Here is a 72,089-nt window from a genome sequence, read left to right as displayed (position 1 = left end):
CTATGCACTGGGGAGCGCTGTGGTGGATACTTCCTTCTACAATGCATTTTGTCTATGGTTCCATCCAGGGGTCAAGTCCTGGAAAAAAAAAGTGTGGGAATTCTTCCATATAAGGGCTGCCCCTGCAGGACACCTGCTATTTTCAACAGTGTTCCTGCTGTGGAAAAAGTGCAGGAACTCGGTTCCCACACGTTCTTGCAGGACTTGAGCCCTGGTTCCATGCTGACATTGTCCAGGTCAGTGCTGGTAACACATCATGTACAGGTCAGTGCTGGTAACACATCATGTAATGTACTGAACTGGCTTAATGTAGAGATGGTACAAGGTAAGTTAAGTAAAGTAAATGTAAGCAAATCTCCAAGGCCGGATGGACTACACCCAAGAGTTCTTAGAGAGGTAAGTTCAGTAATATCTGTACCCTTGTTCATGATATTTAGAGATTCTCTGGTGTCTGGTATTGTGCCAAGGGACTGGCGCAAGGCGAATGTGGTGCCAATCTTCAAGAAGGGCTCTAGGTCTTCCCCAGGAAACTATAGACCGGTAAGTTTAACGTGCATTGTGGGTAAATTGTTTGAAGGACTTATAAGGGATTACATACAGGAATACATAGGGGATAATTGTATTATAAGTGATAGCCAGCATGGGTTTACTAAGGATAGAAGTTGTCAAACCAATCGAATTTGCTTTTATGAAGAGGTGAGTAGAAGCCTTGACAGAGGAATGGCTGAGTATATAGAGGGGGGCTCTGTATATAGAGGGGGGCTGTGTATATAGAGGGGGGCTGTGTATATAGAGGGGGGCTGTGTATACAGAGGGGGGCTGTGTATATAGAGGAATGGCTGTGTATACAGAGGGGGGCTGTGTATATATAGGAATGGCTGTGTATATAGAGGGGGGCTGTGTATATAGAGGGGGGGGGGCTGTGTATATAGAGGGGGGCTGTGTATATAGAGGGGGGGCTGTGTATATAGAGGGGGGGCTGTGTATATAGAGGGGGGCTGTGTATATAGAGGGGGGCTGTGTATATAGAGGGGGGCTGTGTATATAGAGGGGGGGCTGTGTATATAGAGGGGGGCTGTGTATATAGAGGGGGGCTGTGTATATAGAGGGGGGCTGTGTATATAGAGGGGGGGCTGTGTATATAGAGGGGGGGCTGTGTATATAGAGGGGGGCTGTGTATATAGAGGGGGGCTGTGTATATAGAGGGGGGCTGTGTATATAGAGGGGGGCTGTGTATATAGAGGGGGGCTGTGTATATAGAGGGGGGCTGTGTATATATAGAGGATGGTAATAACAGCTCTGTTTCTATCTTTGCAGATGACACCAAGCTTTGTAGCACGGTACAGTCTATAGAGGATGTGTATATAGTGGGGGGCTGTGTATATAGAGGGGGGCTGTGTATATAGAGGGGGGGTACAGTCTATAGAGGATGTGTATATAGAGGGGGGCTGTGTATATATAGAGGATGTGCATAAGTTACAGGATGACTTGGATAGACTAAGTGTCTGGGCATCCACTTGGCAAATGAGGTTCAATGTGGATAAATGTAAAGTTATGCATCTGGGTACTAATAACCTGCAGCGTCGTATGTCTTAGGGGGGCTGTGTATATAGAGGGGGGGGGCTGTGTATATAGAGGGGGGCTGTGTATACTAATAACCTGCAGCATCGTATGTCTTAGGGGGGCTATGTATATAGAGGGGGCTGTGTATATAGAGGGGGGGGCTGTGTATATAGAGGGGGGCTGTGTATATAGAGGGGGCTGTGTATATAGAGGGGGGGCTGTGTATATAGAGGGGGGCTGTGTATACTAATAACCTGCAGCATCATATGTCTTAGGGGGGATTAAACTGTCAGAGTCACTGGTAGAGAAGGATCTGGGTGACTTGTAGATCACAGACTACAGAATAGCACAATGTCAGGCTGCTGCTTCCAAAGCCGGCAGGATATTGTCATGTATCAAAAGAGGCATGGACTCAAGGGACAGGGACATAATACTCCCCCTTTATAAAGCATTGGTACGGCCTCACCTGGAATATGCTGTTCAGTTTTGGGCACCTGTCCATAAAAGGGACACTGCGGAGTTGGAAAGGGTGCAGAGACGCGCGACTAAACTAATATGGGGCATGGAACATCTTAGCTATGAGGAGCGATTAAAGGAGTTACAATTGTTTAGTCTTGAGAAGAGACGTTTAAGGGGGGATATGATAAACGTATATAAGTATATTAATGGCCCATACAAAAAATATGGAGAAAAACTGTTCTAGGTTAAACCCCCCCAAAGGACGAGGGGGCACTCCCTCCGTCTGGAGAAGAAAAAGTTTAGTCTAAAGGGGCGACACGCCTTCTTTACCGTGAGGACTGTGAATTTATGGAACGGTCTACCTCAGGAACTGGTCACAGCAGGAAAAATTAACAGCTTTAAAACAGGATTAGATACATTCCTGGAACAAAATAAGATTAATGCTTATGAAGAATTATAAAATCTCATCCCTTCCCCAATATCGCGCCACACCCCTACCCCTTAATTCCCTGGTTGAACTTGATGGACATATGTCTTTTTTCGACCGTACTAACTATGTAACTATGCATGTCAGCATTAAAAAAAAAAAAAAACGCTCAATCCTAGACTTTCTATGTTACAAACACTGGTGGTATTGGTTCGGACATACGCTCGTGGTTTTTGTACATATGCTTGTAGCTTTATACATGCATACGCTAGTAGTTGTTGTTCGGTATATACACTTGTGCCATTTACACTGTACATATGTTAGTAGTTGTTGTTTGGTATATACGCTTGTACCATTTACACTGTACATACGCTAGTAGTTGTTGTTCACTATATATATATATATATATATATATATATATATATATACACATATATATATATATATATATATATATATGTTTGCACCATTTACACCAGTGGTCTTCAAACTGTGGCCCTCCAGATGTTGCAAAACTACAATTCCCAGCATGCCCGGACAGCCAACGGCTGTCCGGGCATGCTGGGAGTTATAGTTTTGCAACATCTGGAGGGCCAAAGTTTGAAGACCACTGATTTACACTGTACATACATTAGTAGTTGTTCTACTGTACACACGCTGGTACCATTTATATGTTACATACACTTGTTTAATGTATACTGCACACACACTAGTAGTTGTTATACTGTGCATATGTTTGTTCCATTTATCTTGTACACGAGACTTACGCTTGTACCATTTTCATTGAACATTCACTAGTAGTTTTATATTGTACATACGCTATTTGTTGTCATACTGTACATGCGCCAGTAGTTGTAAGCCAGGAGTAGTTATAATGTACATATGCTAGTAGTTGTTATACTGTACACGCGATAGTAGTTGTTATACTGTACACGCGATAGTAGTTGTTATACTGTACACGCGATAGTAGTTGTTATACTGTACACGCGATAGTAGTTGTTATACTGTACACGCGATAGTAGTTGTTATACTGTACACGCGATAGTAGTTTTTATACTGTACACACGATAGTAGTTGTTATACTGTACACGCGATAGTAGTTGTTATACTGTACACGCGATAGTAGTTTTTATACTGTACACGCGATAGTAGTTGTTATACTGTACATACACTAGTATTTGTTATACTGTACATACACTAGTAGTTGTTATAATGTACACACGATAGTAGTTGTTATACTGTACGCACGATAGTGGTTGTTATACTGTACACACGATAGTAGTTGTTATACTGTACACACGATAGTAGTTGTTATACTGTACTCACGCTAGTAGTTGTTATACTGTACATACGATAGTAGTTGTTATACTGTACACACGATAGTAGTTGTTATACTGTACACACGATAGTAGTTGTTATACTGTACACACGATAGTAGTTGTTATACTGTACACACGATAGTAGTTGTTATACTGTACACACGATAGTAGTTGTTATACTGTACACACGATAGTAGTTGTTATACTGTACACACGATAGTAGTTGTTATACTGTACACACGATAGTAGTTGTTATACTGTACACACGATAGTAGTAGTTATACTGTACATAAACTAGTATTTGTTATAATGTACACACGATAGTAGTTGTTATACTGTACACGCGATAGTAGTTGTTATAATGTACACGTGATAGTAGTTGTTATACTGTATACACGATAGTAGTTGTTATACTGTACACACGATAGTAGTTGTTATACCGTACATACGATAGTAGTTGTTATACCGTACACACGATAGTAGTTGTTATACCGTACATACGATAGTAGTTGTTATACCGTACATACGATAGTAGTTGTTATACCGTACACACGATAGTAGTTGTTATACCGTATACACGATAGTAGTTGTTATACCGTACACACGATAGTAGTTGTTATACCGTACATACGATAGTAGTTGTTATACTGTACACACGATAGTAGTTGTTATAATGTACACACGATAGTAGTTGTTATACTGTACACACGATAGTAGTTGTTATACTGTACACACGATAGTAGTTGTTATACTGTACACGCGATAGTAGTTGTTATAATGTACACGCGATAGTAGTTGTTATACTGTATACGCGATAGTAGTTGTTATACTGTACATACACTAGTATTTGTTATAATGTACACACGATAGTAGTTGTTATACTGTACACACGATAGTAGTTGTTATACTGTACACACGATAGTAGTTGTTATAATGTACACGCGATAGTAGTTGTTATACTGTACACACGATAGTAGTTGTTATACCGTACACACGATAGTAGTTGTTATACCGTACACACGATAGTAGTTGTTATACTGTACACACGATAGTAGTTGTTATACTGTACATACGATAGTAGTTGTTATACCGTACACACGATAGTAGTTGTTATACCGTACATACGATAGTAGTTGTTATACCGTACACACGATAGTAGTTGTTATACTGTACACACGATAGTAGTTGTTATACTGTACATACACTAGTATTTGTTATAATGTACACACGATAGTAGTTGTTATACTGTACACACGATAGTAGTTGTTATAATGTACACGCGATAGTAGTTGTTATACTGTATACACGATAGTAGTTGTTATACTGTACACACGATAGTAGTTGTTATACTGTACACACGATAGTAGTTGTTATAATGTACACACGATAGTAGTTGTTATACTGTACACACAATAGTAGTTGTTATACTGTACATACACTAGTATTTGTTATAATGTACACACGATAGTTGTTATACTGTACATACGATAGTAGTTGTCATACTGTACACACGCTAGTAGTTGTTATACTGTACACACGATAGTAGTTGTTATACTGTACACACGATAGTAGTAGTTATACTGTACACACGATAGTAGTTGTTATACTGTACACACGATAGTAGTAGTTATACTGTACACACGATAGCCATACCCCGAAAATAAGACCTAGTTCAGGGGTAATCTGCTGGCGGACCGTGGTCCAGATCCCGACCACGGCCGCCAGCAATGCCCGCAGACCCCACATGGCCACCACAGTAATGCCCGCAGACTCCATAGCCCCCCCCCCCCCCCCCCCGGCCGCCACAGTAATGCCCGCAGACCCGACACCGAGCCCGGCCACCACAGTGCGGTAATGCCCGCAGATTCCACATCCCCCCGACCACACGCGTAATGCCCGCAGACCCCACAACCCCTCGGCCACCCCACCCCCCCGCCTCCTTTAGCTGGTCCCGCTGCTTACCGTAATTCAGCCGGGGCAGGGACACTGACGTTCTAAAAAGTCGGCGCGTATGCACGGCCGACGTCACGGACGTGTCCCTGCCCCCGGCTGCTACGGTAAGCTACAGGAGAAGATCTCGCCGCAGGGTACAGTACGGTAAGAAAGTGAAATGAGTACCGGTACCTAAGTTTATTATGGCAGAGGGGTGGGGGGCACTGTTTCTCAACCAGTGTGCCTCCAGCTGTTGCAAAACTACAACTCCCAACATGCCTGGACAGCCAAAGGCTGTCCGGGCATGCTGGGAGTTGTAGTTTTGCAACAGCTGGAGGACATTGGTTGGGGAACACTGCTGTAGGGTATGGTAGGAGTGTGGAGGACGACAGGGGAAGGGGAGGATGGGGGGCTGAAGGAGTATGGGTGGCTGCAGGAGTGTGGAGGATGCCCCCTATCCTCCACACTCCTGCAGCCCCCCATCCTCCACACTCCTGCAGCCCCCCATCCTCCACACTCCTGCAGCCCCCCATCCTCCACACTCCTGCAGCCTCCCATCCTCCACACTGCTGCAGCCCCCCATCCTTCACACTCCTGCAGCCCCCCATCCTCCACACTGCTGCAGCCCCCCATCCTCCACACTGCTGCAGCCCCCCATACCGTAAATAAATAAGCCCTACCCTGAAAATAAGGGTAGGGCTAGTGTGTTTTTTGTGACTAAAATTAATTTAAGACCCGGTCTTATTTTCAGAGAAACAGGGTAGTAGTGGTTATGCTGTACTGGGCGCCTGTAGTGTGTTGCGGTCATATCATTTGTATTTGGTTCTTTATAGCATCTCACAGCATTATATGTGTACAGTTTTACTGCACTTGTCCATAGCTTTCCGGTTCATACGCTCATAATACTTACACAGTTCATACGCTCATAGTACTTACACAGTTCATACGCTCAAAGTACTTACACAGTTCAGACGCTCAGGGCATTCTTACTGTTCACACGTTTACAGCGCTTTATTCTATTCATACACTCAGGGCATTTATTTTCACTGTTCATATGCTCATAGTATTGATACTGTTTACACGCTCATGGCTTTCATACTGTTCATAAGCCCATACTGTTCACTTGCTCATGGAATTTATTCTGTTCCTACTCTCATAGTATGTTTCTGTTTATGCGCGTATGGCAGTATACTGTTCATATGCTCATAGTATTTACACTGTTCATATGTTTTGGATGTTATACTATTCACACGCTCAAGGCTTCGTACTGTTCATACGCTCATGGAATTTATACTGGGCATACGCCCAGGGCATTCATACTATTCATATGCCCATGGCACGTATATGTTTCATATGCTCATGGCATTTACACTGTTTCATTCGCTCATAACATTTATACTGTCCATACGCTCATGGGTTTGATACTATTCATACGCTCAGGGCATTTACACTATTCATACGCTCAGGGCATTTACACTATTCATACGCTCATGAGTTTGATACTATTCATAGGCTCAGGTCATTTACACTGTTCACACGATCACATACAGTTTCATGCGCTCATGGCATTTATAGTGTTTCATACGCTCGTGGCATTGCTCTGGTTTATGCACTTACGGCATTTATATTGTTCAGGCAATTATGGGATTTTACACTGTTCATACACATATGGAATTTATGTGATTCATAACCTCTTAGAAGCTACCGTTCAGACGTCTATGGTTTGTCATTGTCCATATGTTCATGCAGTTTATACTAGGGATCGACCGATTATCGGTTTGGCCGATATTATCGGCCGATAATCACGATTTTGGGCATTATCGGTATTGGCAATTACCTTGCCGATAAGCCGATAATGCCCCGCCCCCCGCACTGCATTTATATGGTTCTTACACCTATAGCATTCATACCATTCATACAATCAGGGTATTTACACTGTTCATAAGCTCTCGTTGTTCACACATTTGTAGCATTTATGCTGCACATGCACCCTTGGCTTTTAGGCTGCGCATGCACTCGTGGCATTGTGTTACGCGCTCATGGCATTTGTGCTGCGCATGCACCCATGGCATTTGTGTCCAGGCGCTCATGGCATTTGTGCTGCGCAGGTGCTCGTAGTGTTTGCGTTCATGCTTCGTGTTTGGTGTTGCTTCGGGAGCTCATGGCATTCGTACTGCAGGTGCGCTCGTGGTGTTTGTGCTGGGTACATGCTCATAATATTAATGTGCACAGTGATCGGCTTCGTGCGGTGCATACTTACATATCATTTTACTGTACATACACTCATAGCATTTGTTCGGCGCATACTGTGCATGCGCTTACAGTAATTATTTATATATATGGTCATAGCTTATATAGGTTATATTTGCTTGTATCGTTGATACTGCATATTCGCTCATATCATTTATTTGCCCACAGCATTTATACTGGTTAGGCTCAGAGTAGTTCCATTATCCATAAACTGCTTAGCATCTATTCCGGGCCTACATGATATTTACTCTATGTTACTTTGAGTATTGACAATGTTTTATGTTATTTTACACCGTGCAGTCATACACAACATTTACAGGGTACATTGGTTCTTAGCTTTCCCATCAGTCATACATCCATGACCTTTACTGTGGGTAGATAGGTTCACCTTCAAACATTGAGGTCAGTATCATATGCATACTTGTGTTAGGTACATATTATCTATATGTCAGTTATTACATTAAACTATTATAGCCGGCACCATACACAGGTGTTAGAATTTTGAAATCACGCATATGTTTACACTGGTTTTTTATGTCCGTTAGTCTCAGCAGAAGTCCTGGCTGGTTGCTACTACAGCTGATGTGCCTCTCTTAGCAATAATAGCATCTGTACCACACGTCACCAAGTCAGTCTTACGCATTATCTAGCATTTGAATCAGCGAGGCATGTTACACGCAGCATCTACTTTGCAACCTTTTCCAAGGGTATGCACTACTCTAGTAGTTGTTGACATTGTATCCATCATATCTGCAGGGGTACGATCCAGGTACTTACTGTTATTGACACATAAGCAGTTGTATACCTGTCACGTCTGCAGGGGGATGCATTGCATAGTTGTTGTGACTGACACGTCTTCAGAGCAACAACATTAGGACACATAGGTGGTTGTATGCCTTCCATGCCTGCCACGTTTGCAAGCACGATGGTTACCCAAAGATCTGCTACGTCTGCAGGCTCGATGGTTAAGAAAAGACCTGCCACGTTTGCAGGCTCTAAGATTACGCAAGGACCTGTCACGTCTACAGTGGGTACACAAAGACCTGTCACGTCTACAGGCACAATGGTTATGCAAAGACCTTTCACATCTACAGGTACGATGGTTACGCAAAGACCTTTCACGTCTACAGGTACGATGGTTACCCAAAGACCTGTCATGTCTACAGGAGTGAGGGTTGCGCAAAGACCTGTCACGTCTACAGGCACGATGGTTACGCAATGACCTGTTATGTCTACAGGCACGTTGGTTATGAAAGGTTCGGTAACCCACACCGGGCCATCATTCCCGAGACCAGTTGGTTGGCAGTGCAGAGTATGGCTGATGGTATAGTCTGGGTAGTCTTCAGGTAAGTTGCTTATTTGAACCTAGTTTTGTTTACAGGCAATGTGGAGACCATTGTCAAAGGTCTATCAGGTGGTTTGGTTACTTTTGTGTAATTTGGATAACAGTTTGTTTTTGGCCCCTAATTGGCAAGGACAGGGATAGCTTTGTGCTAGGGCCAAACAGGCATCTATCATTTTCCCTCTACCATAATGTTACAGGTGGATATATTTCGCTAGTATGACAGCCTGGTCCTGATTTGATGCTGGCTCGTTCTTACAGGATGAGCATAGTGGCCATAGATTCTTAGTACTGGGTACAGCTATTTTGATAACTAGTTGGCAGATTCTACTCTGTCTTAAGGTAGGGTGTGAATTAGAGTGTTGTGATGGTCAATATAGTTAGGGTGTGGAATTGTTCATGACGTTTATGCATTTTGCTATTTACCGTGCCAGGTTATTTTTTGCCCACTAAAGGTGTGCCCTCGGACGCAATTATGGGCACAGATCTGACTGCTTTTGTTAAGGTTTTCCATTCAGGTATGTATGTAACGTTTGTAACCACGAGCACAAGGGTGTAGCCTCGAGCACAATTGTATTTAAATACAGTATTTGTATACAAAAATACCCCATAATGTCAAGTGTCCATGTTAGGATACATGAAGCCTAACAGTGTTTATGCACATAGCTCATAACATATAAACTGAAAGGCCGTACAGAAAGAAAGGCAATAACCACATAACAATCTGACGTTCATCTTAAAGCTTTATTATCAGCTCGGTATAAATCATACAACAACATTTAAGAAATCTTCACAGGTTATATACAGGATTCAGATTCCCTTTACAGGAATTTAAGGTGCAGATCAGTCGCGCTACAGCAAACACAACTGACTAACGCATCATTTAAAGGCTCAACAAGTACCAAGGCCCACAGCATGTCTACCCACCGGAGTGAAAGTAGCCATATGGTCAACCCACCAAAAAAAACTATGTAAACATGTAGTCGACCCACTATAGACAATGTGACCGTGTGGTCAACCTAACAGTGACAATACAACCATGTAGTCGTTTCATCAAAAATAATGTAACCATGCAGTCAAGCCACCGAAAACAATGTAACCATATGGTCAACTTACCAAAGACAATGAAACCATGCAGTCAAGCCACCGGAAACACTGAACCCATGCAGTCTACCCATCAAAGACAAAGTACACATGTAGCTGACCAATCGGAGACAATGTAACCAGGCAGTAGACCCATTGAAAAACAATATAACCATGCAGTCAACCCATCAAAGACAATGTAAACATATAGTCGATCCACTGTAGATAAGGCAATCCAGTGGTCAAGCCAACGGAAACAATGTAACCATGTGGTCAACTTATCAAAGACAATGCAACCATGTAGTCGTTCCATCAAAGACTATGTAATCATGTAACTGACCAATTGGAGACAATGTAATCTGGCAGTAAACTCATAGAAAAAAACAATATAATCATATAGTTGATCCACAGGAGACAATGTAACCAGACAGTCAAGTCACCAAAAACAATGTATTCATGCAGTCAACACATCAAAGACAATGTAAATCTGTAGTTGACCAATCGGAGACAATGTAACCAGGAAGTGGACCCATTGAAAAACAATATAACCATGCAGTCAACCCATAAAACACAATGTAAATATGTAGTTGACAATGTAACCCGCAAGTCAAGCTACCAGAAACAATGTGCCTATGCAGTCAACCCATCAAAGACAATATAAACATGTAGTCAACCAATCAGAGACAATGTAACCAGGCAGTGGACACAACAGAAAACAATACAACCATCCAGTCAACCCATCAAAGACAATGTAAACATACTGTCCACTCAACGGAGACAAAGTAAATAGACAATGTAACCAAATGGTCAACATGCCACAGGCAATGTAACCAGGCAGTTGACCTATCAGAGATAATGTATCTATAGGGTCAACCTATCAAGGACAATGCAACCATACAGTCAAGCCACTGGAAACAAGAGAAAATTCAGAGACAAATGGAACCTTGTGGTCAACCTGATGGATACAATGTAACCGGGCAGTGGACTGACCAGAACCCATGTCCCCCTGTCTATGTAATCAAATGATGGACACAATGTAACAAGACAGAGATGATGTAACCAATGCGACTCATTACAGACTTACAAGGTGTTACACCCTTAGGCGGGGTCACTGCGCTATTCGTCATGGACTTAAAGGATCACACTGCTCCTAAAATAGTGTGACGGTTCAACACAATTTATCATAATGTAAATAATTACAGAAAATGCCAAAGTTCCCTGAATCGATCCAGACGTAATTACACTAAAATAGTATTTTTTTCCCAAGGAACAGCTTAATACCAACCATCGGGTTATAACTATGATCCCTTGGGGGAAAAAAGAAGTCACTCCAGTTTTTGGAGCTTGTACTTTAACCAAGTTACATCACGTCCTATAAAATCAATGTGCGTCCAGCTGTTGCAAAACTACAACTCCCAGCATGGCCAACTGTCCGGGTAAGCTGGGAGTCGTAGGTTTGCAACAGCACACTGGTTGGAAAACATTGCTCTAATCACATTCAGAGCTGCAGTCACATCCTACTAGTTTGTTTCCTTTAAAAGCAGCTTTGGATGTGGATGTGAGTATTTACAAGGTGACTTTTAAAGTGCAATCACATGACAGATTTTCTTTTACCCCATGGGAAAAAAAAAAAACTGTTTCCAATTTGAGAGATGATCTAAGAAATCTCAGGCAGACTATTGGATTTCTGTGCAGTTTCTTCTGCCATGGATTTGGACACCAATTTGCCATGTTCAATCCACGACTAGTTACCCTCATGCAAACTCAAATTCACCTGTATGTAAAAACCCTAAGGCCATGTTCACACATCATGTGCGGAATGTCTGTCGAGAAATATGACCGCCGGACATTCCCTAAATTTACTTGACTGGGCGCCACAAGGACCGCTCGGAAATGCGCCATCTCCACAGACAGCCATGCATTTACGAGGGGAATCTGTAGAAACATTGCACAGGTTCAATGTTTCTGCAAATGGCGGAATCGGGATTACTGCAGCAGAAATTCTGCCGTGTGCACAGTGCAGCAGAATCCCATGGAAATAGAAAATTCTGCCGTGATCACAGTGCAGCAGAATCCCATTGAAATCGAAAATTCCGCCGTGTGAACAGTGCAGCAGAATCCCATTGAAATCGAAAATTCTGCCGTGTGAACAGTGCAGCAGAATCCCATTGAAATCGAAAATTCTGCCGTGTGAACAGTGCAGCAGAATCCCATTGAAATCGAAAATTCTGCCGTGTGAACATAGCCTTACTTTGAATTCAGAGGGAAACGTTTTTGCAAGAGGTGGAATTAATCCATTACATACAGAACATTTTACATAGTAACAGCTACATGAGTAAGACAGTCCGTGGCGGCACATTCATTGTCCGTAGAAAAATAGCTTTCCTGGTGTAGAATCTATGTACAAAGGTTTGACGTCACAGTCAAGAGGCCAAAGCCGGTCATTTCTTCAGACACAACAGATAGAAAGAATAAGAAATGTTCACATTGTTCCAGCGGAGAAAACCTCGAGGACATGACCCCCCCCCCACACACACACACACAAACACACACACACTGTGGTCTGAGACACAAGACACACAGGCACTTCAAGGACACCGTCACAAATTCCTCTTTGGCAAACAACACATGAACAGGGAGTCCGGTCACATGAAACGGCAGTAGGACTCGGGTTTTATGATGGACATAAATTAAGTTAGGATCTGCATCACAATCTGTAATATATATAGTTCTTTATCTCACTTTGGCAGATCTAGGGGATCATGGAAGATTCTGTGTGACACCCCTCCCTCTCCGAGATCTACTCTTGGAATCGATCCACCTATAAATCATATTATAAAGTGTGACTCTGTCAATAAACTTTATTCATAGCACAGACATCCGGCCCATCTGTTCACATTTTTGAAAAGGTAATGCCCATGCCCAAAGTGTTTGGCGGGCTTCTTGCTATGGACATTTAACATGGTGGTCCATCCCATAATAAGCAGCAAGAGGAAGCGGTAGGGCTTAGCACAGAAGTAAAGAGGTGAACCCAGAACATTGGGGCCCTCCAGTGTTCCTAACCCTCTCCTGGCCCTGCAGTTTCTGGAGTTATATGTTTATGGGAAAAAAATTATGTAATTTTATATATATGCACGTAAAGAAGAGTGAACTTGCACTCACCGTCCATGTAGTCATATATGTCACGGGTCCTCCGTTCAGCAGGGAGACATAAGATGAGAGCGCTAAGAGGCTAACAACCGTATTCGCACAAAGCTGTGTGCTTCTTCCGGCGGGTGGCTGTTATCCTCTGAGCGCTTTCATCTTATGTCTCCCTGCTGAACGGAGGACCCGAAACATATATGACTACATGGACGGTGAGTGCAAGTTCACTCTTCTTTACGTATTGATCTCCAGTTCCATATTTTCACAATTTAGCATCCCGTCAGTATTTTCATTCGTCCGCTACGGCCCCTGGACACTACCGGGACTGTGCGGTTTTCAGTTAATGCAGGTGCGCTAATTAGTGACTGCGCGCTGTCTTTTTTACTGGTCCGTATATTATATATATATACACAAGGATAAGTTGGCCAGCACTTACTGATGGACCTGGCATACAGGTGCACGCTGCTAGGCTGAATATACATAAACAGGAGAATACAGCAGCACACTGCCAGCACAAAGATACAAATAAAACATGAAATGCTATACAGCTATAGTGCAAAAAATGAAAAACTGAGGTACTTAGATCACAATTTGGCAGCCAAATAGTTTGGACCATCCCACCACGGTTTGGACCATCCCACCACGGTAAGGTAGGATGGTCCAAACTATTTGGCCACCAAATTGTGAGCTAAGTACCTCACTTTTTCATTTTTTGCATTATACCTATATAGCATTTCATGTTTTATTTGTATCTTTGTGCTAGCAGTGTGCTGCTGTATTCTCCTGTTTATGTTTATTCAGCCCAGCAGCGTGCACCTATATGCCAGGTCCATGCATTAGTTTTGGTATCAGTAGTGCTGGCCAACTTATCCTTGTCTGTGTTATACTTATGGGGGAGTGGCTGCCTCCATGTTGGCTCCTGCACCCCACCCACCTCTATTAGGTGTGTATAAGGTGCTGGACGTCTCAGACCTTGCAATGCCTGTTAAACTGATTACACAGAGGCATATTCACAGTGTTGGGGCCGTCCCAATGAGGTCACCTTACCGTGGTGGGATGGTCCAAACTATTTGGCCGCCAAATTGTGAGCTAAGTACCTCACTTTTTCATTTTTTGCACTATAGCTGTATAGCATTTCATTATATATATATATATATATATATATATATATATATATATATTCTTCCTTTTTCATAGATCTATTATTTTACAGCCACTTGCTGACTGCTACCCAACTTTTTTATATACTTTATATATATTTTTTTTTCCATAAAAGCAGAGATGACAGAGTCAGTAACCTCGGGAGCCTTCACCTGCAATACAGTGGTAATTTTTTTAATATCTGCATGCAATGCTGGGTAACTTTACTTGAGTTGTATCCTGTCTTATACTCTGATCTCATCCTGATCTGCCGTCTATTTGCCTGAAATCTGTCAGCAGACCTTGCCTTGCCTGGGGTAATCACTACAACTGTGACAAGGGGGAAGATGTTGCAGGAAGTAAAGCATCAGAAGTACATGCAGAATAACTTGCAGAAATGCACATTCTGCAGCCCGGCTCATTCTCTGTCCTCCCTGAGGGTTACATATGATAAGACGCCTGTGCTGGCAGTGCAGTCATCACCCCCCATATTACACACAATACAAAGATCCCCACATAAAATAGAAAATCATTTCTTGTTACTCAAAACCCCATGAACAGCAGCGACGTAAAAAATCTATTGAAGACACAAGTTCCCTTGTACAAGCAGTTCCTCATGGCACCGCAGCATTGGCACTCTCTTCATCAGTACAAAATAGAAGGGTTCAGGGTATTTGTACGAATTTTTTTCCAGAAGCTACTGTCTACTGTCACAGAATCTTAGAATAACACCTGCCCCCCCCCACCCCACCCCCATCACAGAAAAGGGAGCAGTCATAATAAAAACCAGGCCCCATCCTGATAAGTATTATACAGGTCACACACAGAATTTATCTCTATAGGCAGCAGAGTCAGTGTGTTCATACATTACTTATCCTGCACTGATCCTATATTATATTCCAGAGCTGCGCTCAATATTTAGCTGGTTGGGTCACTTTGTATATACACATTACATTATTATGCTGTACTGATCTCAAGTTCTGGGGGGAAATGTGTTTTTCGTATGTGGTGTTTGGTGGTTTTGTATGTGGTGTTTGGTATGTGGTGTTTGGTGGTTTGGTATGTGGTGTATGTGGTGTTTGGTGATTTTGTATGTGGTGTTTGGTGGTTTTGTATGTGGTGTTTGGTGGTTTGGTATGTGGCGTTTGGTGGTTTGGTATGTGGCGTTTGGTGGTTTTGTATGTGGCGTTTGGTGGTTTTGTATGTGGTGTTTGGTGGTTTGGTATGTGGTGTTTGGTGGTTTGGTATGTGGTGTTTGGTGGTTTGGTATGTGGTGTTTGGTGGTTTGGTATGTGGTGTTTGGTGGTTGGACATAAATTGATCTTTTTAAGTGATATAGTGCAACAGGACCAGGGATTTTAGTATAGTATATTAGTTTTGGTATTGTATTGTGCACATGTTAAAGTTATAAGTATTATTGTTGTTATTATTCTTTTTAAGTGTTTAGTTTACACATGTGGGGTAGTTATTGAAGTGGTGGGTGTTTGGTGAGAGTAAAAGCTGGACCAAGAAATACTTTGATGGACATTTATAGACTAATATGGACTCATTTTTGTATATATTGTAAGTTGTTTGTAATATTGTTATTTATTATTGTAATGTTTTATATTGTTTTTAAATAAAATATCTACAGGATATACCTCAGGATCAGTACAGGATAAGAAATGTAATGTATGTACACAGTGACCTCACCAGCAGAATAGTGAGTACAGCTCTGGAGTATAATACAGGATATAACTCAGGATCAGTACAGGATAAGTAATGTAATGTATGTACACAGTGACCTCACCAGCAGAATAGTGAGTACAGCCCTGGAGTATAATACAGGATATAACTCAGGATCAGTACAGGATAAGTAATGTAATGTATGTACACAGTGACCTCACCAGCAGAATAGTGAGTACAGCTCTGGAGTATAATACAGGATATACCTCAGGATCAGTACAGGATAAGTAATGTAATGTATGTACACAGTGACCTCACCAGCAGAATAGTGAGTACAGCTCTGGGGTATAATACAGGATATAACTCAGGATCAGTACAGGATAAGTAATGTAATGTATGTACACAGTGACCTCACCAGCAGAATAGTGAGTGCAGCTCTGGGGTATAATACAGGATATAACTCAGGATCAGTACAGGATCAGTAATGTAATGTATGTACACAGTGACCTCACCAGCAGAATAGTGAGTACAGCTCTGGAGAATGATCAGTAAACATATGTAAAATGTACGCGTATGTCCAGAGAGGCTGGCTGTTTGTTTAGGATAAACTCTTGATATATGTAACCTGTATAACACGCTTCTTATACTTCAAGTTTTTATATCTTATATCTATCTTATATCTTTAGAGAACAGTCATTTCCCAATGTGCGCTCAGGGAAACCTTTATTTCACAGTAATAATCATTGCTCCCTACACCAGGCCACTCTGGAGGTGAATGTGAAACTGATAGGGCTGGTAGAAGATGGCCGACTGTCCTTGAGGGATGTAATAGTTGTTGAAGTTTCTGTCACTCATGTATGGAGCCGGCTGGTAATAACACGTCACATTGGCTGTATTTGGGATGATGTTCTGTTCACCAAGCACTTTCAATGCTAAGATGGTGATCATATTAAGAGTCTGCCTGCGCTCATGACCCATCAGACACACTGTGCTCTCATTGACCACAGAGCGGAGGGTCATCAGGTAGTCGTACTTGCTCTTCTCTTCTCCAATGAAATGATTGCGGAGGTAAGACTCGATTTTCCTCTGCTGCTCGGTCACATCAGGAAAGTCAATAAAGAACCTGGAACACATATAGCGCTCGAGGGACTTGATCTCTGCTTCGCAGGCCGGCTTGTAATCACGAACCAAGAGATTACTGTATTTTAAAAGTCCACCCCCTCGGATCTCTTCAGGGTTCCTTGTAGCAATAAGTTTGCTCCTAAGATGTTCCATTGAATCCTGGAAATCTCCATACATGCTTTCAGCCACCACAGTGGGGTAGCTGTCCGGGGCGAGATCATTGTCCTCATCCATGTAGACACTGAGGATGGAGTCCAGGACGATTTGGAAAGAATCTACGCTGAACTCGAACTGTCGTCGGAGAGAATTGACAAACTTGAGCTCCACATTCTTTCCACTGTTGTTAGATAATGAAATTAAGCTCCAGCGGTCCTGGTCTGTGGACACCTTTACCATCTTCTGAACATACGCCTCGTTCATGGTGAGAGCAGTAATCTTCTCCTTGTTGACACATTTAGGAAGAAAGTCTAAGAGAGAATCCAGGACAATCTCCTTGACCGTCTGGAAGGCCTGCTCATCTGGAAGCTCCACACCGAAAATGATGTCCAAGTCTTTACAGCTGGTCCCATTCTGCTGCATGAGGATGTGACTGGCGGTGGAGCCATTGAGGCGAATGTCTCGTATAGCGATGTTCTTGTTTAGGAGCTGCTCCTTCACCACGTGGATGATGTCTTTGGGTTTCACCTCCATGGTCGGGAAGTTCCCTCTGCCATGGATGGGGATGATCTCTGTCAGAACCTGATTGAGGATGGCGATTTGATCCTGGCTCAGATTGTTGAATCTGCAGTCCGACTTTTCGGTCATGGCGGACAGTCAGTGTTTTAACTGTGTAAATAAAAAAGTGTTACGGGTCAGTATTATCATATATAGGAAACAACGGGAGAGATTCTATAAAGAGGAACTCCGACAATAAACAGGACACACTTGGACTCTTTTGGACAGCACTAATCATGTTTTTCTTGTTACATCTGTTTTATGATGTCACTTCTGTTTGCATAGACCTGTGTTTTCCCTACATAGTGCCGCCAGCTGTTGCAAAACTACAACTCCCAGCATGCCCGGTCAGCCAAAGTTATGTAAACGCACTCTATAAGTAACCTTAGTAATGCTTCAGTCACATCCAAAGCTTATTTTAAAGGGGTACTCCAGTGAAATTTTTTTTTTTTTTTAATCAACTGGTGCCAGAAAGTTAAACAGATTTGTAAATTACTTCTATTAAAAACAATCTTAATCCTTCCAATACTTATTAGCTGCTGAATACTACAGTGGAAATTCTTTTCTGTTTGAAACACAGAGCTGCTTGCTGAATCACGAGCACAGTGCTCTCTGCTGACATCTCTGTCCATTTTAGGAACTGTCCAGAGTAGGAGAAAATCCCCATAGAAAACATATGCTGCTTTGGACAGTTCCTAAAATGGACAGAGATGTCAGCAGAGAGCACTGTGCTCATGATGTCAGCAGAGAGCTCTGCGTTTCAAACAGAAAATAATTTCCTCTGTAGTATTCAGCAGCTAATAAGTACTGGAAGGATTAATATTTTTTAATAGAAGTAATTTACAAATCTGTTTAACTTTCTGGCACCAGTTAATAAAAATAAAAAAAAAGTTTTCCACCGGAGTACCCCTTTAAATTTCTGTTGGTCACCCTTGAAAATAAACTAGTAGGATTGTGACTACAATCTGAATATGATTTATGAATAATATGAGTAATGTTTCGCAACCAGTATGCTGTAGTAAAACTACAACTCCCAGCATGCCCGGACAGCCGTTGCACCCTGTTTGGGAAACATTGGCATAGACTCTACTAGAGTCCTGTTACAGACATGCAATGTTTTTTTTTTTTTTTGTTTTTTTTTCTTAAATCATTTTTTTTTTAAGGGGTTAGCCAGTCTTGTCTACAAAAAAATTATGGTGCGTGGACAGAGGGGCAATAGATAAAAAAATACCTATACTTATCTAGCCCTGGCCCCCTGCTGGTTCCGTTCACCTGATCAGTAGGCCAATTTTTTCTCTTCTTCCTGCTGCGGAGACAAGTGCTCGATGCAGGACCTGCCTGCTCAGCCAATCATTGTCCTCAGTGGTGTCCCATCTTGGCCAGTGATTGGCTGAGTGGGCAGGTCCTGCAACAAACACTCATCTCGGAAGCAGGAAAAAGAAAGAAGAGCGATAGACTGTACAGAGGTGAACAGGAGCTGTGAAGACCGGGGCTAGGTAAGTATGGCTTTTTTTTTTTCCCCCCCTGCCAAAGCCCTATTAAATTTTTTAGAAAAACCCTGGAAAAGCGCTTTAATATTAAAAGTGTCACATTGCTGCATGTGACTGACAATGTATGGGTGCATCCTGTGTGGCAACAAAGCAGACCCACCCGATCTAAGAAACCTGCCCAATTCTTGGCTGTGTTGTGTGAACATTACTTTTCTAAATGTCAGATCTGCCCCTGGACTGTTTACACCGCTTGCACTAATAGGGAATGATGGATTTCTAGACACAATAAATGCTCCGATAACTGCTGATAAACAATTTCCAGAGCAGAGTGAATTCATTCCTCGGAGGCCGACGACAGTGTCAAGTGAAAACCAAACAGCAGTTCGGCTCCCTGGTGTCTGTGGATAATGACAGGTTAATGAGAGCGGCCGATGCCAGGGCCCCGGGGGGCTGCAATGCTGAACACCCAACAGGGTCTTGTCACATAATGAGCGGGCTAAGTGACAGCTATAATCCCGCAACCAATACTGTACTTATTTACTGTGTAGAATCACTGAAGACCTATAAAACGTCAAATGCATTGATGGTAAAAAGATCTAATGCAAGAACCCAAAACATGGACAAACCGGCCTGAGGTAATGGTATTTAGGACATATACCATTGGGTACCTATAATACTCTGCTGCTTCCTGTAACAGGTAAACTCCTGGCTAGAGATGAGCGAACTTACAGTAAATTCGATTCGTCACGAACTTCTCGGCTCAGCAGTTGATGACTTTTCCTGCGTAAATTAGTTCAGCTTTCAGGTGCTCCGGTGGGCTGGAAAAAGGTGGATACAGTCCTAGGAGACTCTTTCCTAGGAATGTATCCACCTTTTTCAAGCCCACCGGAGCACCGGAAAGCTGAACTAATTTACGCAGGATAAGGCATCAACTGCCGAGCCGAGAAGTTTGTGACGAATCGAATTTACTGTAAGTTCGCTCGCCTCTACTCCTGGCCATAGGATCATATTCAGGACCAGGATTTATACAATACAGTGCTCCCTCAAGTTACAATATTAATTGGTTCCAGGACGACCATTGTAGGTTGAAACCATTGTATGTGGAGACCAGAACTCTATGGAAACCTGGTAATTGGTTCTAAAGCTCCAAAATGTCATCCAAAAATAGGAAAAAAAAAAGTTACGATTAAAGGAAAATAAGTAGATAACTAATATAGATAAAGCAAATCCTTACATATAAAAGTAATAAAGATCTGCTGGGAGCTGTAATCACTGTCTAGGTCAGTGTTTGCCAACCAGGGTGCCTCCAGCTGTTGCAAAACTACAACTCCCAGCATGCCCGGACAGCCAACGGCTGTCCGAGCATGCTGGGAGTTGTAGTTTTGCAACAGCTGGAGACACCCTGGTTGGGAAACAATGGTTTATGTAGAGGACAGGAGCTTCTTCAGGGTCCTGTACAGTACACAGTGTCCCAAATGGAGCGGCCCTTACTTGGTGTCCAAAGGGGCAGCTAACCCTGGCACAGGTAAGGAGTAGTACAGAACTTGTAGTTCTTCCCTGTACTGTAGGGGGCGCTACCAGACACCAGTCAGTGCATACACTTCAGTAATACAGGTAAAGAGTACAGAACATGTAATACCTCCCTGTACTGTAGGGGGCGCTACCAGACTCCAGTCAGTGCATGTACTTCAGTAATACAGGTAAAGAGTACAGAACATGTAATACCTCCCTGTGCTGTAGGGGGCACTATCAGACACCAGTCAGTGCATACACTTCAGTAATACAGGTAAAGAGTACAGAACATGTAATACCTCCCTGTACTGTAGGGGGCGCTACCAGACACCAGTCAGTGCATACACTTCAGTAATACAGGTAAAGAGTACAGAACATGTAATACCTCCCTGTACTGTAGGGGGCGCTACCAGACTCCAGTCAGTGCATGTATTTCAGTAATACAGGTAAAGAGTACAGAACATGTAATACCTCCCTGTGCTGTAGGGGGCGCTACCAGACACCAGTCAGTGCATACACTTCAGTAATACAGGTAAAGAGTACAGAACATGTAATACCTCCCTGTACTGTAGGGGGCGCTACCAGACACCAGTCAGTGCATGTACTTCAGTAATAAGGTGATTTACCAGTAAAATGTCCATTCTGATTGGTCGGTTCCTCCAGTTGTGACATTTTTCACAGATCTGGACTGTCCGTACATTGTATGTTGAGTCTGGTATCAGGTTACAATGGTCCAGAAAAGACCATTGTATGTTGAAACTATTGTATGTTGAGGCCATTGTAAGTTGAGGGATCACTGTATACTGTATAAGACTGGGATTCCACTTGGCTTTTTTTTTTTCTTTTTTTAGGAAAAAAAACTCAAAACACCATCGTGCAGCCAGCTGGAAAACAATAGGGAAGCATGAAACGTTTAGGCTCAGGGCTAGTTTTCCGAAATGGCAGCACGTAGAAGGTATGAGGGTTTTTTTATTCAGGAAACTTTAGCGTTTGGAGGGGGGAAAAAAATGGCAAAAAACCCAGCAGTGTTGATTTCAAATTGGCATTTTTTCCCCAAAAAATTCTTCAATCAAAATGATGATGAGTCCCATTACTTGTAATGAAACAACACAGGGGATAAAATATCAAAGAAAATAACACCTATACTAAACCCACTATTTATTTATTTAAAAATGCTACAAAAACTGCATCTTGGGAGTGAAAAATGAGGTGGCAGTTTTTTGGGCATTTTTCTCTGGCCAAAAGTTGTGTAGAATCCCAGCTTAAAGGGGAACTCCGGTACTTATAAACTCTGTGTACTTAGCTGTGTCGACCGCCGCACGAAGTGGTAGCCAACACGCCCCCTCCATGCAGCTCTATGGGAGAGACGGAGACACAGCTCCTGTGTATTTCCGGCTCTGGAAGGGGGGGGGGGGGTGTCAACCACAGTTTCGTGTGGTGGTCAAAACAGCTCTGTGCACAGTAGCTGCTCCGTGCACAGGTAGAGCCGGGGATTAGATAGAGGATAGATAGGATTAGATAGAGGATACGTTTTATAAGTACCGGAGTTCCCCCTTAAATGGGCAATGTCATTAAAACAAATTTTTGCTATTGCACTCCTTATGGTAAATAAAAAAAATCTTTCTAATGTACTTTGTGTTAAAAAAAAATAAAAATAATTTCGTTTTCTATGTTTTATTTGTGTTTAAAAAAGCTGCCACTAGGTGTCTCCCTACTTGTCCAGAGCACATTTCTCCCCATCTCTTGCACAGACTTTGGACTCCTGCTGACTTGGCAGAAGTCCAAAATCTGGAAATGCAGTTTGGAGTGCTGAGGAGGGTGTGTGCAGCTTTAGCCAATCAAAGCTCATCTCACACTGAACTGCTCTGGGTTGATAATGTGCTCTGGAAAAGTAGGGAGACACCTAGTGGAAGCTTTTTAAAAAAAAAAAAAAAAAAAAAAAACACATAGAAAACTTCATTTTTTTTTTTTTTTTAAACAAAGTACATTAGAGACATTTGTATTTACCATAAGGAGTGCAATAGCAAAAATTAGTTTTAATGAGAGTGACCATTTAAGCTTTAATTCTCCTAAAGAGATAAGACGTTTAGCTTTGAGCAGTTGCAGGTCTAGCTCATGTGCGGTAGCGAGGAGTCCTCTCCTTTGCACTCCAGTAAAAGTTAAAAGGCAATAACTGGTTAAGGGTGCGTTCACACGGCCGACTGTCCCGTTTCTTTTTATCCCCGTTTCGGTTCCGTTCTTGCAGGCTGCAAACGGATTAAAAACGGTTTAAAAAAATCCCATTCATGTCAATGGGATTTTTTTTTACAATCCGTTTACATCTGTTTGTACCCGTCTGCACTGATTTCCGTTTTCTTTTTTTTATGGCAGAAGAAACGGCACATGGAGTATTTTTTTCTTCCGTCAAAAAAGCGGAAGAAAAAATGGATACAGTAAATTTAAAGGGGTATTCCGGGAAAAAAAACATTTTATCCCCTTACCAAAGGATAGGGGATGAGATGTCTGATCGCGGGGGGCCAGCAGCTGCTGGGACCCCCCGCGATCTCCCTGCAGCACCCGCATTCTATGCGGGGACTGCGTCTCTAGTTTCGGAAAGGTGACATCACGCCACACCCCCTCCATTCATGTCTATGGGAGGGGGCGTGACGGCCGTCACGCCCCCTCACATAGACATGAATGGAGGGGGCGTGACGTCATGGCCCCAGTCCCGGAAACCCAGAGGTTTCCGAAACTAGAGACACAGTCCCTGCATAGAATGCGGGTGCTGCAGGGAGATCGCGGGGGATCCCAGCAGCAGGCCCCCCATGATCAGACATCTCATCCCCTATACTTTGGATGGGGGATAAAATGTTTTTGCCCGGAATACCCCTTTAACATTGAAGTCTATGAAAAATGGATGAGCCGTTAATGTCATCTGTTGGCATCCATTTTTTTCAATTCGTTGTTTGATCAGTTTTTTTTTACTTCTGAGCATGCTCAGATAAAAAAAAAAACATTTTTTTTGGTTTATTAACTGAACAATAATGGATACAAACGGATAACATCCATTTGCATCCGTTATTGTCCGTTTTCTTTTTAAAGTCCGTCATTATTTTTTGACGGGAGAAGAACGGGACGGGTCAAGGCGGCCGAGTGAACGCAGCCTAAACGTCAATGTCCTGATATGTGCGAGATGTGACACTCACCAGAGACGTCTCTGCTGCTCAGTTTGGAGATTAGTCCGATGACTCATGTGATGCTCAGAGAGATTCTCGTCATGTCACATACAAAGAGGAGAGACACCTGCGGGGAGACAAGAAAAGAAAAAAAGTCAGACGCCGAGCAACGGGGAGAGACCGAAAGACGGCTGAGCTGCGTTACGGTGTCACCACTCGCAATACGGTTTAGTTAAAGGGGTACTCCGCCCCTAGACATCTTATCCCCTATCCAAAGGATAGGGGATAAGATGTTAGATCGCCGGGGTCCCGCTGCTGGGGACCCCGGGGTTCGCCGCTGCGGCACCCCGCCATCATTACTGCACAGAGCGAGTTCGCTTTGTGCGTAATGACGGGCGATACAGGGGCCGAAGCAGCGTGACGTCATGGCTCCGTCCCTCATGACATCACGGCCCGTCCCCTTAATGCAAGTCTATGGCAGGAGGCGTGACGATCGCCACGCCCCCTTCCCATAGACTTGTATTGACGGGGGTGGGCCGTGACATCACGAGGGGCGGAGCCATGATGTAACGATGCTCCGGCCCCTGTATAGGCCGTCATTACGTGCAGAGCGATCTCGCTCTGTGCAGTAATGATGGCGGGGTGCTGCAGCAGCGATCCCCGGTGATCTGACATCTTATACCCTATCCTTTGGATAGGGGATAAGATGTCTGGGGGAAGAGTACCCCTTTAAGAATCTAAAATCAATATGACAACTTTCTATAATATAATGCACATGATGATTATTTATTGTAGAATGAACATTTCTAGAAGATGGTTTCATTGTCATTTAGGAAATTTTATTGTTTACCCTTATAGGTCACACAGCTGAGGGTTCGTTACAATCCCCGACTGAAACGTTACGAAGGTTTTCATTCACTGATAGCAAGCACAGATGTGAGCATGTCCTACAGCAGTGTTTCGCAAATAGTGTGCTTCCAGCTGTTGAAAAACTACAACTCCCAGCATGCCCGGACAGCCGTTGGCTGTCCGGGCATGCTGGGAGTTGTGGTTTTGCAACAGCTGGAGACATTCTAGTTGGGAAATACTTCCCAACAGGCTTCGGGATCCTCCAGATCTCTACAATAGTTTTAGCTGTTCAGAACTACAAGTCTCAGCATTGGCAGCTGCAGCCCTCTATGATTACCCTGCACTCCCCCCCCCGCATCGTGCTGCTCATCTTACGTTCCTCATCCCTGATTGATGGAGCCCGGGGAGGCATTGCACACCCACCTGCTCACTAACATTTCGCCGACTGGATCAATGTCACTGTCCAGCCGTAATAACCTGCGGAGGAGTGATCGGCCGCTTCCTGCCTAATGTATTATGCATCCCCTATAACACGCAGAAACAGCCTCAACCGGGGGGGGGAGACTCGTACCCTTGAGAAGCAAGAAGTGCATAAAGTCCCATAAATTAAGTTTATTCTCTAAGGATCTGTTCACACCTGTATCAGGAGTCTCCTATGCAGATTTTATGGCAATTGATGGAACAAAATAGCGCTGCATAAAACACCTTGGTGGAATCTGATGGATTCCAATATAAAAGTCACAATGGGATGTCCTGGGTTCTGTTAATATGTGTCGTGTGGCAGATTTTGTGCTGTGTCGCATTTTTCTCCGATAAATGGGAACCATTAAGGGTAGGTTTATAAAGCTGAATCATTATACCATGACAGTGGGTCCAGAGGGGGAAGGATTAGGTGCAGAGGTAAGGTGAGGGGTCAAGAAGGGTGGACAAAGTGGATAATGGGACAGCAGCGGGGTGATAGGTGATGGAGGGTGGACGAAGAGAATAATGTGACCGCAACGGGGTAATGGGTCAAGGAGGGTGGAAGAGGAGGATGATGTGACCACAATGGAGTGATGGGCCAAGGAGGGTGGAGGAGGTGGATAATAAGAACACAACGGGGTGATGGGTCAAGGAGGGTGGAAGAGGAGGATGATGTGACCACAATGGAGTGATGGGTCAAGGAGGGTGGAGGAGGAGGATAATAAGAACACAACGGGGTGATGGGTCAAGGAGGGTGGAAGAGGAGGATGATGTGACCACAATGGAGTGATGGGCCAAGGAGGGTGGAGGAGGTGGATAATAAGAACACAACGGGGTGATGGGTCATGGAGAGTGAAAGAGGAGGATGATGTGACCACAATGGAGTGATGGGTCAAGGAGGGTGGAGGAGGTGGATTATAAGAACACAACGGGGTGATGGGTCAAAAAGGGTGGACGGAGCGGATAATGTGACTGAAAAGGAATAATTGGTTAATGAGGGTGGCTGAGTTGAATAATGTGACGGCAATGGGGTCATGGGTTAAGGAAGTTTGACAAGGCAGATGTTACCGCAGTGGGGTAATGGGTCAAGGAGGGTAGGCAGGGCAGATGTCACCACAACAGGGTGATGGGTCAAGGAGGGTGGACAAGGCGGATAATTTCACTGCAAAGGGGTCATGGGTCAAGGAGGGTTGACAAGGTGGAGGATGTGACAGCAATAGGGTGGTGGGTCAAGGAGGTTGGAGGAAGCGGATGTGACCGCAACAGGATGAAGGGTCAAGGAGGGTGGAGTAGGCGGATAATATGACCGCAACAGGATGATGGGTCAAGGAGGATGCAAGAGGCCGATAGTGTGACCACGATAGTATGACTGTTCAAGGAGGGTGGACAAGTTGGATAATGTGACCGCAAGAAGGTTATGTGACCAGGAACAGATGTAACCGCAACGGGTTGATGGGTCAAGGAGAGTGGACGAAGTGGTTAATGTGACTGCAATGGGATGATTGTTCAAGGAGGGTGGAATAGGTGGATAGAGTGACCGCAATGGGGTCATGGGTCAAGGAGTTTGGATGACCGCAACGGAGTGATGGGTTGTGGAGGATAACTGAGGTGGATAATGTGACCACAATAGGATGATTGTTCAAGGAGGGTGGAAAGTTGATAATGTGACTGGAACAAGTTGATAGGTCAAGGAGGATGGAAGAGGCAGATAATGTGACTGCAACTACTTGATGGGTCAAGGAGCATGGACAAGGCAGATAATGTGACTCCAACAGGGTGAAGGGTCAACAAGGGTGGATGAGGCGGATAAACCTCAGATCTATAATACACAAGCAGAACCTCCCCATTCACCTCCTCCAGGCTGGTGCACACAATATGGGCCCCGATCATGCAGCAGGATATTGCTGTGGTGTTGGTGTCCCAGATCTTCACAATTTATGATCTGGTTTCAAGCCTTTGTTCAGATCACAAAATACTGTCCAGATGGTAAAAACTTTTTATAGACTTTAAAAGACCAAACCCTAAAAAGTTCAAAGCCAGCAGCCAGTGTCCAGCTGGCCGGTGGTTGTCTTGACCGATAAACGTTAAGGTCAATAGAGACTGGTTCTCTCTACAGAAGAAGCAGCCACGGTCCAGATTCAATCCTACTGCAAGGAACGTTTCACCTTCTCACTTATTCTTCCTCATCTGCAACATTTGTTTCCAGCTACAGATGGAGACATCTATATTTCCACTTGTTATGACTACAGAGAGCGCCACATGTGTCCAGTCCCACGTTACTTCCCAGATGCACAGATAAGATGTAGCCAGCTTCGTCCTGCCTGCATCCTGACAATCTTTGCTGCGCGAGATGAAGTCTGAAAAGTGACATTTAAGGTTTATGTGATGATCATCCAGGAGCTGCAGCGGAGGAGGAGTGGGTGGCCCTGGCAGCGGCGGATCAGATGAGGAATTACAAGCGGTGGCGGTGTCATTTCACAGTCTGATAACTCTGGCGAAGATCCCTGATACAATCCAAGGCTGTCATCATTGATATTAGCTACGTTCACATGGGACGGAGCCAGCAGATTCTGGAGAGCGTCCCTGTGTTTGTACGAGAACAAGCGGCTCATCACAGATCCAACATGAGCTGCAACCACGTGAGCGGCGGCGCCACAACATTCATCAACATAAACAAGCAACGGTGCCAGAAACCAACCGCAAATCACCAGGCTCTAGCACTACAACTACAAGCATAAAATTATATAAATATTATATATATATATATATAACCCATTATAATATAATACACAGCATCACAACCACCATTATAATACACAAAACACCACCAATGTCAACATAATAAAATACACACTGCATGACAACATTTGATATAAAGAAAATAAACTACAAAGAAAATAATGCACAATGTACCAGAGCTGTTAATACAATATAACTGAAAGAAAAAGTAAGTGAACTCCCTGGATGTCTGCATCAAATGCTAATAAAATGAAAGTTGAGCTGTGATTGGCTGCTGTGGGAACAACCCAAATGGTTTTGGTTTCAGGCAGATTGATAAATCATGGACCAATGTAACAAATTATGTAACTAAACTAAAAACACAAACAATTGTATCGTTCAGGTCTCTTGTTGAGCACACAAGAGAGTAAACATCCACAGTGCAGAGAGCAAAGAAAGTAAACCCCTGAATTAAATAACCTGGTAAACAAATATTTCCTGGAGATGAAACTAAGATAACATTTTGTATTGTTCCTCCCTACAAATGTGTTTCAGTTCATGAGTATTTCTGGGAGGCCTTGTCTATGGGTTAAGGCCACAGCTTCTCCACAGGGTTAAAGGGGTATTCCAGCACATATAAGTGTTAAAATTGGGCCCATTTAGCCATTTTCCCTTAAAGGGGTACTCCGGTGGAAGACGTTTTATTTTTAAATGAACTGATGCCAGAAAGTTAAACAGATTTGTAAATTACTTATATAAAAAAATATCTACCCCTCCAGTACTTTTTAGCAGCTGTATACTACAGAGGAAATTCTTTTCCTTTTGAATTTCTTTTTTGTCTTGTCCACAGTGCTCTCTGCTGACACCTCTGTCCATGTCAGGAACTGTCCAGAGTAGCATAGGTTTGCTATGGGGATTTTCTCCTGCTCTGGACAGGTCTCAGATGTGAATGTGAGCAGGTGCCTTAAAATTTGGTGTTATTGCTCTCACACTCTCTAATACTGGCCACTGGAAGGTCAACACGGTACCTTGTGTCAAAGAACTCTCTGACTATCTGAAAAAAAATTAATTGTTGCTCTACATACAGATGGCCTAGGTTATAAGAAGATTGGGAGGACCCTGAAACTGAGCTGCAGCACGGTGGGCAAAACCATACAACGGGCTCATAGGAAAGGTTCCACTCAGAACAGGCCTCGCCATGGTGGTGGAAGTGTCATGGTCTTGGGCTGCATGAGTGCTGTTGGTACTGGGGGAGGGGAGGGGTACAGTTAATTGAGGAAACCATGAATGCCAACATGTACTGTGACATACTGAAGAAGAAAATGATCCCCTCCCTGGCCATGTGGATGGAGGACCACCAGATCAAGATCCTGTCATGGCCATGTGGATGGAGGACCACCAGATCAAGACCCTGTCATGGCCATGTGGATGGAGGACACCAGATCAAGACCGTGTCATGGCCATGTGGATGGAGGACCACCAGATCAAGATCCTGTCATGGCCATGTGGATGGAGGACACCAGATCAAGACCCTGTCAAGGCCATGTAGATGGAGGACCACCAGATCATGACCCAGTCATGGCCATGTGGATGGAGGACCACCAGATCAAGACCCAGTCATGGCCATGTGGATGGAGGACCACCAGATCAAGACCCAGTCATGGCCATGTGGATGGAGGACCACCAGATCAAGACCCTGTCATGGCCATGTGGACGGAGGACACCAGATCAAGATCCTGTCATGGCCATGTGGATGGAGGACACCAGATAGAGACCCTGTCATGGCCATGTGGATGGAGGACACCAGATCAAGACCGTGTCATGGCCATGTGGATGGAGGACCACCAGACCAAGACCCTGCCATGGCCATGTGGATGGAGGACACGGGATCAAGACCCTGTCATGGCCATGTGGATGGAGGACCACCAGATCAAGACCCTGTCATGGCCGTGTGGATGGAGGACACGGGATCAAGACCCTGTCATGGATATGTGGATGGAGGACCACCAGATCAAAACCCTGCCATGGCCATGTGGATGGAGGACACCAGATCAAGACCCTGTCATGGCCATGTGGATGGAGGACACAAGATCAAGACCGTGTCATGGCCATGTGGATGGAGGACCACCAGACCAAGACCCTGTCATGGCCGTGTGGATGGAGGACACGGGATCAAAACCCTGCCATGGCCATGTGGATGGAGGACACCAGATCAAGACCCTGTCATGGATATGTGGATGGAGGACCACCAGATCAAGACCCTGTCATGACTGTGTGGATGGAGGACACGGGATCAAGCGGATGGACATGGGATCACATGGCCATGTGGATGGAGAACACCAGATCAAGACCGTGTCATGGCCATGTGGATGGAGGACCACAAGATCAAGACCGTGTCATGGTCGTGTGCATGGAGGACCACCAGATCAAGACCGGGACATGGACATGTGCATGGAGGACCACCAGATCAAGACCCTGTCATGGCCATGTGGATGGAGGACACCAGATCAAGACCGTGTCATGGCCATGTGGATGGAGGACCACCAGATCAAGATCCTGTCATGGCCATGTGGATGGAGGACACCAGATCAAGACCCTGTCAAGGCCATGTAGATGGAGGACCACCAGATCATGACCCAGTCATGGCCATGTGGATGGAGGACCACCAGATCAAGACCCAGTCATGGCCATGTGGATGGAGGACCACCAGATCAAGACCCAGTCATGGCCATGTGGATGGAGGACCACCAGATCAAGACCCTGTCATGGCCATGTGGACGGAGGACACCAGATCAAGATCCTGTCATGGCCATGTGGATGGAGGACACCAGATAGAGACCCTGTCATGGCCATGTGGATGGAGGACACCAGATCAAGACCGTGTCATGGCCATGTGGATGGAGGACCACCAGACCAAGACCCTGCCATGGCCATGTGGATGGAGGACACGGGATCAAGACCCTGTCATGGCCATGTGGATGGAGGACCACCAGATCAAGACCCTGTCATGGCCGTGTGGATGGAGGACACGGGATCAAGACCCTGTCATGGATATGTGGATGGAGGACCACCAGATCAAAACCCTGCCATGGCCATGTGGATGGAGGACACCAGATCAAGACCCTGTCATGGCCATGTGGATGGAGGACACAAGATCAAGACCGTGTCATGGCCATGTGGATGGAGGACCACCAGACCAAGACCCTGTCATGGCCGTGTGGATGGAGGACACGGGATCAAAACCCTGCCATGGCCATGTGGATGGAGGACACCAGATCAAGACCCTGTCATGGATATGTGGATGGAGGACCACCAGATCAAGACCCTGTCATGACTGTGTGGATGGAGGACACGGGATCAAGCGGATGGACATGGGATCACATGGCCATGTGGATGGAGAACACCAGATCAAGACCGTGTCATGGCCATGTGGATGGAGGACCACAAGATCAAGACCGTGTCATGGTCCTGTGCATGGAGGACCACCAGATCAAGACCGGGACATGGACATGTGCATGGAGGACAACCAGATCAAGACCGGGACATGGCCCTGTGCATGGAGGACACCAGACCAAGACCCAGTCATGGCCATGTGGATGTAGGACACCAGACCAAGACCCTGCCATTGCCAGCCCAATCTCCACATCTGGACCCTATTGAAAACCTCTGAAATTTGCCAAAGCTAAACTACTTGGATTTCCGTGGCATCAAGTCACCCAACCGCAATGTGACCGCCTGGTGGAGATCAGGACCAGTCACATGAGAGCTGGGAATAATAATCAGGGTTATTCTACAAATAAAGCCTCAAAATGACAATATTATTATGTGGGAAAATGTTTTTAGTAGTTTATAGAATAAACAAAGCTCTTCATTATACGCAAACACAAAACCTATCAGGCTGCATTCACACCACGATTTCACCTTCTGATGCATAGATACGATTTCGGTAGCTCAAATCGCCTGAAATCGTATCTGTGCAGGGACCGGTACTGACAGATACGGAGCCATTAACTATTATGGTGCTGTGGACCCGATCGTAGTCTAATAGTGACTACAATCTGGTCCTTTTCTCAGCAGGTCAGATTTTTGACACAGACTGAAAATTATATCTACACATCAGAGGTCAAATCATGGTGTGAAGCCTTAATAGTAATGTACAGGGAGGAATAATTTATCATGAGGTATAATGTACAGTAAAGTATGAGGTATAATGTATAGTGATGTATAATGTACAGTGAGGTATAATGTATAGTGATATATATAGTGAGGTATAATGTATAGTGATGTATAATGTACAGTGAGGTATAATGTAGTGAGGTATAATGTATAGTGAGGTATAATGTATAGTGATGTATAATGTACAGTGAGGTATAATGTATAGTGAGGTATAATGTATAGTGAGGTATAATGTATAGTGAGGTATAATGTATAGTGAGGTATAATGTATAGTGATGTATAATGTATAGTGATGTATAATGTACAGTGAGGTATAATGTACAGTGATGTATAATGTATAGTGATGTATAATGTATAGTGATGTATAATGTATAGTGATGTATAATGTACAGTGATGTATAATGTATAGTGATGTATAATGTATAGTGATGTATAATGTATAGTGAGGTATAATGTATAGTGAGGTATAATGTATAGTGATGTATAATGTACAGTGAGGTATAATGTACAGTGAGGTATAATGTACAGTGAGGTATAATGTATAGTGAGGTATAATGTATAGTGAGGTATAATGTATAGTGAGGTATAATGTACAGTGAGGTATAATGTATAGTGAGGTATAATGTATAGTGATGTATAATGTATAGTGTGATATATATAGTGAGGTATAATGTATAGTGATATGTATAGTGAGGTATAATGTACAGTGAGGTATAATGTATAGTGATATGTATAGTGAGGTATAATGTATAGTGAGGTATAATGTACAGTGAGGTATAATGTACAGTGAGGTATAATGTATAGTGAGGTATAATGTACAGTGAGGTATAATGTATAGTGATGTATAATGTATAGTGATGTATAATGTATAGTGAGGTATAATGTATAGTGAGGTATAATGTATAGTGATGTATAATGTACAGTGAGGTATAATGTATAGTGATATATAAAGTGAGGTATAATGTATAGTGATGTATAATGTACAGTGAGGTATAATGTATAGTGATGTATAATGTACAGTGATGTATAATGTATAGTGAGGTATAATGTACAGTGATGTATAATGTATAGTGAGGTATAATGTATAGTGAGGTATAATGTATAGTGATGTATAATGTATAGTGATGTATAATGTATAGTGATGTATAATGTATAGTGAGGTATAATGTATAGTGATGTATAATGTATAGTGATATATATAGTGATGTATAATGTATAGTGAGGTATAATGTATAGTGATGTATAATGTATAGTGAGGTATAATGTATAGTGAGGTATAATGTATAGTGAGGTATAATGTATAGTGAGGTATAATGTATAGTGATGTATAATGTACAGTGAGGTATAATGTATAGTGATATATATAGTGAGGTATAATGTATAGTGATGTATAATGTACAGTGAGGTATAATGTATAGTGAGGTATAATGTATAGTGAGGTATAATGTATAGTGAGGTATAATGTATAGTGATGTATAATGTACAGTGAGGTATAATGTATAGTGATGTATAATGTATAGTGATGTATAATGTATAGTGAGGTATAATGTACAGTGAGGTAAATTGTATAGTGATGTATAATGTACAGTGAGGTATAATGTACAGTGAGGTATAATGTATAGTGATGTATAATGTATAGTGATGTATAATGTATAGTGAGGTATAATGTATAGTGAGGTATAATGTATAGTGAGGTATAATGTATAGTGAGGTATAATGTATAGTGATGTATAATGTACAGTGAGGTATAATGTATAGTGATATATATAGTGAGGTATAATGTATAGTGATGTATAATGTACAGTGAGGTATAATGTATAGTGAGGTATAATGTATAGTGAGGTATAATGTATAGTGAGGTATAATGTACAGTGAGGTATAATGTATAGTGATGTATAATGTATAGTGAGGTATAATGTACAGTGAGGTATAATGTACAGTGAGGTATAATGTATAGTGAGGTATAATGTACAGTGAGGTATAATGTACAATGAGGTATAATGTACAATGAGGTATAATGTATAGTGAGGTATAATGTATAGTGAGGTATAATGTATAGTGAGGTATAATGTACAGTGAGGTATAATGTACAATGAGGTATAATGTATAGTGAGGTATAATGTATAGTGATGTATAATGTACAGTGAGGTATAATGTACAGTGATGTATAATGTATAGTGAGGTATAATGTATAGTGAGGTATAATGTACAGTGAGGTATAATGTACAATGAGGTATAATGTATAGTGATGTATAATGTACAGTGATGTATAATGTATAGTGAGGTATAATGTATAGTGAGGTATAATGTACAGTGATGTATAATGTAAAATGTATAGTGATGTATAATGTATAGTGAGGTATAATGTATAGTGATGTATAATGTATAGTGATGTATAATGTACAGTGATGTATAATGTACAGTGAGGTATAATGTACAGTGAGGTATAATGTATAGTGAGGTATAATGTATAGTGATGTATAATGTATAGTGATGTATAATGTATAGTGATGTATAATGTATAGTGATGTATAATGTATAGTGATGTATAATGTATAGTGATGTATAATGTACAGTGATGTATAATGTATAGTGATGTATAATGTATAGTGATGTATAATGTACAGTGATGTATAATGTATAGTGATGTATAATGTACAGTGATGTATAATGTATAGTGATATATATAGTGAGGTATAATGTACAGTGATGTATAATGTATAGTGATGTATAATGTACAGTGATGTATAATGTATAGTGATGTATAATGTATAGTGAGGTATAATGTATAGTGATGTATAATGTATAGTGAGGTATAATGTATAGTGATGTATAATGTATAGTGATGTATAATGTACAGTGAGGTATAATGTACAGTGAGGTATAATGTATAGTGAGGTATAATGTATAGTGATGTATAATGTATAGTGAGGTATAATGTATAGTGAGGTATAATGTATAGTGATATATATAGTGAGGTATAATGTGCAGTGATGTATAATGTATAGTGATGTATAATGTACAGTGATGTATAATGTATAGTGATGTATAATGTACAGTGATGTATAATGTATAGTGATATATATAGTGATGTATAATGTATAGTGAGGTATAATGTATAGTGATGTATAATGTACAGTGATGCATAATGTATAGTGAGGTATAATGTATAGTGATGTATAATGTATGGTGATGTATAATGTACAGTGAGGTATAATGTATAATGTATAGTGATGTATAATGTACAGTGAGGTATAATGTATAGTGATGTATAATGTATAGTGATATATATAGTGAGGTATAATGTATAGTGATATAAATAGTGAGGTATAATGTATATTGAGGTATAATGTATAGTGATGTATATAGTGATGTATAATGTATAGTGAGGTATAATGTATAGTGATGTATAATGTATAGTGATGTATAATGTACAGTGAGGTATAATGTATAGTGATGTATAATGTATAGTGATGTATAATGTACAGTGAGGTATAATGTACAGTGAGGTATAATGTATAGTGAGGTATAATGTATAGTGATGTATAATGTACAGTGATGTATAATGTATAGTGATGTATAATGTATAGTGATGTATAATGTATAGTGAGGTATAATGTATAGTGAGGTATAATGTACAGTGATGTATAATGTACAGTGATGTATAATGTATAGTGATGTATAATGTACAGTGATGTATAATGTATAGTGATGTATAATGTACAGTGATGTATAATGTACAGTGAGGTATAATGTATAGTGAAGTATAATGTATAGTGATGTATAATGTACAGTGAGGTATAATGTACAGTGAGGTATAATGTATAGTGAGGTATAATGTACAGTGATGTATAATGTACAGTGATGTATAATGTACAGTGATGTATAATGTATAGTGATGTATAATGTACAGTGATGTATAATGTATAGTGATGTATAATGTACAGTGAGGTATAATGTATAGTGAGGTATAATGTACAGTGATGTATAATGTACAGTGATGTATAATGTATAGTGAGGTATAATGTATAGTGAGGTATAATGTACAGTGATGTATAATGTACAGTGATGTATAATGTATAGTGAGGTATAATGTATAGTGAGGTATAATGTATAGTGGGGTATAATGTACAGTGAGGTATAATGTATAGTGAGGTATAATGTACAGTGATGTATAATGTACAGTGATGTATAATGTATAGTGAGGTATAATGTATAGTGAGGTATAATGTATAGTGATGTATAATGTATAGTGATGTATAATGTATAGTGGGGTATAATGTACAGTGATGTATAATGTATAGTGATGTATAATGTACAGTGATGTATAATGTATAGTGGTGTATAATGTACAGTGATGTATAATGTACAGTGATGTATAATGTACAGTGAGGTATAATGTATAGTGAGGTATAATGTATAGTGATGTATAATGTATAGTGAGGTATAATGTATATTGAGGTATAATGTATAGTGATGTATAATGTATATTGAGGTATAATGTATAGTGATATATATATAGTGATGTATAATGTATAGTGATGTATAATGTATAGTGAGGTATAATGTATAGTGATGTATAATGTATAGTGATGTATAATGTATAGTGATGTATAATGTACAGTGAGGTATAATGTATAATGTACAGTGAGGTATAATGTATAGTGATGTATAATGTACAGTGAGGTATAATGTACAGTGAGGTATAATGTACAGTGAGGTATAATGTATAGTGAGGTATAATGTATAGTGAGGTATAATGTACAGTGAGGTATAATGTACAGTGAGGTATAATGTATAGTGAGGTATAATGTATAGTGAGGTATAATGTACAGTGAGGTATAATGTATAGTGAGGTATAATGTACAGTGATGTATAATGTATAGTGAGGTATAATGTACAGTGATGTATAATGTATAGTGATGTATAATGTACAGTGAGGTATAATGTACAGTGAGGTATAATGTATAGTGAGGTATAATGTATAGTGAGGTATAATGTACAGTGATGTATAATGTACAGTGAGGTATAATGTATAGTGAGGTATAATGTATAGTGAGGTATAATGTATAGTGATATATATAGTGATGTATAATGTATAGTGAGGTATAATGTATAGTGAGGTATAATGTATAGTGAGGTATAATGTATAGTGAGGTATAATGTACAGTGAGGTATAATGTATAGTGAGGTATAATGTACAGTGAGGTATAATGTACAGTGAGGTATAATGTACAGTGAGGTATAATGTATAGTGAGGTATAATGTATAGTGAGGTATAATGTATAGTGAGGTATAATGTACAGTGAGGTATAATGTATAGTGAGGTATAATGTACAGTGAGGTATAATGTACAGTGAGGTATAATGTACAGTGAGGTATAATGTATAGTGAGGTATAATGTATAGTGAGGTATAATGTATAGTGATATATATAGTGATGTATAATGTATAGTGAGGTATAATGTATAGTGAGGTATAATGTATAGTGAGGTATAATGTATAGTGAGGTATAATGTATAGTGAGGTATAATGTACAGTGAGGTATAATGTACAGTGAGGTATAATGTACAGTGAGGTATAATGTATAGTGAGGTATAATGTATAGTGAGGTATAATGTATAGTGAGGTATAATGTATAGTGATATATATAGTGATGTATAATGTATAGTGAGGTATAATGTATAGTGATGTATAATGTATAGTGAGGTATAATGTATAGTGATGTATAATGTATAGTGATATATATAGTGAGGTATAATGTATAGTGATATATATAGTGAGGTATAATGTATAGTGAGGTATAATGTATAGTGATGTATAATGTATAGTGATATATATAGTGATGTATAATGTATAGTGATGTATAATGTATAGTGATGTATAATGTATAGTGATGTATAATGTACAGTGAGGTATAATGTATAGTGAGGTATAATGTACAGTGATGTATAATGTACAGTGATGTATAATGTACAGTGATGTATAATGTATAGTGAGGTATAATGTATAGTGATGTATAATGTACAGTGATGTATAATGTATAATGTATAGTGATGTATAATGTATAGTGATGTATAATGTATAGTGATGTATAATGTATAGTGATGTATAATGTATAGTGAGGTATAATGTATAGTGATGTATAATGTATAGTGAGGTATAATGTATAGTGATGTATAATGTATAGTGAGGTATAATGTATAGTGAGGTATAATGTATAGTGATGTATAATGTATAGTGAGGTATAATGTATAGTGAGGTATAATGTACAGTGATGTATAATGTATAGTGAGGTATAATGTATAGTGATGTATAATGTATAGTGATGTATAATGTATAGTGAGGTATAATGTATAGTGATGTATAATGTACAGTGATGTATAATATATAATGTACAGTGATGTATAATGTACAGTGATGTATAATGTACAGTGATGTATAATGTACAGTGATGTATAATGTACAGTGATGTATAATGTATAGTGATGTATAATGTATAGTGAGGTATAATGTATAGTGAGGTATAATGTATAGTGAGGTATAATGTACAGTGAGGTATAATGTATAGTGAGGTATAATGTACAGTGAGGTATAATGTATAGTGATGTATAATGTATAGTGATATATATAGTGAGGTATAATGTATAGTGATATATATAGTGATGTATAATGTATAGTGATATATATAGTGAGGTATAATGTATATTGAGGTATAATGTATAGTGATATATATAGTGATGTATAATGTATAGTGAGGTATAATGTACAGTGAGGTATAATGTATTGTGATGTATAATGTATAGTGATGTATAATGTATAGTGAGGTATAATGTATAGTGAGGTATAATGTACAGTGATGTATAATGTATAGTGAGGTATAATGTATAGTGAGGTATAATGTACAGTGAGGTATAATGTACAGTGAGGTATAATGTATAGTGAGGTATAATGTATAGTGAGGTATAATGTATAGTGATGTATAATGTATAGTGATGTATAATGTACAGTGAGGTATAATGTATAGTGATGTATAATGTATAGTGATGTATAATGTACAGTGATGTATAATGTATATTGAGGTATAATGTATAGTGAGGTATAATGTATAGTGATGTATAATGTATAGTGAGGTATAATGTATAGTGATGTATAATGTACAGTGATGTATAATGTATAGTGAGGTATAATGTATAGTGAGGTATAATGTATAGTGATGTATAATGTATAGTGATATATATAGTGAGGTATAATGTATAGTGAGGTATAATGTACAGTGATGTATAATGTATAGTGATGTATAATGTATAGTGATATATATAGTGAGGTATAATGTATAGTGAGGTATAATGTACAGTGATGTATAATGTATAGTGAGGTATAATGTATAGTGATATATATAGTGAGGTATAATGTATATTGAGGTATAATGTATAGTGATATATATAGTGATGTATAATGTATAGTGAGGTATAATGTATAGTGATATATATAGTGAGGTATAATGTATATTGAGGTATAATGTATAGTGAGGTATAATGTATAGTGATATATATAGTGAGGTATAATGTATATTGAGGTATAATGTATAGTGATGTATAATGTATAGTGAGGTATAATGTATAGTGAGGTATAATGTATAGTGATATATATAGTGAGGTATAATGTATATTGAGGTATAATGTATAGTGAGGTATAATGTATAGTGAGGTATAATGTATAGTGATGTATATAGTGATGTATAATGTATAGTGAGGTATAATGTATAGTGATGTATAATGTATAGTGAGGTATAATGTATAGTGATGTATAATGTACAGTGAGGTATAATGTATAGTGATGTATAATGTACAGTGAGGTATAATGTACAGTGATGTATAATGTATAGTGATGTATAATGTATAGTGATGTATAATGTATAGTGATGTATAATGTATAGTGAGGTATAATGTACAGTGATGTATAATGTACAGTGAGGTATAATGTACAGTGATGTATAATGTATAGTGATGTATAATGTATAGTGATGTATAATGTATAGTGATGTATAATGTATAGTGATGTATAATGTATAGTGATGTATAATGTATAGTGATATATATAGTGATGTATAATGTATAGTGATATATATAGTGATGTATAATGTATAGTGAGGTATAATGTATAGTGATATATATAGTGATGTATAATGTATAGTGATATATATAGTGATGTATAATGTATAGTGATATATATAGTGATGTATAATGTATAGTGAGGTATAATGTATAGTGATATATATAGTGATGTATATAGTGAGGTATAATGTATAGTGATATATATAGTGATGTATATAGTGAGGTATAATGTACAGTGATATATATAGTGATGTATATTGAGGTATAGTACTATTCAGCTACAGTAGTTTCCAACCTGCGGACCCTCACATGTTGCAAAACTACAACTCCCAGCATGCCCGGACAGCCGAAGGTCCGCAGGTTGGAGACCACTGAGCTGTGAGGTATAATGAGGTGACGCTCCGGAGATCCTCTCACCTGTTGTCGCTCCCCGCAGCAGCTCCTCCGCCTGTCGGGACAGAAGTGCTTGTTGTCGGGCAGCAGAGGGTCCGGAGCTGTGTGTCCTTGTTGTCGGGCAGCAGAGGGTCCGGAGCTGTGTGTCCTTGTTGTCGGGCAGCAGAGGGTCCGGAGCTGTGTGTCCTTGTTGTCGGGCAGCAGAGGGTCCGGAGCTGTGTGTCCTTGTTGTCGGGCAGCAGAGGGTCCGGAGCTGTGTGTCCTTGTTGTCGGGCAGCAGAGGGTCCGGAGCTGTGTGTCCTGTAGCGGAGACGCTGGCATAGCGGAGCCTCCACCTCATCTACCTCATCATCTGTCCGGCGTAATCTTGTCTCCATGGAGACGTGACGTCACAGCCCCTGACCGCGCCCTCCACGGCGGAACGTCATAGGCAGGAGACGCCCACCGAGACGTCTAATTAGACCGCCCACCCAGTGACGTCGGTTATAAGACCGCCCACCGTGACGTCATGGACGAAGAAGGAAAATGTATAAGGCTGCGTTCACACGGAGTAATTCAGGAGGCATTTACTCGAGTATTTCCTCATGAATCCTCTGCTCCACATTAATGCTCATCTCCTCTGCCATTGACTTTAATGTTATTTCTGCTGTCCTGTTCTCACTGCGGAAATTCTGCTAGCGGAATCCCGACGCTGAATTCCGTTCCGCTTGAAGCGGAATCCGCTAGCAGAAATCAATTGAAGTCAATGGTAAAAAAAAATTCCGCCCGACATCATTTTCGCAGGCAATTTTCGCGGAATTTGCGTGGAATTTGCCCGGAAATGGCCGAAAAACCCTTCACTTCTTTCTCCCCCATGTCCGCGTGCAATTCCGCGCGTAATTCCGCGTAAATTGCGCACGAATTTCCTGCGAATTTGGGGGAAAAAATTCTGCCTGTAAATTTTTCAGCGTGAATTACTCTCCATTTACTCGGTGTGAACGCCCCCTAAGAGGATGGATGTGTCCGAAGTTACCTCAGTATCGCTATCGAGTGTCTACACAGGGGCCCATTGATTCTGTCAGCCCCTCCACTCATCTTATCTTTAGGGGCCCCTCCACTCATCTTATCTTTAGGGGCCCCTCCACTCATCTTATCTTTAGGGGCCCCTCCACTCATCTTATCTTTAGGGGCCCCTCCACTCATCTTATCTTTAGGGGCCCCTCCACTCATCTTATCTTTAGGGGCCCCTCCACTCATCTTATCTTTAGGGGCCCCTCCACTCATCTTATCTTTAGGGGCCCCTCCACTCCTGTTATCATTAGGAGCCCCTCCACTCATCTCATCATTAGGGACCCCTCCACTCCTGTTATCTTTAGTGGCCCCTCCACTCCTGTTATCTTTAGGGGCCCCTCCACTCCTGTTATCTTTAGGGGCCCCTCCACTCCTGTTATCTTTAGGGGCCCCTCCACTCCTGTTATCTTTAGGGGCCCCTCCACTCCTGTTATCTTTAGGAGCCCCTCCACTCATCTTATCTTTAGGGGCCCCTCCACTCCTGTTATCTTTAGGAGCCCCTCCTCTCATCTTATCTTTAGGGGCCCCTCCACTCCTGTTATCTTTAGGAGCCCCTCCACTCATCTTATCTTTAGGGGCCCCTCCACTCCTGTTATCTTTAGGAGCCCCTCCACTCCTGTTATCTTTAGGAGCCCCTCCTCTCATCTTATCTTTAGGGGCCCCTCCACTCATCTTATCTTTAGTGGCCCCTCCACTCATCTTATCTTTAGTGGCCCCTCCACTCCTGTTATCTTTAGGGGCCCCTCCACTCATCTTATCTTTAGGAGCCCCTCCACTCATCTTATCTTTAGTGGCCCCTCCACTCATCTTATCTTTAGTGGCCCCTCCACTCCTGTTATCTTTAGGGGCCCCTCCTCTCATCTTATCTTTAGGGGCCCCTCCACTCATCTTATCTTTAGGAGCCCCTCCACTCATCTTATCTTTAGGGGCCCCTCCACTCATCTTATCTTTAGGGGCCCCTCCACTCCTGTTATCATTAGGAGCCCCTCCACTCATCTTATCTTTAGGGGCCCCTCCACTCCTGTTATCTTTAGGGGCCCCTTCACTCCTGTTATCTTTAGTGGCCCCTCCACTCCTGTTATCTTTAGGGGCCCCTCCACTCCTGTTATCTTTAGGGGCCCCTCCACTCCTGTTATCTTTAGGGGCCCCTCCACTCCTGTTATCTTTAGGGGCCCCTCCACTCATCTTATCTTTAGTGGCCCCTCCACTCCTGTTATCTTTAGTGGCCCCTCCACTCCTGTTATCTTTAGTGGCCCCTCCACTCCTGTTATCTTTAGGGGCCCCTCCACTCCTGTTATCTTTAGGGGCCCCTCCACTCCTGTTATCTTTAGGGGCCCCTCCACTCCTGTTATCTTTAGGGGCCCCTCCACTCATCTTATCTTTAGGGGCCCCTCCACTCCTGTTATCTTTAGAGGCCCCTCCACTCATCTTATCTTTAGGGGCCCCTCCACTCATCTTATCTTTAGGGGCCCCTCCACTCCTGTTATCTTTAGTGGCCCCTCCACTCCTGTTATCTTTAGTGGCCCCTCCACTCCTGTTATCTTTAGTGGCCCCTCCACTCCTGTTATCTTTAGTGGCCCCTCCACTCCTGTTATCTTTAGTGGCCCCTCCACTCCTGTTATCTTTAGTGGCCCCTCCCCTCCTGTTATCTTTAGGGGCCCCTCCACTCCTGTTATCTTTAGGGGCCCCTCCACTCCTGTTATCTTTAGGGGCCCCTCCACTCCTGTTATCTTTAGGGGCCTCTCCTCTCATCTTATCTTTAGAGGCCCCTCCACTCCTGTTATCTTTAGGGGCCCCTCCACTCCTGTTATCTTTAGGGGCCCCTCCACTCCTGTTATCTTTAGGGGCCCCTCCACTCCTGTTATCTTTAGGGGCCCCTCCCCTCCTGTTATCTTTAGGGGCCCCTCCTCTCATCTTATCTTTAGAGGCCCCTCCACTCATCTTATCTTTAGGAGCCCCTCCACTCATCTTATCTTTAGGAGCCCCTCCACTCCTGTTATCTTTAGGGGCCCCTCCACTCCTGTTATCTTTAGGGGCCCCTCCACTCCTGCTATCTTTAGGGGCCCCTCCACTCCTGTTATCTTTAGGGGCCCCTCCTCTCATCTTATCTTTAGGGGCCCCTCCTCTCATCTTATCTTTAGGGGCCCCTCCACTCCTGTTATCTTTAGAGGCCCCTCCACTCATCTTATCTTTAGGGGCCCCTCCACTCCTGTTATCTTTAGGGGCCCCTCCACTCCTGTTATCTTTAGGGGCCCCTCCACTCCTGTTATCTTTAGGGGCCCCTCCAATCATGTTATCTTTAGGGGCCCCTCTGCATCTGATGGCGCAGTGTGGTTCATTTTGACCCGCCAGTTGTCCGGTGGGGAATATAGTGAATTGGCGCTCTCGGACCCCTGTGATGTGTTACCACAGGTCCTAGCTCTGAGGTTTCCTGGGACTTCTAGCCTCGTCATGCTTCCTGCAGTCACTAGAGGACGGGAACGTTACTTCTGGGATGTGCGCAATGACATCATCATGCACATCCAATGGCAGAGCTTGTAGCTTCTGGGCCCCGATGCAAAATCTACAACAAGGCCCCATATGCCTATTATAATACTGGTCTCTTATGGGGCAGATGTGCTTTGGGGCCCCCATAGGTACCAGGGCCCGGTGCGACTTCTACCTCTGCTACCTTTATAGTTACGCCCCTGAGTGTTCCCCGCCTCTAGTGACCACAAGAAGAAACTGGAGAAAATGCCGGTGGGGGAAAACTACAATAGTGTCAAGCTATCTTCTGACGGGGCAAACTACCCACAAGCGGGAAACTGCTGTCCTATGTCCATAGATTGTGATAGGTGTATGGGGGAGTGGTGCTGTAATGTATGTACACAGTGACCCCACCAGCAGAATAGTGAGTACAGCTCTGGAGTATAATACAGGATATAACTCAGGATCAGTACAGGATAAGTAATGTAATGTATGTACACAGTGACCTCACCAGCAGAATAGTGAGTACAGCTCTGGAGTATAATACAGGATATAACTCAGGATCAGTACAGGATAAGTAATGTAATGTATGTACACAGTGACCTCCCCAGCAGAATAGTGAGTACAGCTCTGGAGTATAATACAGGATATAACTCAGGATCAGTACAGGATAAGTAATGTAATGCATGTACACAGTGACCTCACCAGCAGAATAGTGAGTACAGCGCTGGAGTATAATACAGGATATAACTCAGGATCAGTGTTACGCCGAGCGCTCCGGGTCCCCGCTCCTCCCCGGAGCGCTCGCTACACTCTCGCTCCCGCAGCGCCCCGGTCAGATACACTGACCGGGTGCGCTGCGATACCGCCTCCAGCCGGGATGCGATTCGCGATGCGGGTGGCGCCCGCTCGCGATGCGCACCCCGGCTCCCGTACCTGACTCGCTCTCCGTCGGTCCTGTCCCGGCGCGCGCGGCCCCGCTCCCTAGGGCGCGCGCGCGCCGGGTCTCTGCGATTTAAAGGGCCACTGCGCCGCTGATTGGTGCAGTGGTTCTAATCAGTGTGTTCACCTGTGCACTCCCTATGTATACCTCACTTCCCCTGCACTCCCTCGCCGGATCTTGTTGCCATTGTGCCAGTGAAAGCGTTTCCTTGTGTGTTCCTAGCCTGTGTTCCAGACCTCCTGCCGTTGCCCCTGACTACGATCCTTGCTGCCTGCCCCGACCTTCTGCTACGTCCGACCTTGCTTCTGTCTACTCCCTTGTACCGCGCCTATCTTCAGCAGTCAGAGAGGTTGAGCCGTTGCTAGTGGATACGACCTGGTCACTACCGCCGCAGCAAGTCCATCCCGCTTTGCGGCGGGCTCTGGTGAACACCAGTAGTGGCTTAGAACCGATCCACTAGCACGGTCCACGCCAATCCCTCTCTGGCACAGAGGATCCACCTCCTACCAGCCGGCATCGTGATAATCAGTACAGGATAAGTAATGTAATGTATGTACACAGTGACCTCACCAGCAGAATAGTGAGTACAGCTCTGGAGTATAATACAGGATATAACTCAGGATCAGTACAGGATAAGTAATGTAATGTATGTACACAGTGACCTCACCAGCAGAATAGTGAGTGCAGCTCTGGGGTATAATACAGGATATAACTCAGAATCAGTACAGGATAAGTAATGTAATGTATGTACACAGTGACCCCACCAGCAGAATTGTGAGTACAGCTCTGGAGTATAATGCAGGATATAACTCAGGATCAGTACAGGATAAGTAATGTAATGTATGTACACAGTGACCCCACCAGCAGAATAGTGAGTACAGCTCTGGAGTATAATACAGGATATAACTCAGGATCAGTACAGGATAAGTAATGTAATGTATGTACACAGTGACCTCACCAGCAGAATAGTGAGTACAGCTCTGGAGTATAATACAGGATATAAATCAGGATCAGTACAGGATAAGTAATGGAATGTATGTACACAGTGACCTCACCAGCAGAATAGTGAGTATAGCTCTGGGGTATAATACAGGATATAACTCAGGATCAGTACAGGATAAGTAATGTAATGTATGTACACAGTGACCCCACCAGCAGAATAGTGAGTACAGCTCTGGAGTATAATACAGGATATAACTCAGGATCAGTACAGGATAAGTAATGTAATGTATGTACACAGTGACCCCACCAGCAGAATAGTGAGTGCTGCTCTGTGGTAAAATACAGGATACAAATCGGGATTTTCCTAGCTACCGTGACGGAAAATCTAAGTTATATGAAGACAGGAGGCGAGTATCTTGCAATAAACCTTTCTTTTTAATGCCCATAGCAGAGAAATTACAGAGAATTTACTTCATAACATTAGAAAAAATTTCATTAAAACTACAACTCCCAGCAGCCCTTGGAATCCCCTCCCCTGGGACGGAGACCCTATATAAGGGGCTGGCTGGACCTCCTCTTCCTCTTTCTTTCGTGCGAACTTCGGAACAGCGCACAGCATCTTGATACCCCGGATACACTCCGACGGCAAACGAATTCCACCTCCGGAACTAGACGTCAGGGCCAACTGGGCCCCCAGCAACTGTGTTTCAACTGGAACAAAACAGAATAGCTGTCACTCAGGGACTTCTCATACTCTGCTGCGTAGATGCAGGATCCGTTCTTCAATATCCTGAAACGAGAAAGCACACCGTAACAGGGTGGGAAGGGAGGGAAGATACTCGCCTCCTGTCTTCATATAACTTAGATTTTCCGTCACGGTAGCTAGGAAAATTCCGATTTATATATCAGACAGGAGGCTCATATCTTGCAAGTTTAAAGCTAAACAAGTTTAATCAGGAAATATGTGAACATACACGTTCATAGGACAGACACAGAAACGTGTTCCTGCGGCCGAAAATAGAACTGCCTAAAGGTCGACTCAGACGACCAATCAGCAGCTAATAAAAGGTCAGAGAGTGAACCCCCTGATGTGACCACCTTAGTGGCCATCGCCCCTCTAGAAGAGTGGGCACCAAAAAGAGAAACGTCAATACCAGCCAAATCCATGGCTGCCCTCACCCACCTGGCTAAGGTAGCCGAGGTTACCGGAAGATGAGGCTTGACATAGGAAACTAATAACTGACTATAAGCAACAGACCGCAATTGTGCAGTCCGCTCCTCATACCGTTGCAGACATCGTACCACACAAAGGCGCGGATGGTCAGGAAAAAAGGGATAGAAGTCTGTTTGAAGTCTCGTCTTAGTTCTGCGAACCACAGAAAACGGTACCCCATCAGGCGAAAATTGTCGCCTGGTAACATCCAATGCTTTTACATCCGATACCCTTTTTATGGATACTAAGCATAAAAGGGTTGTAAGTTTAGAAGATAAGTGTTTCAAGGACAGGACATCATTGTCCTCCCAAGCGGAAAAAAGTTCTAGTACACGGGAGACATCCCAAGTCGACTGGTATCTAGGACGAGGGGGACGTTTAAATTTTACTCCCCTTAAAAGCCTACATACCAGAGGATGTTTACCTACAGGTAACGCATCTACTGGACAATGATATGCCGATATGGCAGAACGATAGACATTTAGCGAACTATAGGATTTGCCAGACTCAAAAGAGTCCGCTAAATAATTCACTACGACTGAAACAGATGCTTGAACGGCATCAATTTGCCGTTGATCACACCAACGAACCCACAGGGCCCAGGCAGATCGATATGCCGATCTAGTCCCTGGGGCCCAGGCCAAGGCGAGAAGGTCTCTAGCCGATTGTGAAAGGTCGCCACCGGCGTCAGGGATCCCGAAACCAACCACGCTAAGAGTGGAAGATTGCCGTCCAACATGAGAGGGTGACAACCCTTGATCGGGTTCGAGAGAAGTTGAGGTGAGTGGGGAATCAATCGCGGATAATCGATCGCCATCCCCAGCAGTAGGGGAAACCACGGTTGCGTTGGCCACCAAGGGGTGATCAGCACGACCGTTGCCCTCTGACTCGCTACTTGGAGAAGGGTTCTGGTAATCAAATTGAACGGAGGAAACGCATAATGCGTCCCCCGTGACCAAATCTGACTGAATGAGTCCACTGCTGACGCTTCCGGATCCGGCCTCCAGCTGTAAAAACGGGGTAATTGCCGGTTGAGACGAGAGGCAAAAAGGTCCGTATGTAATGGACCCCAAAGGTCTCGTAATGCCAGAAAAATCGGACGGTCCAGCGACCAGTCGCTGGAATCTGTCAGGTAGCGCGAATTCCAATCCGCCACAGTATTGGATATCCCGGGGAGATATTCCGCCACTGGAAAGATATTCCGGGACAGACAAAAGTGCCAAAATTCGGACGCGATGTCCGCCAGCACTTTGGACCTCGTGCCCCCAAGGCGGTTGACATACTGAACTGCTGCCACGTTGTCCATATGCAAAAGCACACACTTGTTGGAAGTGTGAGAGAGAAAACTCCTGATAGCGAAGAATGCCGCCAGGAGTTCTAAAGCATTGATATGGAGGAGAGATTCCTCTACGGACCATCTCCCTCCGGTAGTGTCTAGCCCGCAACGAGCACCCCAACCTTGGCGACTCGCATCGGATTCTAGAATAACGTCCGGGCAGGAGTTGAAAATTGTTCTGCCGTTCCATTCGACTATGCGAGCAATCATACGCAAGGATACCTGACCCCTGCGTAACGTTGCCCTGATTTCTTTGCGGATCAGGGCTAATTTCGATTTTGGTAACAGCAGGATGGCTCTCTTGGTATCCACTAGGAAACCCAGGAATTCCATCTCTTGCGAGGGTATCAGCACCGATTTTTTGTGATTGATGAGGAAACCAAGTTCCTCTATCAACGAGATCGCCCACTGGCTGTGTAGCCAGGCCTGCGTTCTGGAACGTGCCATAATGAGTAGATCGTCCAGATAGATGATAAGGCGAACGCCTCTGCTCCGAAGAACAGCCATCACTGGTTTGAGCAGTTTGGTGAAACACCAAGGGGCAGAGGACAATCCGAACGGAAGGCAGGTGAACTGCCACATTCGGTCCCTCCACAGAAACCTTAGGAAAGGTTGGGAGGTATGGTGTATGGGAACGGTCAGATACGCGTCCTTCAGGTCGATTTTCACTAGCCAGTCCCCTGGCCAGAGAAGATCGCGTAATAGATGGATTCCCTCCATTTTGAAATGGCGGTAAACCACATGTTGGTTGAGGTCCCTCAGGTTGATCACTGGGCGATAGCCGCCATCTTTCTTCTTCACTAAGAAGATGTTGCTGACAAATCCGGGTGATAAGGGGTCTACCTCCAGCACCGCTCCTTTGGACAAAAGCTCTTGGAGCTCGTTGTCTATGAGCTCCATGTTTTGAGTAGAGAACCGAATGGGTTGAGGTACAACGTTCAGATCGGGAAGAGATTGGAACTCTATCCGGTTACCGTATTGAGGATCCACACGTCTGCCGTAATCGTGGACCAGACGTGGGAAAAATACGTCAGTCTGCCCCCCACTACTGTGTGTGGAATTGAAAGTGGGAATGTACTCACCGGTCGGTGGCCGAGATCTAGGGAATCCGCGACCTCCGCGTCCCCTCCAGGGTCGTCCTCGAGGAGGGAAAAATGGCGCCGGTTGAGCCATGGGCATATTGTTGTTGAGCAGGAGTGAACTGCTGGTTTGGTGGTCTTGTATAGGGCCTATATTGGTTAGTGCGGCCGGCAGATCGCCCTCTGCCTCTACCGGCCTTGCCAAAAACCTTGGTCGGTTGACCGGTCTTTTTCAATGAGGTTTGCGCCTTATCCAGGCTGGAGAAAAGGCTCACAAATTTATTGATGTTTTTAATAAGGTCTTCCCCAAAAAGGAGACCTTCAGCGGAAGGGCCTGGTTCATTCTCCGCTAAATGGCTCAGCTGGGGTTCCAGCTTCATGAGGATTGAGCGACGGCGCTCCACTGAACAGGTCGTGTTCGCGTTGCCCAGCATACAAACAGCACGTTGGGCCCATCCCCTGAGTTGCGATAGGTCAACCGGTTGGGCCGATGAGGCCGCCTGCTCCGACAGATTTAAAATCTTTGTGAGCAGACCTAGGACATCTAAGATGCGGTCTTGGATCGCCTTAAACGACCGCTCAATTCCTTTCTTAGAATATTTACCAGACCGCGTTAAATATTTGAGAAGCACCGGGTCTATTTCTGGGGTGACCGCAACTTTCTTGGCTATATATGGCCTGGGACATTCAGCACGCAATTTATTGCGATTCACTCGGTCCAAAGACCGTCTAGTCCAATACTCAATGTATTGCGCTACATGAGGTAGAGGCGCCCAATCACCTGAGCGTGGGTGCGTAATTTCATCAGGATTGAACAATGGTTGGCCCTGAGAGTCTAATATGGCTTCATTTGGCACCTCAGTGCTGGCGACATGCTGGTCCGCCGTGAACCCCGCATCCTCATCATCATCAAAATCGGAGTCTGTGACCTCGGCATTGTCAGACTCGCCGGAAGACTCATCAGATGTCTCAAATGAGTCCGGCTTAGCCCGCCTGGAGGACTTCTGCCCTTTTTTGTTCTCCTTGGGGCCCAAGGGTCGAGAGAGGTCAGGGAGGTGCGGGGTGCGGCAGGCCGGGTCAGGTCCTGCCTGGGGCACATTATAAACTTCCCCTGCCGGGGAGTCGGATTGCACATTCAAGTGCTTACGTTTGTGAGACACCTTACCCCTAGCGGGGGCGTCTTCAGAAGTGGATGGTAGGAGTATATCAGTGCGTGCATTAGCAGCTAAAGCCGCTTGTATGGACTTGTTAATCATGTCCTGGATCTGGACTGTGGACATGAGGAGGGAGGCACCCAGTTCCACAGCCTCACTAGTCAGACCAGTGAGGCCAGACAGACAATGGCATGGCGTTATTATCATTAGCCATAATAATCTGATAAGACAAGTAAGCTAGTCTATGGAAAATGTCCAGAAAATGGCCACTGTACTAAGGGGTTGAAAGCACAGGATTCACACCTATTAAGGACAAACAGAATACCGCTATGGAGACCATACTAGACCAAGCTGTTGCTCCTCTCACCGCTTGCTGCAACACTGGCGATGGTGAGAGGAGGAGGGAACAGCAAGCAGAACCCTCAGCCGTAGTATCGCGGGACTACGGCCGAGAGCGCTGTGATAGGACGCGCTGGGTCTCAAAGGCGTGTCGCAGGGAGCGCGTCACTAGGCCGCGCCCCTCCGACGTCAGCAAGCCCGCGAAGCGCGGCGCGCGCAGGAAGAAGATAGAAGAAGGCGCTTCTGTGGTGAACTAAAATGGCGCCTGCAAGAACTAAACAGTGAGTATAAATACAGCCCGAGATAGGGAAAAGGGAGGAAAAACCGAACCCGTTAGAAACGGATAACGGAGGATAGATGTAAGAGCAAGAAAATAAGAAATAGTAAGAAATGGTAAGAAAAAATAATAGAAATAATAATAGAAATAAAATAGAAATAATAAGAAAAGATATGAGAAACAAGAAGTTCTCTCAAAGAGACGGGTGAACAGATGTAAAAACTGCCACCCTAAGAATAAAATTCACACAATATGTAAAAACATGAAGAAGAAATATAGAAGACAATACTTATCTGCCATGAGCAGAAAGAAAGAGGAAGAGGAGGTCCAGCCAGCCCCTTATATAGGGTCTCCGTCCCAGGGGAGGGGATTCCAAGGGCTGCTGGGAGTTGTAGTTTTAATGAAATTTTTTCTGATGTTAATGAAATAAATTCTCTGTAATTTCTCTGCTATGGGCATTAAAAAGAAAGGTTTAATGCAAGATATGAGCCTCCTGTCTGATATATAACTCAGGATCAGTACAGGATAAGTAATGTAAAGTATGTATACAGTGATCTCACCAGCAGAATAGTGAGTACAGCTCTGGAGTATAATACAGGATATAACTCAGGATCAGTACAGGATAAGTAATGTAATGTATGTACACAGTGACCTCACCAGCAGAATAGTGAGTACAGCTCTGTGATAAAATACAGGATGTAACTCAGGATCAGTACAGGATAAGTAATGTAATGTATGTATACAGTGACCTCACCAGCAGAATAGTGAGTACAGCTCTGGAGTATAATACAGGATATAACTCAGGATCAGTACAGGATAAGTAATGTAATGTATGTACACAGTGACCTCACCAGCAGAATAGTGAGTACAGCTCTGTGATAAAATACAGGATGTAACTCAGGATCAGTACAGGATAAGTAATGTAATGTATGTATACAGTGACCTCACCAGCAGAATAGTGAGTACAGCTCTGGAGTATAATACAGGATATAACTCAGGATCAGTACAGGATAAGTAATGTAATGTATGTACACAGTGACCTCCCCAGCAGAATAGTGAGTACAGCTCTGGAGTATAATACAGGATATAACTCAGGATCAGTACAGGATAAGTAATGTAATGCATGTACACAGTGACCTCACCAGCAGAATAGAGAGTACAGCGCTGGAGTATAATACAGGATATAACTCAGGATCAGTGTTACGCCGAGCGCTCCGGGTCCCCGCTCCTCCCCGGAGCGCTCGCTACACTCTCGCTCCCGCAGCGCCCCGGTCAGATACACTGACCGGGTGCGCTGCGATACCGCCTCCAGCCGGGATGCGATTCGCGATGCGGGTGGCGCCCGCTCGCGATGCGCACCCCGGCTCCCGTACCTGACTCGCTCTCCGTCGGTCCTGTCCCGGCGCGCGCGGCCCCGCTCCCTAGGGCGCGCGCGCGCCGGGTCTCTGCGATTTAAAGGGCCACTGCGCCGCTGATTGGTGCAGTGGTTCTAATCAGTGTGTTCACCTGTGCACTCCCTATGTATACCTCACTTCCCCTGCACTCCCTCGCCGGATCTTGTTGCCATTGTGCCAGTGAAAGCGTTTCCTTGTGTGTTCCTAGCCTGTGTTCCAGACCTCCTGCCGTTGCCCCTGACTACGATCCTTGCTGCCTGCCCCGACCTTCTGCTACGTCCGACCTTGCTTCTGTCTACTCCCTTGTACCGCGCCTATCTTCAGCAGTCAGAGAGGTTGAGCCGTTGCTAGTGGATACGACCTGGTCACTACCGCCGCAGCAAGTCCATCCCGCTTTGCGGCGGGCTCTGGTGAACACCAGTAGTGACTTAGAACCGGTCCACTAGCACGGTCCACGCCAATCCCTCGCTGACACAGAGGATCCACCTCCTGCCAGCCGGCATCGTGATAATCAGTACAGGATAAGTAATGTAATGTATGTACACAGTGACCTCACCAGCAGAATAGTGAGTACAGCTCTGGAGTATAATACAGGATATAACTCAGGATCAGTACAGGATAAGTAATGTAATGTATGTACACAGTGACCTCACCAGCAGAATAGTGAGTGCAGCTCTGGGGTATAATACAGGATATAACTCAGAATCAGTACAGGATAAGTAATGTAATGTATGTACACAGTGACCCCACCAGCAGAATTGTGAGTACAGCTCTGGAGTATAATGCAGGATATAACTCAGGATCAGTACAGGATAAGTAATGTAATGTATGTACACAGTGACCCCACCAGCAGAATAGTGAGTACAGCTCTGGAGTATAATACAGGATATAACTCAGGATCAGTACAGGATAAGTAATGTAATGTATGTACACAGTGACCTCACCAGCAGAATAGTGAGTACAGCTCTGGAGTATAATACAGGATATAAATCAGGATCAGTACAGGATAAGTAATGGAATGTATGTACACAGTGACCTCACCAGCAGAATAGTGAGTATAGCTCTGGGGTATAATACAGGATATAACTCAGGATCAGTACAGGATAAGTAATGTAATGTATGTACACAGTGACCCCACCAGCAGAATAGTGAGTACAGCTCTGGAGTATAATACAGGATATAACTCAGGATCAGTACAGGATAAGTAATGTAATGTATGTACACAGTGACCCCACCAGCAGAATAGTGAGTGCTGCTCTGTGGTAAAATACAGGATACAAATCGGGATTTTCCTAGCTACCGTGACGGAAAATCTAAGTTATATGAAGACAGGAGGCGAGTATCTTGCAATAAACCTTTCTTTTTAATGCCCATAGCAGAGAAATTACAGAGAATTTACTTCATAACATTAGAAAAAATTTCATTAAAACTACAACTCCCAGCAGCCCTTGGAATCCCCTCCCCTGGGACGGAGACCCTATATAAGGGGCTGGCTGGACCTCCTCTTCCTCTTTCTTTCGTGCGAACTTCGGAACAGCGCACAGCATCTTGATACCCCGGATACACTCCGACGGCAAACGAATTCCACCTCCGGAACTAGACGTCAGGGCCAACTGGGCCCCCAGCAACTGTGTTTCAACTGGAACAAAACAGAATAGCTGTCACTCAGGGACTTCTCATACTCTGCTGCGTAGATGCAGGATCCGTTCTTCAATATCCTGAAACGAGAAAGCACACCGTAACAGGGTGGGAAGGGAGGGAAGATACTCGCCTCCTGTCTTCATATAACTTAGATTTTCCGTCACGGTAGCTAGGAAAATTCCGATTTATATATCAGACAGGAGGCTCATATCTTGCAAGTTTAAAGCTAAACAAGTTTAATCAGGAAATATGTGAACATACACGTTCATAGGACAGACACAGAAACGTGTTCCTGCGGCCGAAAATAGAACTGCCTAAAGGTCGACTCAGACGACCAATCAGCAGCTAATAAAAGGTCAGAGAGTGAACCCCCTGATGTGACCACCTTAGTGGCCATCGCCCCTCTAGAAGAGTGGGCACCAAAAAGAGAAACGTCAATACCAGCCAAATCCATGGCTGCCCTCACCCACCTGGCTAAGGTAGCCGAGGTTACCGGAAGATGAGGCTTGACATAGGAAACTAATAACTGACTATAAGCAACAGACCGCAATTGTGCAGTCCGCTCCTCATACCGTTGCAGACATCGTACCACACAAAGGCGCGGATGGTCAGGAAAAAAGGGATAGAAGTCTGTTTGAAGTCTCGTCTTAGTTCTGCGAACCACAGAAAACGGTACCCCATCAGGCGAAAATTGTCGCCTGGTAACATCCAATGCTTTTACATCCGATACCCTTTTTATGGATACTAAGCATAAAAGGGTTGTAAGTTTAGAAGATAAGTGTTTCAAGGACAGGACATCATTGTCCTCCCAAGCGGAAAAAAGTTCTAGTACACGGGAGACATCCCAAGTCGACTGGTATCTAGGACGAGGGGGACGTTTAAATTTTACTCCCCTTAAAAGCCTACATACCAGAGGATGTTTACCTACAGGTAACGCATCTACTGGACAATGATATGCCGATATGGCAGAACGATAGACATTTAGCGAACTATAGGATTTGCCAGACTCAAAAGAGTCCGCTAAATAATTCACTACGACTGAAACAGATGCTTGAACGGCATCAATTTGCCGTTGATCACACCAACGAACCCACAGGGCCCAGGCAGATCGATATGCCGATCTAGTCCCTGGGGCCCAGGCCAAGGCGAGAAGGTCTCTAGCCGATTGTGAAAGGTCGCCACCGGCGTCAGGGATCCCGAAACCAACCACGCTAAGAGTGGAAGATTGCCGTCCAACATGAGAGGGTGACAACCCTTGATCGGGTTCGAGAGAAGTTGAGGTGAGTGGGGAATCAATCGCGGATAATCGATCGCCATCCCCAGCAGTAGGGGAAACCACGGTTGCGTTGGCCACCAAGGGGTGATCAGCACGACCGTTGCCCTCTGACTCGCTACTTGGAGAAGGGTTCTGGTAATCAAATTGAACGGAGGAAACGCATAATGCGTCCCCCGTGACCAAATCTGACTGAATGAGTCCACTGCTGACGCTTCCGGATCCGGCCTCCAGCTGTAAAAACGGGGTAATTGCCGGTTGAGACGAGAGGCAAAAAGGTCCGTATGTAATGGACCCCAAAGGTCTCGTAATGCCAGAAAAATCGGACGGTCCAGCGACCAGTCGCTGGAATCTGTCAGGTAGCGCGAATTCCAATCCGCCACAGTATTGGATATCCCGGGGAGATATTCCGCCACTGGAAAGATATTCCGGGACAGACAAAAGTGCCAAAATTCGGACGCGATGTCCGCCAGCACTTTGGACCTCGTGCCCCCAAGGCGGTTGACATACTGAACTGCTGCCACGTTGTCCATATGCAAAAGCACACACTTGTTGGAAGTGTGAGAGAGAAAACTCCTGATAGCGAAGAATGCCGCCAGGAGTTCTAAAGCATTGATATGGAGGAGAGATTCCTCTACGGACCATCTCCCTCCGGTAGTGTCTAGCCCGCAACGAGCACCCCAACCTTGGCGACTCGCATCGGATTCTAGAATAACGTCCGGGCAGGAGTTGAAAATTGTTCTGCCGTTCCATTCGACTATGCGAGCAATCATACGCAAGGATACCTGACCCCTGCGTAACGTTGCCCTGATTTCTTTGCGGATCAGGGCTAATTTCGATTTTGGTAACAGCAGGATGGCTCTCTTGGTATCCACTAGGAAACCCAGGAATTCCATCTCTTGCGAGGGTATCAGCACCGATTTTTTGTGATTGATGAGGAAACCAAGTTCCTCTATCAACGAGATCGCCCACTGGCTGTGTAGCCAGGCCTGCGTTCTGGAACGTGCCATAATGAGTAGATCGTCCAGATAGATGATAAGGCGAACGCCTCTGCTCCGAAGAACAGCCATCACTGGTTTGAGCAGTTTGGTGAAACACCAAGGGGCAGAGGACAATCCGAACGGAAGGCAGGTGAACTGCCACATTCGGTCCCTCCACAGAAACCTTAGGAAAGGTTGGGAGGTATGGTGTATGGGAACGGTCAGATACGCGTCCTTCAGGTCGATTTTCACTAGCCAGTCCCCTGGCCAGAGAAGATCGCGTAATAGATGGATTCCCTCCATTTTGAAATGGCGGTAAACCACATGTTGGTTGAGGTCCCTCAGGTTGATCACTGGGCGATAGCCGCCATCTTTCTTCTTCACTAAGAAGATGTTGCTGACAAATCCGGGTGATAAGGGGTCTACCTCCAGCACCGCTCCTTTGGACAAAAGCTCTTGGAGCTCGTTGTCTATGAGCTCCATGTTTTGAGTAGAGAACCGAATGGGTTGAGGTACAACGTTCAGATCGGGAAGAGATTGGAACTCTATCCGGTTACCGTATTGAGGATCCACACGTCTGCCGTAATCGTGGACCAGACGTGGGAAAAATACGTCAGTCTGCCCCCCACTACTGTGTGTGGAATTGAAAGTGGGAATGTACTCACCGGTCGGTGGCCGAGATCTAGGGAATCCGCGACCTCCGCGTCCCCTCCAGGGTCGTCCTCGAGGAGGGAAAAATGGCGCCGGTTGAGCCATGGGCATATTGTTGTTGAGCAGGAGTGAACTGCTGGTTTGGTGGTCTTGTATAGGGCCTATATTGGTTAGTGCGGCCGGCAGATCGCCCTCTGCCTCTACCGGCCTTGCCAAAAACCTTGGTCGGTTGACCGGTCTTTTTCAATGAGGTTTGCGCCTTATCCAGGCTGGAGAAAAGGCTCACAAATTTATTGATGTTTTTAATAAGGTCTTCCCCAAAAAGGAGACCTTCAGCGGAAGGGCCTGGTTCATTCTCCGCTAAATGGCTCAGCTGGGGTTCCAGCTTCATGAGGATTGAGCGACGGCGCTCCACTGAACAGGTCGTGTTCGCGTTGCCCAGCATACAAACAGCACGTTGGGCCCATCCCCTGAGTTGCGATAGGTCAACCGGTTGGGCCGATGAGGCCGCCTGCTCCGACAGATTTAAAATCTTTGTGAGCAGACCTAGGACATCTAAGATGCGGTCTTGGATCGCCTTAAACGACCGCTCAATTCCTTTCTTAGAATATTTACCAGACCGCGTTAAATATTTGAGAAGCACCGGGTCTATTTCTGGGGTGACCGCAACTTTCTTGGCTATATATGGCCTGGGACATTCAGCACGCAATTTATTGCGATTCACTCGGTCCAAAGACCGTCTAGTCCAATACTCAATGTATTGCGCTACATGAGGTAGAGGCGCCCAATCACCTGAGCGTGGGTGCGTAATTTCATCAGGATTGAACAATGGTTGGCCCTGAGAGTCTAATATGGCTTCATTTGGCACCTCAGTGCTGGCGACATGCTGGTCCGCCGTGAACCCCGCATCATCATCAAAATCGGAGTCTGTGACCTCGGCATTGTCAGACTCGCCGGAAGACTCATCAGATGTCTCAAATGAGTCCGGCTTAGCCCGCCTGGAGGACTTCTGCCCTTTTTTGTTCTCCTTGGGGCCCAAGGGTCGAGAGAGGTCAGGGAGGTGCGGGGTGCGGCAGGCCGGGTCAGGTCCTGCCTGGGGCACATTATAAACTTCCCCTGCCGGGGAGTCGGATTGCACATTCAAGTGCTTACGTTTGTGAGACACCTTACCCCTAGCGGGGGCGTCTTCAGAAGTGGATGGTAGGAGTATATCAGTGCGTGCATTAGCAGCTAAAGCCGCTTGTATGGACTTGTTAATCATGTCCTGGATCTGGACTGTGGACATGAGGTGGGAGGCACCCAGTTCCACAGCCTCACTAGTCAGACCAGTGAGGCCAGACAGACAATGGCATGGCGTTATTATCATTAGCCATAATAATCTGATAAGACAAGTAAGCTAGTCTATGGAAAATGTCCAGAAAATGGCCACTGTACTAAGGGGTTGAAAGCACAGGATTCACACCTATTAAGGACAAACAGAATACCGCTATGGAGACCATACTAGACCAAGCTGTTGCTCCTCTCACTGCTCGCTGCAACACTGGCGATGGTGAGAGGAGGAGGGAACAGCAAGCAGAGCCCTCAGCCGTAGTATCGCGAGACTACGGCCGAGATCGCTGTGATAGGACGCGCTGGGTCTCGAAGGCGTGTCGCAGGGAGCGCGTCACTAGGCCGCGCCCCTCCGACGTCAGCAAGCCCGCGAAGCGCGGCGCGCGCGGGAAGAAGGTAGAAGAAGGCGCTTCTGTGGTAAACTAAAATGGCGCCTGCAAGAACTAAACAGTGAGTATAAATACAGCCCGAGATAGGGAAAAGGGAGGAAAAACCGAACCCGTTAGAAACGGATAACGGAGGATAGATGTAAGAGCAAGAAAATAATGAATAGTAAGAAATGCAAGAAAAATAATAGAATAATAGAAATAAAATAGAAATAATAAGAAAAGATATGTGAAAACAAGAAGTTCTCTCAAAGGGACGGGTGAACAGATGTAAAAACTGCCACCTTAAGAATAAAATTCACACAATATGTAAAAACATGAAGAAGAAATATAGAAGACAATACTTATCTGCCATGAGCAGAAAGAAAGAGGAAGAGGAGGTCCAGCCAGCCCCTTATATAGGGTCTCCGTCCCAGGGGAGGGGATTCCAAGGGCTGCTGGGAGTTGTAGTTTTAATGAAATTTTTTCTGATGTTAATGAAATAAATTCTCTGTAATTTCTCTGCTATGGGCATTAAAAAGAAAGGTTTAATGCAAGATATGAGCCTCCTGTCTGATATATAACTCAGGATCAGTACAGGATAAGTAATGTAAAGTATGTATACAGTGATCTCACCAGCAGAATAGTGAGTACAGCTCTGGAGTATAATACAGGATATAACTCAGGATCAGTACAGGATAAGTAATGTAATGTATGTACACAGTGACCTCACCAGCAGAATAGTGAGTACAGCTCTGTGATAAAATACAGGATGTAACTCAGGATCAGTACAGGATAAGTAATGTAATGTATGTATACAGTGACCTCACCAGCAGAATAGTGAGTACAGCTCTGGAGTATAATACAGGATATAACTCAGGATCAGTACAGGATAAGTAATGTAATGTATGTACACAGTGACCTCACCAGCAGAATAGTGAGTACAGCTCTGTGATAAAATACAGGATGTAACTCAGGATCAGTACAGGATAAGTAATGTAATGTATGTATACAGTGACCTCACCAGCAGAATAGTGAGTACAGCTCTGGAGTATAATACAGGATATAACTCAGGATCAGTACAGGATAAGTAATGTAATGTATGTACACAGTGACCTCACCAGCAGAATAGTGAGTACAGCTCTGGAGTATAATACAGGATATAACTCAGGATCAGTACAGGATAAGTAATGTAATGTATGTACACAGTGACATCACCAGCAGAATAGTGAGTACAGCTCTGGAGTATAATACAGGATATAACTCAGGATCAGTACAGGATAAGTAATGTAATGTATGTACACAGTGACCTCACCAGCAGAATAGTGAGTACAGCTCTGGGGTATAATACAGGATATAACTCAGGATCAGTACAGGATCAGTAATGTAATGTATGTACACAGTGACCCCACCAGCAGAATAGTGAGTACAGCTCTGGAGTATAATACAGGATATAACTCAGGATCAGTACAGGATCAGTAATGTAATGTATGTACACAGTGACCTCACCAGCAGAATAGTGAGTACAGCTCTGGAGTATAATACAGGATATAACTCAGGATCAGTACAGGATAAGTAATGTAATGTATGTACACAGTGACCTCACCAGCAGAATAGTGAGTGCTGCTCTGTGGTAAAATACAGGATATAACTCAGGATCGGTCTTCACTAATTCATCAGTCCATTTTTGCAATATTGTAAAATCATCAAATTTACCACCTGGAAACCATCACTAAGCTGCTGCTGAGGGGTTTATTGTGTTGTTTTGTTAGGAGAACTCGGTCGGTCGATACAAGCGAATTTATGAGTAATTTGGGGGTTTCTGAGATACATAGTGAGATAAGATTGTATTTGCGACACTTTCCTTCACTCTAAGGGACCCTCTTTGTAACCTCCATTAGGTTATTGGGGGCTATGGACAGACATTTGTTTAGTATTTTAGGGCTATTCCCTAAATCAGTGTTTTCCAAACAGCGTGTCTACAGCTGTTGCAAAACTACAACTCACAGTTTTCTTTTTGAATTTCTTTTTTGTCTTGTCCACAGTGCTCTCTGCTGACACCTGATACCTGTATCAGGAACTGTCCAGAGCAGGAGAAAATCCCCATTGCAAACCTACGCTCCTCTGGACAGTTCCTGACATGGACAGAGTTGTCAGCAAAGAGCACTGTGGACAAGACAAAAAAGAAATTCAAAAAGAAAAGAACTTCCTCTGTAGCATACAGCTGCTAATAAGTACTGGAAGGGTAAAGATATTTTAATAGAAGTAATTTACAGATCTGTTTAACTTTCTGGCACCAGTTGATTTAAAAAAGAAAATGTTTTCCACCAGAGTTCCCCTTTAACTCTGCTACATCTGTATATCCCTTGAATGACTCAGGAGCCGCCCTTTTTCATACTCCGTCTCTGCATCTGTATAAGGCTCGTTTTTTGCGGAATGATTCTGATTACGGATATTTACCAAATTTTTACATTTTTTGTTAAAGCTTTGCATACCCTTTTTAAGCTGCTAACTTTATTTATTTCCTTTTTTTTTTTGTATCTGTAACTTTCCTGTTTTTCTGTTGATAGAGTTTTATGAGGGCTTGTTTTTTGTGGGACCAGTACAATTATTTGTAAATTAAATTAAATTAAAATGAAAAATAAAAAATGCACTGTTAACTTTTGTTTTGCAGGTCGATAGGATTACAGAGATGCCGAATTGATTTATTTTTTATGTTTTGCTACTTTTAACACCTAGGGGATCCAGTATGTACATGTAAACCCTGGCTGCCTTGTGGATGGTTTCACCTCATAGACCATGGGTCCCGGCTGCTATCAGCAGCTGGGGACCCACAGCTAATGCGGACATCAGCAATCACGCTAATGCCCTCCATAAACACTTAAGATGCATTTAAAGCATTACCGGGGCATTGTGACACTCATCGGACCCCCGTTGTGTGATTGCAGGTATCCAATGAGTCAGAATGGCCACCGGAGATCTCCTTTCCTTCTTTGTGCCGGTATTTGCATAGTCTGTCTTCTGCATGTATGGCACTGAACAGTAATAGCAATTGAGTGATTGCTAGAAATAATCCCCTGTGGGGACCTAAAAAATAAAAATAGTTTTAAAAAAAGTCTTTAACCCCTTAACGGCAAGTGCCGTATATATATACGGTGCTGTCGTGCGGCGGGTCTATGAAGCGAGCTCAGGAGCTGAGCTCACTTCATAGCTGTTCGGTCCCAGCTGCTCAGTTTATCGTGGCATCTAAAATGCTGAAAATAGACTCCCGGCAGCTCAGCGAAGCTGATCGGGATCATCGCGGGGAAATCGGGATGTCCAGGGATGTCTCAGCTGAGAGAATGACGGGAGGGCCCTTACCTGCCTCCTCGCTGTCCGATCTGTCCCTCAATGCTCCAGCCAAGCTCTGCAGGCTGGAGCAATCGAGCACAGATAACACCGATCAATACTATGCTATGGCCTAATAAAAGTTTTAATTACCCCCCTTTTCCCATTAAAAAAAATATGTAAACAAAAATAAACATTAACATATGTGGTATCGCTGCGTGCGTAAATGTCTGAACTCTAAAAATATAATGTTACTTAAACCGAACGGTCAGCGATTCCCGACAAGGGGGGTCTCAGGACCCCCTGGGCGATATGCCAGGATTGGCTGCTGATAGATATCAGCAGTCATCCCGTTCCGATCACCGCGTCCTGAGATGTGTTGATCAAGAAACACAGCACCGTAAATGTACGGCACTGTGCGCGAAGTGACACTTAGCCTCACCGTACATTTATGGCGCTCGTCGTTCAGGGGTTAATGCAGCACCCAGACCAGACCTTTTATTGATACAGACACCAAACCAGACCTTTCATATACACAGACCCCAGACCAGACCTTTTATTTGTACAGACACCAAAACAGGCGTTCCATTTATACAGACCCCAGACCAGACCTTTCATTTATACAGACACCAGACCAGACATTCCATTTATACAGACCCCAGACCAGACCTTGCATTTATACAGACACCAGATCCCTTCCATTTATACAGACACCAGACCTTTCATCTATACAGACACCAAAACAGACATTCCATTTATACAGACCCCAGATCAGACCTTCCATTTGTACAGACCCTAGGCCAGGCCTTCCATTTAAACAGACCCCAGACCTTCCATTTTTACAGACCCCAGACCTTCCATTTGTACAGACACCAGATCAGACCTTCCATTTATACAGACACCAGACCTTCCATTTATACAGACATCAGACCTTCCATTTATATTGACCCCAGACTAGCCATTCCATTTATACCGACCCCAGACCAGACCTTCCATTTATACAGACACCAGACCGCACCTCCCATTTATACAGACCCCACACCAGACCTTCTATTTATACAGACACCAGACCTTCCATTTATACAGACCCCAGACCAGACCTTTTATTTATACAGACACCAGACCGCACCTCCCATTTATACAGACACCAAACCAGACCTTCCATTTATACAGACCTTCCATTTATATTGACCCCAGACTAGACATTCCATTTATACCGACCCCAGACCAGACCTTCCATTTATACAGACACCAGACCGCACCTCCCATTTATACAGACACCAAACCGGACCTTCCATTTATACAGACATCAGACCTTCCATTTATACAGACATCAGACCTTCCATTTATACAGACCCCACACCAGACCTTCCATTTATACAGACCCCACACCAGACCTTCCATTTATACAGACCCCAGACCAGACCTTTTATTTATACAGACACCAGACCGCACCTCCCATTTATAAAGACACCAAACCAGACCTTCCATTTATACAGACCTTCCATTTATATTGACCCCAGACTAGACATTCCATTTATACCGACCCCAGACCAGACCTTCCATTTATACAGACACAAGACCACACCTCCCATTTATACAGACACCAAACCAGACCTTTCATTTATACAGACACCAGACCTTCCATTTATACAGACCCCAGGCCAGACCTTTTATTTATACAGACACCAGACCAGACCTTCCATTTATATAGACATCAGACCTTCCATTTATACAGACCCCACACCAGATCTTCCATTTATACAGACCCCACACCAGACCTTCCATTTATACAGACCCCAGACCAGACCTTTTATTTATACAGACACCAGACCAGACCTTCCATTTATGCAGATCCCAGACCTTCCATTTATGCAGACATCAGACCTTCCATTTATACAGACATCAGACCAGACCTTCCATTTTTGCAGACCCCAGACCTTCCATTTATACAGACATCAGACCTTCCATTGATACAGACACCAGACCAGACCTTCCATTTTTTCAGACCCCAGACCTTCCATTTATGCAGACCAGATCTTTCATTCATATAGACCTCGGCTGCAGACTAGTAGCAATTCAAAGTAAAACCACATTTTGAGAACAAGACCTCCGCTGTTTCTTCCGAATAGACCCAAACAGTGACCTGAGGATGGGCATATGGTATCCCATTAGCTAATAAGAGAATACACTGTTGTACATTTCCACATAATATATGTCCTGCCCTAGACTTCCGGCACACAAAGCACTGTGCGCTTCTTACCAGGACCATGTACCAACCCGTCACATCTCTTTATCTTCACCTCTCTATAGCACTGATAGGGTTGGGTTAAAAAAGCTGCCCATGTAAAGATCTTCAGAATCTCCGCAGGTAAATCCACAGCAGAAAATCTTGTGCAGATTGTGCAAATGTTTGTGCAGATTCTGATGCAGATTTTGGTATGGATTGTGCATTTTTTGGTGTGGATTTGCCTTAGCACCCTTTCAGTATAGAAAGTGTAGATCAAGATTAAAATACAGAAATGTGTCAGAAATCCTCCAGTGTCATTGTGTCTCACATTGTACAATATTCAGGCTGCTTTATCCTATTCTCCTATTATCAGGAGGGGTACGGGGGGGGGGGGGGGGGGGAGACAAGTCTTCTGTGTTTGAATTTAGCTTTGGGAGAGACCGTGCTCCCCGCCCCCGATCACCCACACACTCTCCCCAGACTTCCATACATCGCCTGCAGCGTCACCAGGTTTAATGTGATGAATTTATGGAAAGTCACAGCGTGCACGGGGAATTCATGACGGCGGCTGAGGATGACTCATGGAGGGGGCTGCAGGGACCGCGCCATTTACATCTCTGCTTCTATCATCTCTTATATAGGTCACATGTCTATAAGAAGACATCCGAGGAACATAGTTGTCCGCTGTCCGTCCCAAACCCCATGCAGGCTGGCACAGATTCATACTGTTCCCCAGACGCAGCCATCACCCACCTTTCCGGTACATATATATAATTGTTACATTACATTGAATAAGTCATTCATGTACAATGTAAACCAAACATGTATTGCCCCAAGAAATGTGACTGAGATTACTATAGATACCCCTTAGTGTGACTGCTCTTACAGTGGAGACTCCATAGTATGTCTGCTCTTACAGTATAGACTCCATAGTGTGACTGCTCTTACAGTATAGACTCCATAGTGTGACTGCTCTTACAGTATAGACTCCATAGTGTGACTGCTCTTACAGTATAGACTCCATAGTGTGACTGCTCTTACAGTATAGACTCCATAGTGTTACTGCTCTTACAGTATAGACTCCATAGTGTGACCGCTCTTACAGTATAGACTCCATAGTGTGACTGCTCTTACAGTATAGACTCCATAGTGTGACTGCTCTTACAGTAGAGACTCTATAGTATGTCTGCTCTTACAATATAGACTCCATTGTGTGACCGCACTTACAGTATAGACTCCATAGTGTGACCGCTCTTACAGTAGAGACTCCATAGTGTGTCTGCTCTTACAGTATAGACTCCATAGTGTGACTGCTCTTACAGTATAGACTCCATAGTGTGACTGCTCTTACAGTAGAGACTCCATAGTGTGACCGCTCTTACAGTATAGACTCCATAGTGTGACTGCTCTAACAGTAGAGACGCCATAGTGTGACTGCTCATACAGTATAGACTCCATAGTGTGACTGCTCTTACAGTAGAGACTCCATAGTGTGACTGCTCTAACAGTAGAGACTCCATAGTGTGACTGCTCATACACTATAGACTCCATAGTGTGACTGCTCTTACAGTAGAGACTCCATAGTGTGACTGCTCTTACAGTAGAGACTCCATAGTTTGACTGCTCATACAGTATAGACTCTATAGTGTGATTGCTCTTACAGTATAGACTCCATAGTATGTCTGATCTTACAGTATAGACTCCATAGTGTGACTGCTCTTACAGTATAGACTCCATAGTGTGACTGCTCTTACAGTATAGACTCCATAGTGTGACCGCTCTTACAGTATAGACTCCATAGTGTGACTGCTCATACAGTATAGACTCTATAGTGTGATTGCTCTTACAGTATAGACTCCATAGTATGTCTGCTCTTACAGTATAGACTCCATAGTGTGACTGATCTTACAGTATAGACTTCATAGTGTGACCGCTCTTACAGTGAATACTCCATAGTGTGATCGCTCTTACAGTATAGACTCCATAGTGTGACTGCTCTTACAGTATAGACTCCATAGTGCGACTGCTCTTACAGTAGAGACTCCATAGTGTGACCGCTCTTACATTAGAGACTCCATAGTGCGACTGTTCTTACAGTAGAGACTCCATAGTGTGACAGCTCTTACATTAGAGACTCCATAGTGTGACAGATCTTACAGTATAGACTCCATAGTGTGACTGCTCTTACAGTATAGACTCCATAGTGTGACCGCTCTTACAGTATAGACCCCATAGTGTGACCGCTCTTACAGTATAGACTCCATAGTGTGACTGCTCTTACAGTAGAGACTCCATAGTATGACCGCTGTTACAGTATAGACTCCATAGTGTGACCGCTCTTACAGTAGAGAATCCATAGTGTGACTGCTCTTACAGTATAGACTCTATAGTGTGATTGCTGTTACAGTAGAGACTCCATAGTGTGACTGCTCTTTTTCGGAGGTTAAATCCTTTCACAAGGTGAAACAAGCATGAGGACAAGCTCCAATACTTGATGTAGTCACATGACGTGTTTGTCCAGGTCATTGCCTCTGTGTCTTTAGCATCAGCAACGGCACCATTGCTGATACTAAATGCACAGAGAATAGGGGACACTACATAAGGGAAGAGCAGTTAGGGGTTGTAAACAACAAAACCACTGACTTCATGGAAGCAGAATGTAAACAGTTCTGTACGCAGCGCCAAGATGGCGAGAATCGTATAGAATCTTCATCTTGTAACCTGACAGAAATATGTGTCTCCAAGTTCTATCACCGCCGCAACCCCCGACACTTATACGGAGTAACAAGCAGTGCGCGCCATGAATCTCGCTTGGAGCCATCTGTGGTCATGAATATTTCAGGATATTATACAGAAATGAGGATAAAATATTTTTCTGTTCCAGAAGGAAACCGTAATCGGGAAGGCATCGTCGGGGAGCGTAAACGCATATGGACAAGTGACAGGACTGGAACCTGGATACTATAGAACGGTAACCCAGAACATGATCACCAGTAACAGGACTGGAACGTGGACACAATAGAGAAGAAGCAGGACTGAAATGTGGACCAGCAATAGGACTTGAACATGGACACTATAGAATGAGAACCCAGAACATGGTCACAAGAAGCAGGACTGAAATGTGAACATTACAGAACAGGAACCCAGAACATGATCACCAGTAACAGGACTGGAACGTGGACACAATAGAGCAGAAACCCAAAACGTGGTCACCAGCAAAAGGACTGGAACGTGGACACAATAGAGCAGAAACCCAAAACGTGGTCACCAGCAAAAGGACTGGAACGTGGACACTATAAAGCAGGAACCCAGAATGTGGTCACTAGCAACAGGACTGGAACATGGACACAATAGAGCAGGAACCCAGAACATGATCACCAGCAGCAGGACTGAAATGTGGACACTATAGAGCGGGAACCCAGAATGTGGTCACCAGCAACAGGACTATAACGTGGACACAATAGATCGGGAACCCAGAACGAGATCACCAGCAGCAGGATAGGAACATGGACACTAGAGAGCAGGAACCAAGAACATGATCACCTGCAACATGAATGGAATGTGGAAACTAAAATGGGAACCAAAAACCTGATCACCAGTAACAGGACTGGAACATGGACACAATAGAGCAGGAACCGAAAACATGGTCACCAGCAAAAGGACTGGAATGTGGACACTTTAGAGCGGGAACTTAGAACATGGTCACCAGCAACAAGACTGGAACGTGGATACTATAATATGGGAAACCAGAACATGGTCACAAGAAGCAGGACTGAAATGTGGACATTATAGATTAGGAACCTAGAACACGGTCATCAGCAACATGATTGGAATGTGGATACTATAGAATAGTAACCCAGAACCTGATCACCAGTAACAGGACTGGAACGTGGACACAATAGAGCAGAAACCCAAAACGTGGTCACCAGCAAAAGGACTGGAACGTGGACACAATAGAGCAGAAACCCAAAACGTGGTCACCAGCAAAAGGACTGGAACGTGGACACTATAAAGCAGGAACCCAGAATGTGGTCACTAGCAACAGGACTGGAACATGGACACAATAGAGCAGGAACCCAGAACATGATCACCAGCAGCAGGACTGAAATGTGGACACTATAGAGCGGGAACCCAGAATGTGGTCACCAGCAACAGGACTATAACGTGGACACAATAGATCGGGAACCCAGAACGAGATCACCAGCAGCAGGATAGGAACATGGACACTAGAGAGCAGGAACCAAGAACATGATCACCTGCAACATGAATGGAATGTGGAAACTAAAATGGGAACCAAAAACCTGATCACCAGTAACAGGACTGGAACATGGACACAATAGAGCAGGAACCGAAAACATGGTCACCAGCAAAAGGACTGGAATGTGGACACTTTAGAGCGGGAACTTAGAACATGGTCACCAGCAACAAGACTGGAACGTGGATACTATAATATGGGAAACCAGAACATGGTCACAAGAAGCAGGACTGAAATGTGGACATTATAGATTAGGAACCTAGAACACGGTCATCAGCAACATGATTGGAATGTGGATACTATAGAATAGTAACCCAGAACCTGATCACCAGTAACAGTACTGGAACGTGGACACAATAGAGCAGGAACCCAAAACATGGTCACCAGCAAAAGGACTGAAAAGTGGACACTCTAGAACGGGAACTTAGAACATGGTCACCAGCAACAGGACTGGAACGGGGACACTATAGAGTAGGAACCAAGAACATGATCACCTGCAAATGGACTGGAACGTGGCCACTATAATATGAGAAAGCAGAACATGGTCACAAGAATCAGGACTGAAATGTGAACATTCCATGGAATGTGGAAACTATGGAACGGGAACCCAGAACATGGTCACCAGCAACAGGACTGGAACGTGGAAACTATGGAACGGGATCCCAGAACATGGTCACCAGCAACAGGACTGGAACGTGGAAACTATGGAACGGGAACCCAGAACATGGTCACCAGCAACAGGACTGGAACCTGGATACTATAGAACGGGAACCCAGAACATGGTCACCAGCAACAGGACTGGAACCTGGATACTATAGAACGGGAACCCAGAACATGGTCACCAGCAACAGGACTGGAACGTGGAAACTATGGAACGGGAACCCAGAACATGGTCACCAGCAACAGGACTGGAACCTGGATACTATAGAACGGGAACCCAGAACATGGTCACCAGCAACAGGACTGGAACCTGGATACTATAGAACGGGAACCCACAACATGGTCATGAGCAACAGGACTGGAACCTGGACACTATAGAACAGGAACCAAGAACATGATCACCTGCAACAGGACTGGAACGTGGACACTATAATATGAGAAACCAGAACATGGTCACAAGAAGCAGGACTGAAATGTGAACACTATAGAGTGGGAATCCAGAATGTGGTCACAGCAATAGGAGACTATAACGTGGACACAATAGATAGGGAACCCCAGACCATGATCACCAACAACAGGACTGGAAAGTGGACACTAGAGAACAGGAACCAAGATCATGGTCACAAGAAGCAGAATTGGAATGTGGACACTATAGAATGGGAACTCAGAATGTGGTCACCAGCAAGAGGACTGGAACCCAAAAGATTGTCACCAGCAACAGGACAGGTGCCATGACTGATGCCCCAGCCGGTCTCTCCGGTCCTGTGCTTCGTTTGCCGACGACGCAGCATGCGAATCCCGGGCATCTTCTCACCTTCCTCGTCCGTCGGCTTCTCTGCCTCAGCTCATGCCCGGCATTGATGTTCCCATTCCCTAGGGTGCTCGCGCGCTGGCACTCTGCGTTTTAAAGGGCCAGTGCGCCCTTGATTAGTCTGTCGCTGGCGGACCTTATAAATTGCTGCACGTTCCTTTTCCAGGTGCCGGATCTTTGTGCCTAGAGCCTCTGAGAAAGTGTTTCCTGAGTTTAGCCTACTGTCCTTGCTAGTGACCTGACCTTGCTCCTTTGCTGCCTGCCTACTGACATTTGCTTTGTCTAGACTACTCCGATATTCTTTTGTGCCAAGTTACATCTGGGCAACCTGTGTGGATGGATCGTGCCAGGGGTAGCCACCTGGGTGCCGCCTGCCGCAGCAAGTCCATCCCTCTTTGCGGCAGGCTCTGGTGAAAACCAGCGGCACCTAAGACTCCGCACCCTGGTACGGTTCAGTCATTGTCCACATAGGTCAGCGGATCCACTACTCTCTGCCATGTGGTCACCAACAGCAGATTATACCTATGCAATAACTACATGGTGATGTTATATTGTCAGAGATGGCGGCTACCCATCAGACCACAACCTGTCATTACTGATCATTTATTTATAAATTATTGATTTGGAAACAATTCGATAATCCAGGGGCCCTGACTGAAGCTTCCGTCATCATCAGGGCCCACGAGGGGAAGGATTATTAGGAATTCCATCACAAGTGTTTAAAGACATTGATCAGTCTGGTCACAAGATGAAGGTAAATGTCCCCAAGAGCCATAAATAACCGTCAATAATCACCCCTGACACTGGAATGTAAGACAGAAGATCAATAGACCGGAACAAAGAGATCAATGACAATTATTACAGGGCCCTGCTGCGACTAAAGTCAGGACCACTGAATCTAACCACAGCATGTCAACATAAATATACTATAATACTGTCTCCTATATACAAGAATATAACTACTATAATACTGCTCCTATATACAAGAATATAACTACTATAATACTGCTCCTATATACAAGAATATAACTACTATAATACTGTCTCCTATATACAAGAATATAACTACTATAATACTGCACATATATACAAGAATATAACTACTATAATACTGCCTCCTATATACAAGAATATAACTACTATAATACTGCCCCCTATATACAAGAATATGACTACTATAATACTGTCTCCTATATACAAGAATATAACTACTATAATACTGCTCCTATATACAAGAATATATCTACTATAATACTGTCTCCTATATACAAGAATATAACTACTATAATACTGTCTCCTATATACAAGAATATAACTACTATAATACTGCCTCCTATATACAA

At 43.7% G+C, this 72,089-nt stretch overlaps 1 protein-coding gene across 2 annotated transcripts; it reads right to left on the bottom strand.

Moving 5' to 3' along the window:
* Positions 1 to 17,030: 17,030 nt before the first annotated feature.
* Positions 17,031 to 41,418, bottom strand: LOC130291724 (terminal nucleotidyltransferase 5C-like). Of its 2 annotated transcripts, XM_056540874.1 has the most exons (3): positions 41,056 to 41,418; positions 24,348 to 24,444; positions 17,031 to 18,271 (listed from the first exon to the last, which is right to left on the bottom strand). In XM_056540874.1, the coding sequence occupies exon 3, from the start codon at positions 18,248 to 18,250 to the stop codon at positions 17,075 to 17,077; it is 1,176 nt and encodes a 391-aa protein (XP_056396849.1). In that variant the 5' UTR covers positions 18,251 to 18,271; positions 24,348 to 24,444; positions 41,056 to 41,418; the 3' UTR covers positions 17,031 to 17,074. The 2 variants fall into 2 exon arrangements, with proteins under 2 accessions (XP_056396849.1, XP_056396850.1); XM_056540875.1 differs by lacking the exon at positions 24,348 to 24,444.
* Positions 41,419 to 72,089: the final 30,671 nt, after the last annotated feature.

This window comes from Hyla sarda, chromosome 9 (genome assembly GCF_029499605.1).
Source record: "Hyla sarda isolate aHylSar1 chromosome 9, aHylSar1.hap1, whole genome shotgun sequence".
NCBI lineage: Eukaryota > Metazoa > Chordata > Amphibia > Anura > Hylidae > Hyla > Hyla sarda.
This window is presented reverse-complemented; position numbering and strand designations above follow the sequence as displayed.

What these genes read in the sequence shown, in the direction of transcription:
- LOC130291724 (XM_056540874.1), bottom strand. Translation starts at nt 18,250, where the DNA reads ATGACCGAAAAGTCGGACTGCAGATTCAACAATCTGAGCCAGGATCAA.